This window comes from Corylus avellana, chromosome ca2 (assembly GCF_901000735.1).
Source record: "Corylus avellana chromosome ca2, CavTom2PMs-1.0".
In the NCBI taxonomy this organism is placed as follows: domain Eukaryota; kingdom Viridiplantae; phylum Streptophyta; class Magnoliopsida; order Fagales; family Betulaceae; genus Corylus; species Corylus avellana.
Window position 1 is genome coordinate 17,608,701 of NC_081542.1, and position 69,438 is coordinate 17,678,138.

Below are 69,438 nucleotides of genomic sequence, written 5' to 3' on the forward strand. Positions count from 1 at the left end.
AGTTCATTTTAACATCTTGGCTAACCAAAATAACTTCCAGATGAGAATGCTCTGGATAGCTAGAATCTTGATTACACATCTAAAGGTATGGGGTGCATATAACCAAGGATTTAGCTCTTGTTGGATAGCAAGTGCGCAAAATCCGTTAAAACTGAGACATATTACAATAGGCACAAAATTTGCTTCAATTTTGACCCTTCAATCCGTTATCTACTTGCACCCTAGAAAAATATCAAAAATGCCATTTCACTCATTATCAAATGAGTCCCTAATCCCTATCAAAAAACCCTTTGGAAGGAGTAACAGGAAATTCAGGCATCTAATTACCGGCATTCCCCAATTACTCAATTTTTAGACTTTTTTCTCTTTTGACCAAGTTTTCCTTCTAAAATTAGATGACTATATGCATCATATATCTTCTTAGCCACTGAAACTTCCTCATATTGTTAAGATTAGATTCCAAATTAATAGTGGCCACTATACCGAAAGTTAAGTACCACAAAGCTTGGTCTTTCAATTGCAAAACTGAAATTATACAAAGTTCATATTTTTTATTTAATAGAAAAAGAAAAGTGAAGAAAAGGAAAGGAAACCTCAAAGAGGGGTCTATCTCTTTGGGCAGTGCCATCCTCAATGCGCTCGCCCCTTGTCTTCTTGGATTCATCCAACTGCCAGACCACCAGAAACAAAAAAATTCAACAATCTTATATTACTATAATCATTATTAACATTACTGGTTCACTAAATCAAGCCAATATTGTAAATAAATTTAAGTGCAACCAGAAAGAAAGGAACAAAATTTGAGCTTCTGAAGTGGTTATCTTAAGCGTATTCTAGGGTTTTGAGAAAAAATCAATACCTGTTCCTCCGAGACGAAGCTCATTAGCCTAATCGGACGGACAGATTCTTCGGCCATTCTGTCTCTCTCTCTCTCTCTCTCTCAACGATTCCGAATAGAACGCCAATCACAGCGAACGGAGCTCCAGACTCCAGTGATTAAGCGGGGAAGCTTTAGGAAGACGACGAGTCGTTTCGTAATGTGAAGTACGGGGCTCAACCTTGTGAAAACGACGAGTCAAGAATTTGGTGAGAAGTGAGAACTACACCAAATATATCATTATTATGGTCTTCGGCGTTTAAAAATAAGTAGAATTTGAACAGAGCATTATATTTTGGGAAAAATGCAAAATCCATCCACTTGCCTATACTGATTTATAATAAGTTTTTTTTTGGGTATAAAAATGTTCTAAGAGATCCTTGTAATATGCAAAAATAACAAATAAGTCATTGCACTCAACTTCCATCTTATGTGTGGCATGTGTCATAATTTGATTGATGCTGACATGGTATTTGACGGTTTCAGTCAAAAAAATTAAATAGAAGTTTGATACAAGAACCTTTATTTGTGCATCTCTTAAAATATTTTTATACCATTGAGAGTTTATTGCAAATCGGTGTAACTATATGAATTGATTTTACAATTTTTTCCTTATATTTTAGGATTAAATACCTTCTTGTCTTATGTAGTTTAACAACTTTATTTTTTGCCCCTTAAGATTTATTTTTTATAACAGAAGGTACATCGGGTTTACATAAAGACGAAGATGGTACATCCGTCAAACTTCCGTTCAAAAATTAACGGAAATTCATGTCAGCGCCCCTAAAATCTTGACACGTGTCCATTTACAAAATTAAAAAACAAATTTTTTAAAAAAATTAAAAAACATTAAAAATTTTAATTGAATTTAAATTTTTTTAAAAAAAATTAGAAAGGGATGGCCGGAAGCCACACCAGGCCGCTTTGGGGGTGGCTGAACCACCCCCAAAGGAGCAATCCTTTTTTTTTTTTTTTCATTGGCCTTTTGGGATAGCCGAACCACCTTTTGGTGGTTTGGCAACCCTAGATCGGTGGCTTGGGGTAGTCGAAACCACCCTAGGCCAAACGGGGATGGCCGAGCCACCCCCAACAGCCTTGGGGGTGGTTTCGGCCACCCCATTTTGCAACTTGGGGGTGACCGACTCGGCCACCTTTTTTCCAAAAACAATTTTTGCTTTTTTTTTTTTAATTTAATTTTTTAATGTTTTTAAATTTTCTTTTTTTGGTATATGAACACATGTCAAGATTTTATAGGCGCTGACGTGGGTTTCAGTCAATTTTTTGATAAAAGTTTGACAGAGGTACTATCTCTGTCTTTATGTAAACCCGAGGTACCTTTTGTGATAAAAACTAAACCCTATGGGACAAAAAATAAAATTGTTAAACTACAAAAGGCAAAATGTATTTAACCCTATATTTTAAGGGAAACTCATATTTAGCTCTTACATTTTTATTTGAATTAAATTTAGTATTTGAATTTTGAATTTTAAGAATAAAGTACTTAAATATTTTTTATAATTTAGATTCCTCTTTCACATGTGTCGCACAATATTAATGTCATTTCAGCAAGTTTCAAAAGTGATTACAAGAAACAAAAGAACCAACCCAAAAAAACACAAATAACATTGGTGTCATTTGATCCTTATAACCTCTTCGCTAGCAATTTTGATTAAAATACCGTGGCGATGCTCTTAGATTTTGTTTGGGATTGCGTTTAAGGGGTCTAAAAGTGTTTTTAACACTCAAAAAGTTTATTTGTAAAAAAAAAAAAAAGTATTCGTTTAGTAAAAAAATTAAAAACGCTTTTAAGGGTTCAAAAAGCCTAAAAAATGCCTAAAAGCTCTTTTTGACTTAAAATTTCTATTTTTCAAAAGCAATCCCGAACAGAAACTTAGCCTCGTATCAATTTTATAATGGTGGAAGGACTACTACAACGTGGGTTTGCTCTTTATGCTTTCGGATTGGTTTTTGATTCTCAACTTGGGTTTTTTTTTATTGGTCGGATTACATTATGTGTTAACGTGTCAAATGAGTCACATGTAGCAGATAGCAAATCGTTAACTTTGACCAAAAATGACAAAAGGACTCTAAAACCTAGGCAAAACTTAAAGATCCTTTAAATTATAAAATCAATTACTAAATTCAAATAAGATAATAACTTGTGAGCTTATGATTTTTTTTTCCCCTATATTTTAATAGGCAGAAATCTGTTTCAAGCGTTAATCCAAATAATCAGGTGAACAAAAATAATCACCCTTTTGGAAGTAAAATGGTTTACATTTTTTTAAGATGTAAACATTTTTAACTTTTGGAATTTTTTTTTTTTTTTTGGTTAAGATGAGAGATAATAAACCAGTACAACAATAAGACTGAGGAAAAACAATAACAGAAGAAAAAAAAAATTACACGGCCAATATAAAAAGAGAGGCCACAAAAAACTACACGAAGGAAAAAAAATGCTTGATTGCATTAAAAAGTTTATTTTTAGGCCATTTTAATCCTAGATGGCATGACCTATTTTAATTTTTTATTATTTAAAATCTATTAATTTTAAAATCAAAATTAAAATGATAAAAAATTAAAAATAAAAAGGGGTGGTTGGCCACCACATAGGGGGTGGCCGGCCACCCCAGTTGAGCCTTAGGGGGGTGGTTCGCCACCCCCAAGGGCTGGTTGAGGGTGGCCGAACCCATGATCTACCCCAACTCCAAGGGCCATGGGGTGGCTTCGACCACCCCCACCGGCCGCTTGGGGGTGGCCAAAGCCAACCCCATGGCCTTTTGGGGGTGGTTCAGCCACCCCAAGGGTCAAACCCACCAAACCCTTTTTTTTTTTTTAATTTTTTTTTTTTTTCCTTTTTAGCCAAAGCACCCCAAGCTCAACCAGGGTGGCTGGCCACCCCTTTTTATTTATTAATTTATTTATTAATTTTTATCATTTTAATTTTGATTTTAAAAAATAAAAAATTAAAATGGGTCATGCCACCTAAGGTTAAAATAGCTAAAAGAAAGACTTTTTAATGCAACCAAGCATTTCTCAAAAGGGAATACAAATCAATGGGAAAGTTGCCAGTCGAACTAGTGGTAGCAGTATGAATTATGTCGTGAGCACGTTGTGCTTTGGCTGATTTTACTGCATTGAGGTCAGCTAAGGCCTCTTCTACAGTAGGGTCACATGAAGGGCTCATCAGAGTTTGTGCCAATGGTAGCAAATGCAGCGTGTGTATGTATTTCAAATAGCAGCATCAAAGTTCACTTTGTGGTGAGTCTGGTGACATAGAGGAGGGGGTATCCGGGGAGTGGATTTAAGAATGAGGTTTTTTCCAAGCTCTTAGGTGCTCTAATAGATGAGTTTCTACTCATCTTGAAGTTCCTACGTGGGTCGTAATAGGAAATTCAATTCCATGGCATTCAAATCTTTCTTAGAGAGAAACATCCGAGAATGAGGCACAACCACAGATATCTTCAGAAAGATGTTTGATAAAATATATGAGAAGAATGTGATTTTCTTGAAGTTGGATACTATGTCTATATGGGTTTGCATAGTTGGATGAGGATGAAAATGCTTTGAGACTATTTAAGCAAGCTTTGTGTGAAAATTTGAATGCTATGATTACACATTTTCAGTGTAAACCAAACAACAAATCGTAAGTGTTTTCAAGATGACAATAAAACACTGGAAATGTGAATCTAAATGATTCTCTCCAAGTAGTAGAGAATCCAGGGAGAACTTTTGACACAAATTACTTGAGAAGTAATGCTCCAAAGTGATCAAACGATAATGGAAAACGAAAGGTAGAATAAGCAACAGCAGCCAAACTTAGCTTTGTGAATCATAGCTCAGGGGAGTAATGGAATTGATTGTAGAAGTAGCAGTTTAAATATTGCAGCTAACAAAAAAAAAACAGGCAATTTGGGGACATTGGCCAGAGGGATTGAGGTTTGCAATGACAATAAGAAAAGACATTACCTGAAAATTCTGTAAGAATCTTCATTTACCTCTGCATTTTTTTCTTTCTTGGTAGGCAGAAGTTAAACAAACAAAGGAGAAATGCAGGTTATGGTAAGGAGGGAAAACCAAATTCATTGAATAATGCACGGAGAATCTATGAGGTAGGCCCATATTCTAAATGCCAAGGCAGCAACCACACACACACACACACACATATATATATATAAACAAGGAAGCAGCTAGAGCTTACTGATGATGAAGAAATAAAATTAAATTCAGTTGACTCCGGCTGAATTGCTAAGAGAATGCTGACATTCATATAAAAGAAACCCTTTTTTCAGTTCCAATAAGCATATGTCACAATCTCCACAAGCTTTGGTTTATGTCACAATCTCCACAAGCTTTGGATTGGTGTCTACCACTACCAAAATTCTGTAGTTTAGACACCGTGTCAAGCCAGAGGAATCAGCAGACTTGATAGAAAAAAAAACATGTTATTCCATGGAAGGCTCCTAGTGCACCATATCTGCTAACCAAAAAAAAAAAAAAATTATGAAAGAGAATCAGGAAAAGATACTTCTGAATTTTGGATGAACTAAAAACAGATTTTCTGCAGATAATAAAAGCGTATTAAAGAGAGTTCATATGCATAGCACACTGAAAGCTCAAGGGAATCCACATACATACATTCAAATAAAATAACAGCTCACTAAAGGGATTCGAAGAAATCTTCCGGCTAAAAGTTTTAGAATTCTAATCAAAACAGATTCTTTGTGGTTTATGCAAATTCAACGGAGTACATGAAAAGCAGAGAGCAAAAGGAAATCAAACCTTTTCTAGTTCAATCAAAAGCAGCCCTGCAAACTTGTCTCCTCCAAAATAATCCGATTAATGGCATCCCTAAACTTATAATAATCCTCAATTCTGTTATAAACCTGATGTGAAATCCTTGCATAACCCGTAATCAACCCATGATCATCTCTAGGCTCGCTCTCACCCTTCTCCCCATTCTTGGGGGCACGATAGTATATGGGTACCTCAACGCCGTGCTTGTCCCTCAAATGCGACCTCAGTCTCGTGGCATCATCGTCGCTCAAAACGTGCAGTTTCGACGGCAGCCCCACCATCACCATGCTCGCACACATCTCCGGCGGCGACCCCAGGCTCGTCCCCCACGCCTCGGCGAGCATTTTCCCCATCCTCACCACCTCCTCGTGGTTTCTTCTCATGATCCCCTCGCTTCCGCCCTCGAACTGATTCACGAACTCCATGATTGCCGGGACGACGAGCTGTGGAGTGTAGTCTCGGGTCCCGATCCACGAGCTCTCGACGGGGAGTCCGTTCCCGTACTCGTGAGAGACTACCGGGTGGTGCGTTTCGGAGGAGGACGGGTTCGATTTTCGGCAGTAGAGGAACGCGACCGAGGGCGGCGCGAAGAACCATTTGTAGAGGTTGCTCACGTAGAAATCCGCTCCGATTTGCTGAACGTCGATGGACACGCTGCCGATGGCGTGCGCGGCGTCGACGAATACCTGTTCGACTCCTTCTTCTCGGCAGATATGGACGAGTTCGCGAACTGGAATCACGACCGACGGCATGGACGTGATATGGTCGATTATGGCCAGCCTGACTTTCCGGCCGTCGGATTTTGCACTGGATAGTCCTTTCCGAAACTCGGCGATGATTTCCGCGTTCGAGCTCACCGGAAACGGAAGGTCGACCTCGACGACGGAGGCTCCGGCGCGGGTGACGTAGGCTTGGATGGATTTCTTGACGGCCGGGAAGGCGCAGCGGAACATGATGACGGTGTCGTTTCTGTGGTGGGCGAAGCGGCGGCCAATTTGCTGGAGGACGATGGCGGCGGCGGTGGTGGCATTGTCGACGAGGGAGACCTCGTCGATGTGGTGGGCATTGATTAGGGTTTGGATGAGGGCGCGTGAGCGAAGGAGGTTGGGGCGGAGCGTGGAGACGTAGAAGTGGTCCGGTTGTTGAAGGAAGCGGAGCTGCCAGGATCGCTGGGCTGCCAGAACCGAGCCAGGGCAACACCCGAAGCTCCCGTTGTTGATCCGGGCGACGCCCGCTTCGTGGTGGGAGAATTCTGATCGGAGCTCCGATTCCGTAATGAAGTTGGTGAGCTTGGGCTTCTTTGTGGCGGTGACATGGTCGTCCCCATTCCTAGGGTCTTCTTCTTTTTCCATCGCTGGCCGAGGCTTTAGCTTTCGCTTTAGGGCTCGACGAACCGTCGCACAGAGGCAGTGGTCCTTTGTTGATAGCACGCGAGAGAGAGAGAAAGCGTGTATTGAGAGAATGAGTGCGCGCGCGTGTGAAATGTGACGCTAACGTCTACATTCGGAAGCGGCGTCGTGTGATCCTTTGAGAACTGACAAGTGCTAGGACGCGATCGTTTTGAGGGAGGGGGGGTTTAAACGCTGCACTTTGTACGGTAGGGAAAAATCAAAGCACGCCACACAAATGCATCCCCCAGAAGCTCAAGGCTGAAGCACGACACTGAAATCTAATTTTTGAAAGAGAAAATGCTCTCAACAGTTTTTAAATTTTTAATGTTTGTCGAGTGACTCGAGTCCCATCTTAGAGTCCCATCTTAATATATATATATATATATATATATATATATATATATTCTTATATTCACATGTGTATTCCTGCAACAAATATATATTTTTCTTTTGTTTGTGTGCAAGAGACAAAATTCAAAACAAGCTAGATGACACATGCATGTATATATTATAATTATAATAATAATGATAAAATACACTATAAGAGCAGTGGTGGACGCAGGAAATTTATCTATTGAGGGCATGATTTTTTTTAATGAATACAAAAGATAAAGTTGAACAAAAATATAACAAACCGAATAAGTGAATAATTCAACAAAATTTTTAATTATGTTCTAAAACATATAAATAAAACTTACAATTTGTTTTGTCACGACTAGCGCTAATTCAATTGTCCTCGACGAGTCTTTATTCCTTGGAATCGATGCATGATCTCTTCATTACTGATGGTCTTGAATATGTCTATCTTAATGTACGTAATCAAACAATCATTCATCCATTGATCTCCTATTCGGTTAAGGGCTCGTTTGAGAGTGCATTTCAATAAGCGCGATTTTAAAAATTGCGTTTTTAAAATCGCTACTTTTTAAAATCGCACAGGTATTTGGTAAAACATACTTAAAAGTACTTTTTTTTATCAATTAAGTGTTTGGATAACATTAGCATATAATTGCGGTTTCATAACCAAATTACCAATAAGGATGAACAAGACAGAGAGGATGAAGAAAAAAAAAAAAAAAAAAAAAGAATGGTTTTAATATATTTTAGGTAGGTATTCTTGGTATTTTTTTCATTCCCGTTCTAAAAAAGGTAATTATTGCGCCAAATATCTTTTTAATAAAAATCGTGATTTTGTTTTAAATTCGCACTTTTTCAAATAAGCACCCTCTAATCAGCTTATGGAAATTGCATATTTTTTTGCGATTTTAAAATTTGCGTTTTTAAAATCGCAATCCCAAACACCCTAAAGTTGCGATTTGGTTTAAAATCGCAGATTATTTTTTAAAAAACGCACTCCCAAACGCACCCTAAGTAAACGATTTTTAACAATATTCATTGCTGAAAATGCTCTCTCAATAGTTGTTGTCGCAACTGGCAGAATCAATACCAATGTCACCAATGAATAAACTAAGGGATATACGACATCCTTTTTCGTCTCTACCAATTTCTTAGCAAGTTGTCAAATCTCTTTGAGTGTTGCAAATTCATCACTAGAACGCATGTCAAAGATATATGTTTCAAGTTGGTTGTCTAAAATAATAAGTTGAGCTGCTGAAAAATCATTCGGATATAATTGAGCAAGACGAACCAATTTCTCTTTGTTAAAAGACGCAAACAAGTTATCTGGATTCAAGCACAAAACATAGAGTAATAATTCGGAACTTGCCTCATTAAAGCAACTATTAAGTTCTTGGAGTTGCATGTCTATAACAGTATAATAAAGCTCCACACGGTAATGATGTAAATTTTTCATGCTTTGAGCTTTTCGTCATGATCGAGGTTGGTAAAGTTCATCCATATCGGGGACAATAATATTATTTTTGGCACAAAACTTAGTAACTTCTTCAAATAAGGAATTCCACCCATCTTCTTTCATAGCCCATAAGCGTAGCCTTGAAATTTTAACTAACTTCATTGCATTCAGAATATCTTGATCTTTTCGCTGTAGTGCTTGAGATAACTCATTTGTAATCCCCAAAACATTTTTCATCAAATGTAAATTGAAAGCAAAATAAGACGTCTGGAGTGATTAATTTAGTATATTTGCTTATGCTTTCTGTTGAGAATTTAAACCATCTTCAACAATGTCTTCAACCGTATGGATAACAGAAGAAAACATGGCAATAAGACAAACAATTGCACCATAATGAGAACTCCAACGCGTATCACCATGTCTCTTTAGGTTCATTTCTTGATTCAAGCCACGACCAGTTGACATCTCATTATTTTGTAGTGCTTCTATTACTTTAACAGTTCGTTTTTCACGAAATATGTCACGACGTTTGCATGATGTTCCAACAACATTAAAATAACTATTGGCTAAACTAAAAAAAGTTGCAATTTGAATGTGATTTTTGGCAACAACAACTAAAGTGAGTTGAAGCTGATGTGTAAAACAATGAACATAATAAGTAGACGAATTGTCATTCAAAATAAGAGTTCTAAGTCCATTCAACTCACCTCGCATATTACTAGCTCCATCGTATCCTTGTCCTCGCAATCTGCTAATACTTAAATTATGCATGCTAAGCACTGAATCAATTGTCTTCTTCAATTCTACAGCTGTGGTATTGCGAACATGTGTAATGCCTAAAAAACGTTCAATCACATGGCCCCGCTTATCTACATAACACAACACAATTGGCAATTGTTCTTTAACGGATATATCACGAGATTCATCAACTAGGATAGCAAATGGCGAGTCTCTAAGATCTTTAAGAATAGCATCTAGAGTTTCACTTGCTATCGCATTTGCTATATCTCTTTGAATATGTGGTTCAATCATTTGATGATTTTTAGGAGCATTATCTAAGACTACCTAATCAATTTCTTCATTGTTTTTAGCAAGAAACCCTAACAATTCAAGAAAATTTCCTTGATTACTTGAACCTTTAGATTCATCGTGGCCACGAAATGCTAATCATTGTTGTTGTAAAAAGTGAACACAATCAACTGATGCATTTTCAAACGAGTCCTATATAACATTTTCTGCTGATCCGATAGCTTGTCAAAAACTGTTATGATGCTTTGTTTATGGTTTAACAAAGCTTCACATCTTTGTCGAGCTTGACTATGTGCATTATTGTGAGCCCCCACATGACATTCGAGCCTCTCTTTCTTTTTCTAATTATTAAACCCTTCAGTAACAAACGAATCTCCCCCTCCTTGATTTCCAAAGTCCGGTTTGAATAGATAACAGTATAAGCAATATACACCATCTTTTTCTATACTGTACTCCAACCATTTATATTTTTTGAACCATGCTGGATTAAAACGACGTATTGTATTTTCAATTTGTTTTTTTTTTTGGAAAATCATGGTCAAAGGGTTGACAAGCTCCTATTTGTAGATATGCTCTTCGGATTTGGTCTCTATCACTAGGATGATAATCGCACATTTTTTTCCTGAAATAAGGATTTCGGGGTAGATTTGCTAAATCTACTTCAACACGAGGTCGTTTAGAATTTGATTGGAGGTCAAGAGCATCGTTGTTTTTCTCAATAATCTCAAACAACTACAATTATATATTTATACAATTAAAATATGAAACAAAAACTATATAAATTCATAAATAATTAAATATAAAAATAATTAGCAAGAATGGGTTGAATAGCAATATAAATATTAAGACAATTCATTTAAAAGAACAATCTAAATCTAAATCTAAAAATTTAATTACATATTTACATACCTCAAATTTTCGTTGAAGTTATTCAAGAATAGGTTGAAATGTTGAATCCTGAATAACAACATAAATATTAAAACAATTAATTGAAAAGAACAATTTAAATATAAATCTAAAAAATTAATTACATATTTACATAATTACATACCTAAAGAAAATTGAGGCCGATAGAATCTTCGAAACAACTCAAACAAACACAAGTTTCGCCCAATGCCCACTGCCTAGTCGCCCTTCCAAACTTGTCTCTTTGGAAAAAAAAAATTTGAACCTTTTGGAAATTGGTGTTTGGCAAATTCCAAAAGGAGACCTCAAGCAGCGCTGGACCTTTAAGGAGAGATTGGAGAGTTATACGGGTAGTACTTGACACACACACACACACACAAAAAAAAAAAATCAAAGTTTAATGTAAAATGACGGTTAAGCCCCTCAAGTCAAAAATAATAAAACACCTTTCATTTTATATTAAACTGACTTGAGGGGCTTAATCGTCATTTCACATTAAACTTTGAAGAGGCTTTTTTTTCTTAGTGTCAAGTACTCTTCTGCAGAACTCACCATCATTCTTGAAGGTCCCGCGCTGCTCGAGGTCAACAGTGCACAATGCATTAATTGGTATGTTGGAACTTGGGGTTGGCCCTTGTATCTTTTCAAAGCTTTTATTTTTTATTTTTTATTTTTTTATTTTTTTTATCTCTTTTGTTCTCTGCTGTGAACTGTGACTCCAGGCTGCCCAATCCGCTGTCCCCAATCCCCACGCACTAATACTAATATTCTCACAATTAGAAGAAAAAAAATACTAATATTCTCACAAAAGAAAAATGCACCGTTTAGTTAGTTTAAGTACTATTCATCGTCTTCTTCCTTTCATTCGTCTGAAAGACTAAGTTTCTAATTTTTTTTTTTCAAATTTCAATTTACTAAGGGGCATAATATATAGTTGAAGCATGAGGGAGGGGCATATTCATGGCTTTGGGGGCATAATCATAATATTATTAATATAAGAAAAATTTTTCCATAGTAAGGACTAAGGAGGATTTTTAGGGGATCGATTGGGGGCATATGCCCCTAGTCGACCCCCTAGATCCGCCCCTGTATAAGAGTACACTTCATACTCATTAATCATAATCACGTCACACTAACTAACATGGCGTATTTTAATTAGTTTATACTTGTGGTTGGTATTGTAAATTACTTAACACATGTCGTGTTAGCCGATATCATATGAGTGTGAAAAATATAAATGTGATAGTTATGGTTGATCGTTTAGTTATATTAAAGGAGTAATAGTCAACAGGATGACAATTCATTGTTATATCATCTTTGATCTCTTAAAGAGCGATTAATTTATTGTTACAACTATAAGAATTAAGGATTTAACTAAATCAGTATCCAATTGTTTTAATGGTTAGACCCTTAACAACTTGCGTAGGAACCTCTTTACAAGTCTGAGGCATAATGTTAAGTCATTAAATATTGTGTTAGGAATAGTTCCCTAAAACCCATATATAATATATTATGGTTTATGTATATGTAGTCATAAGTTATATTGAATATGGTTTAGGTGTCATAGACAGACGATCTAAGCCATAATATTTTGTATAATACCAAAGCTTAAACTATAGTTATGAAATCAATAATTTGGACTATAAGGTTAGCAATGACCAAGAATAGGCTTAAACAACGAAATAATAGACCTGAAACGACACCCGAGCCTCGGGTGATCAATCACTAGGGTCCCAAACTTCCTAATGGTCGACCACATCATGTCAGCGATTGATCACAACCCAATTGTTAGAATATTATATTCCTGTAATATTCTCCATATATTACAAAAATATTTGATACCGTATTTATTATTGTAAATATGCTGATTTTATATGATTTTATAATTATTATATTTCCTTTCTTTTAGGGCCCCATTCAACTATAAATAAGTCATTTTATTGTACAATTGAATATACATCAGAAATACAAATTTCTTATCTACAATTATCTTTCTGTTGTCTTTTTCTACATGGTATCAGAGCCACTGTTTTCTTGATACCTCTTTTAAGCCTCCCTTCCCTGTCCGTACAGTTTTCTTTTTCCGTTTGAGCGTTCTTTTTGTTTCAACAATACACCAAACGCTTGTTGCGGTTGTTTTTGTATGTGACGGAAATTTTATAGATCGTATTGCGCAAAATCGGAAAGTCTGTGAAGAAACGAAGCCACCACGCGCCTCCACCACTCTGCACGCGCCTCCACGCGCTGGATACTCTCTCTGAGCGTGAGTTTCACGCGCTGGATACTCTCTTTGAGCGTGAGTTTCACGCGCCACACGCTCCCTACTCTCTCCACTCGCCAAATACACTCTACAACACAGTCTCGCGTCACACTGGATTCGTGCCCGCAGGTCTATAGTCATTGCTGTGTACCTCGTCACACTAGATTGTTGCTCACGGTTGCACCATAGTTGCTGTGCGCGCATCACACCGGATCATTCCTTGAGGCCGCACTTGTACCTCCGCCACACCGGATTACTGCTCTCAGGTTTATTTATTTAATATTTTTCATTTTTTGAAAAAAAAAAAAAAAAAAAACTGCCAATCTTGATAATATTGTCCGTCCCATTGACAATATTTTAGACGGTTCCAATTATATGTTGTGGGCTCAAAATATGGAAGTTTTTTTGAGAGGGGGGAGATTATGGCGATATGTTTGTTGAGAAACTGTTACACCCGCACAAAAAGAAAGTGAATCAGTCGACAAATTTGCCAGTCGATTTGAAGATCGGGATAATGCAAATTATAGGATTATTTATTGGTTTATCAATACTTCAGTTCCTTCCATCTATAGTTTGCTCTCCAAGCTTGGGAATGCAAAGGTTGCCTGAGAGTTTTGGCAAAGCGATACAATTGTACTTATGATGCCTCACTAGAGTTTCAGATTGAAACTAAACTCTATCAGACACGCCAGGAGCCATGTCAGTCAATTGCTGATTTTTATTCTCAAACTAATAGTCTTTGGGAGCAATTATCCACTGCAGATCCTCAACTCAAGTATCCTGAAGATGTGAAATATTTGCAAAGTATCGTCGGAAGTTTATGCATTTCGTGATGGCTCTTCGTACAGATTTTTAACCCACTTGGGTTTCTCTCTTACACCGCAATCCTCTTCCCATATTGGAAGCTATTGTAACACAACTTATTTCTAAAGAGACTCAACGGTCCACTATGCACTTGCAATCTCCAGATATGGTTGTCGCTGCTACACCTCAGAGTGTTCCTAGATTTCCTTCTAGATGATCCACACCACAGTCTTCCTCAATGAAAATAATTTGTAACTATTGCAAGCAGCCTGGTCACTCTATTGCTAATTACTACAAGCTCCAAAACAGACGTCAGTCACGAGCTCCTTTCCAACAAACAGCCGTAGTTGTTTCAACTGGTTCCTCTACACCTGCATCTTACATTGAGAACCCATCTCAATCCTCTGCCCTCACTGCATCTGACGTTGAGGCATTAATCCATCAGGTTCTATCTCGTTCCTCTACTGTCTTGTTCATCACATCAGGTAAAAATTCATGGTTCATCGACTCTGCTTGCTGTAATCATATGACCCCTGACCCCACTTTATTTTCCAAAAAGTTTACCCTTTCTCCCAATCCTGTCATTTATATTGCTGATGGTTCTAGGTTACTTGTAAGTCACAGTGGGTCTATTTCTTCACCTAATTTGTCTATTGATAACACATATCTTGTTCCCCAATTGTCATTAAATCTTCTTTTAGTTGGCCAACTTTGTGAACTAGGTTTGGAGTTGACATTTTCTAATAGGGATGTTGATGTGCAGGATCTACAGACGGGTCAACTAATTGGGATCGGCCATAAGATTAGACGTCTTTTGAGCTTTCATTCCTGCAAACTCTTACTCACTTAGCAGCTGCTGTCACAACACTCACTGCCTCTTCCAACTTATGGCATTCTCGTTTAGGTCATGCCTCTCTACCACGTGTCCAACTTCTTGCATCTCAAGGTCATATAGGATCAGTAAATGTAAAATCTTTTGATTGTGTTTCTTGTCATCTTGAAAAATAAACACATTTATCTTTTAATAAAAGTGAGTCTTCATCTTCTGCACCATTTGATTTGGTTCATTCTGATATTTGGGAGCTTGCCCCTGTTCCCACTGAGGGAGGATCTCACTATTTTGTTATTTTTCTTGATGATTATTCTCGTTATACTTTGATATATTTATTAAAGCATGATGCTGAACTCACTCAAGTTTATCAAAATTTTCATCAAATGGTACAAACCCAATTTTCTCGTACCGTCAAAATTTTTCGTTCAAATAATGCTATGGAGTATAATAAGAAATCTTTTCAAAATTTTTTAAAACAAAATGGGACCCTCTCATTATTCTTGTGCTTACACTTCTCAGCAAAATAGGCGTGCAAAACGCAAACATCGTCACATCTTAGACACTGTAAGAGCTTTTCTCATCTCTGCCTCACTTCCTGAACGATTTTGGGGTGAGGCTGCTCTCACAGCTATTTACACGATTAATCGTGTGCCTTCCTCGACTATTCACAACGAAACTCCTTATGAGCGCTTGTATGGTAGCACACCTAACTATTCTTTGCTTTGTGTCTTTGGTTGTATTTGTTTTGTCACTCTTCCTCCACATGAGCATACCAAACTTGAACCCCGCTCTCGCTTGTGTTGCTTCCTTGGTTATGGCATCACTCAAAAAGGTTATCGCTGCTATGACCCCATTGCCTGACGACTTCGGATCTCTTGTCATGTGGAGTTTTGGGAACATAAAATGTTCACCAGTCAAATGCATTTTCGGCATTCCTCCTTCGCATATTCTCCTGTCTTCACTAATCCCTCTATTGTCTTATTTCCTAGATCATCTGCAGATAACTCAAGCTCATTGGACGAACCTTCTACAGCTGCTTCTAATTTGTCTGAATGGACTACATATCCTCCTGCTGCATCATACACTCCCGAGCCTTCTCATAAACCTCGTCGCTCCGATAGGGTAAGAGCATCACCTGCCCATTTCCATGATTATCATTGTTTTTCTGTTCTTGCTCTTCACGAACCTCACTCTTATCGTGAGGCTAGTGCTGACCCTTTTTGGCAGAAAGCTATGTCCGATGAACTAGATGCCCTTTTTAAAACACATACATGGGACTTAGTGGATTTGCCTCTTAGGAAGTTTGCAGTGGGATGTAAGTGGGTTTATAAAATTAAAACTCGGGCAGATGGATCTCTGGAACGCTATAAGGCTCCTCTTGTTATGAAAGGCTTTGCTCAGGAGTATGGTATTGACTATGAGGAGACTTTTGCTCTTGTTGCTAGACTGACCTCTGTTAGATCCTTACTTGCAGTTGCTACTGTTCGTCATTGGCAGTTATTTCAGATGGATGTTAAAAATGCATTCCTCAATGGTGATCTTACAGAAGAAGTCTATATGCACCCACCACCTGGCTATCACCATCCGCCACACAAAGTTTGTAGACTCCGTCGGGCACTTTATGGTCTCAAGCAGGCTCCTCGTGCTTGGTTTGCCAAGTTTAGTTCTGTGGTTGCTCAACAAGGCTTTGTTTCTAGTTCTTATGACTCATCTCTCTTTTTTCGGACTACTGGTAATGGTATTATCATTATCCTTCTTTATGTAGATGATATGATTATTACTAGTGATGACATTTCAGGCATTTGTGCTATTCAATCTTTCCTTAGCCAAAATTTTGAAATGAAGGACTTGGGGGACACTTTCCCGAGTAATGACAGTTATTATCTCTCTCAAGCCAAATATGCATCTGATCTACTTTCCTGAGCAGGTCTGATAGACAGTAAAACAACGAGCAGCCCCCTTGAGACCAATGTCAAACTTCTAGCCATGGATGGTGAGCCTTTATCAGATGCTACTCTCTACAGGCAGCTAGTAGGTAGTCTCATTTATCTTATTGTTACACGTCCTGATATTGCCTATGCTGTTCATTTGGTGAGTCAATTTATGAGTGCACCTCGATCTACTCATTATGCTATTGTTCTTCGCATTTTGCGCTATGTCAAGGGCACGATATTTCATGGTCTTCACTTCTCTTTTCATTCATCTCTTGAGCTCCGAGCCTACTCTGATGCTGATTGGGCTGGTGATCCTATTGATAGTCGCTCCACCACTGGATATTGTTTCTTACTTGGAACTTCTTTAATTTTATGGCGCAGTAAGAAACAATCTGTTGTTGCTCGATCTAGTACTGAAGCTGAGTATCGTGCTCTTACTGACACTACATCTGAACTTCTCTGGTTACGATGGCTTTTGTCTGACATGGGTGTTTCTCAGTCCACTAATTCTCCTATTTATTGTGACAATCGAAGTGCCATACAGATTGCTCATAATAATGTTTTCCATGAGCGCATAAAACATATCGAGATTGATTATCATTTCATCTACCATCATCTTCAACATGGTATTTTATATCTTCATTCTGTCACTTATGCAGATCAATTGGTTGACATCTTTACCAAATCTCATTCACCGGGACGACTCATTGATCTTATCTCCAAACTCAAGTTGGCTTCGCCCCCTAGAGTTTGAGGGGAGATATTAGAATATTATATTCCCGTAATATTCTCAATATATTATAGAAATATTTGATACCGTATTCATTATTGTAAATATGTTGATTTTATATGATTTTGTAATTATTGTATTTCATTTCTTTTAGGGCTCCATTCAACTATAAATAAGTCATTCTATTGTACAATTAAATATACATCAGAAATACAAATTTTTTCTCTACAATTATTTTTCTGTTGTCTTTTTCTACACCAACAATGCACAATTATAAGTGCTTTCAATGTTCTCATATGAGCTTATAAATTCACATTTTAGCGAAATCTAGCCTCCATGAGTGTTCTAAAGAGATACGAACAAAAAGAATAGCAAGAAACAGAGAAATACAGTAGTTGTGAAGGGTCTCTGGGAGTTTCAAAGCCTCACAAGGTGAAAGTTCATCTTTTTAATCTATATCTCATTTTTCTTATGGTTCTTATTTTGAGATCAAAACTTATGTGGGTGCACGTTATTCATTTTTTATTGTTAGAATTTTGTATTAGAGTTAAGTTTCTATTTCTTTTGTCCTCAAGAGGTAGTTCAATCGGTTGTGACCATACCTAATGAAACGGTATCATTAGTCCGAATCTTCCTCCTCTCTCTTATGCGGACATGTAAAAAAAAACAAAACAAAAAAAGTTTAAGGTAAAGTCCACATACCCCCCTCAAACTACCACTCAATTGACAATGTTCCCCCAAACTTTCAATTGTGACAATATCCCCTTCAAACTACTAAAACATTGTCAATGTCCCCCTTAAGACTAGCAATAAGACAAAAATACCCCTATAGATTTCTCAATAAGACAAAAATACCCCTATAAATTCAAAAAAAATTGATTTTTTTTTAGAAACGAAATATTTTAATTTAAAAATAATATTTTTTAAACAAAATTTTTTTATTTTTTTTAAAACGGAAATTTTTATTAAAAAAAAAAACTATTTTTTTTATTTAGTTCTAAAAAACAAAAAATTTCATTTTATTAAACGAAAATTTTGTTTTTTTTTTAAACGTAAATTTTTATTTAAATAAAATTATAAAACAAAAATAAAAATAAAAAACGAAAAATTTCAATTTTTATAAAAAAAAGTCAATTTTTTTTTTAAAATTTTTTCTTATAAATTGGTTTAAAAAAAAATTGGCCAACGCTTGATTTTTTTTTTTTTTTTTTTATTAGTTTTAGATTTTTCGTGTTTTTTAGTTTAGTTTTTTTTTTTTTTAATTTCCTACTGAGAAGAATTTCAGCAGAAATGTAATATCATAATTTTGAGAGCATTTATAACATTGCTAAATTGATTTATGTTTCTTTTGTTTAAACTCTAGCTTTTGATTAGATTGATGTTTTAATCCGTTTGTAATTAAAGTTTTTGTATTTTGAAATGATGAGACATGTTTGGTAAATTTTTAATATAAAAATTACTTTTCAAAAATGATTTTAAAGTTGCAAATGTAAGAATTAATGTTAGATATTTGTTAGTCTCTGGGAGTTTTGGATTTTTAATTCCGAGAAGTTGGTTTGATTTGGTGGGAAAAATGCCCATGGAATGGAACCAACCACCAATCTTACGGTTACGGGTAGTCGGATACCTTAATCCGCCTTCATTGAACACGTCACAAAATCCCACATCATCAGCATCCCCCAATCAAAAACTAGCAGCTGTGCCAGCTGTTAAAAAAAAAAAAAAAAAAAAAAACATGTACAGCCTTGCCAGCCTATGCGCTCCCTAGAGTCATAAAAACCTACGTCAACCGAGAGAGAGAGAGAGAGAGAGGGAGAGAAGAGAGGGGAAGAAGGCAAGAAAAAGAAAAAAAAATAGGAAAGAAGAAAAGGTATTTTAAGTCAAGAACTCAGAATAGAAAATGAGTCAAATAATGGTCTTTGATTTTTAAAAACCGGTCCTCTGTTTCACAATTCTCTGTCCCTCACAGGTACGTAATTCTCATTTTTGGTGAGGTTAATTCTTTCCCATTAGATGGTTTCCCTTTTCAAATAACCCTAGATTTGTTCAGACGTGGTTTTATTTAGAATTTGATTTTTATTTTTTAATAACAAATAGTTGGATTTTTTTTTTTGGTTCAGCTGGATTTCTACGTGGAAAGGGGTTCTGTGGGGAAGCTTCAATTGTGAAGAGATAAGAGGGCCAGATGACCAGGTTTTAATAAAAACTTGGTAAGAATTGGGCTTGAATCTGGGGAGGTGAAATTTTGGTGCTCTAGATCCTGTTCTTGACTCTGCCCTGTATATCTTGAAGTGGGTGTCAATCAAAATTCGTTCTTGTTGCTTGTCATCCCTGGGGTTTTATCTTGTTTTGGGGTTTTAGTTGATCAAAGACCTTATTTTTGTTAATTCTTTATGCAAAATCGAGGGCTAGAATAAGATCCATTTGAGATTTGTGTATCAGTACTTTGCCAACTTGTTTCTTTGTTATTTCTTAATTGAGATTATACGAATAAATTGAATTTGCCTTCCAACTCAAAAAACTTTCTGTGTCTCCTTTGTAGGACTCGGTTTGGGATTGTATTCTTTGTAGTTACTGTACAATCCCGTTCTTGATTCTGGGTCCTCGAGTATTTTTTGTTTTTGTTTTTGATATAGAGAACTTTGTATTTCAATGGCTAATCCACCGCAGCCTTCCCTCGGGTACGCTGTTTCTATCACTCCCTCAAACCCGGACACATCAAACCCTCACGCTGAGGAAAGTCCAATTCCTCGAATTCCTCCTCCTCCTTCAATTTCTCCCACACCTCCCAGATTTCCTCCACCAAAATTACAACAAGGTCAGAGTCCTTCACCTTCAATAGAAAGCTCAAATGTACCATCTCCAGCCAATGGTGTTAAAAGTGGCAGCCCCATTCCCCATTTAAGCACTCCCCCTGGACCTCCTGTCTTTACTTCACCTGTTCGCCCTGCTGCTGTGCCTTTCCGCTCTTCGCCTGCATCTCCTCAGCCAGTTGCATTTTCTTCGGGTTCATTTTTGCCAACGTCTTCACCTCCCAACCTTTCAAATGGATCGGGTGAGTTGCAGCAACAAATTTCTGATGGTACAGAGAACTCGGTGCCAACTGGGGAATTACCATATGTTCTATTTTCAGCTCATAAGGTATCATCTATCTTGTTCTGTTTGGTTCAAAGACTAAGGCATCAGTCTTCATGATCAATCATATTTTTTTCTTAGCTTGTATATTTTGGTACCTGTACTGTAAACTTAATTTTGTGAACTTAATTTCTTTCAACTGGTAGTTACTATAAAATGTTGTGAAAATATGCCACCGGACCTTGGTGCTTTAGCTTATTTTGACTTTGAAACCCCAATTTCTAATTTAATGATTTTAAGACCAATGCTTTGAATATTTGAAAATCAAAACCTACATTAGCCTTTCCATGAAATGGATAACTGAAGAGAGTGTAGAAATACAATTGTGCCTCTTAAATAAAAAGTTTAAAAAAGTAAAAATAAAATAAAAATCACACCTCTGATGATGGAGGAGGACATGAAGTACCAACCTCTATGACTATGGCCAGAGACCCACTGCCTCCCCTGACAATGGAAACCCATGACGGTAGGTCTTTAGCCTTGGAGACCCACAATCAGATGCACAGCCCTGGGCCTCTAGACCTACATTTGTGGGCTCCTTAGACCCACCCACAGCTGTGGCCGTGGCTTTTTAGCCATGGAGACCCATGGCTGTGGGTTTCCTCAGACTATGGATTACTAGCTTTGGTGACCCACAGCCAAGTCGTGGGTCTCTGGCCAATGGGCCTCTTCCTTCCGTGGCTGGTTCCTCCATGGCCATGGGGTATGTGTGTGTTTTGCACTTTTTCTGTTAGCTAACAGAAATGTTAATGAAGTCTTGATTTACAAGGATTCAAAGCACGTCTTAAAATCATCCAATTAGAAACTGGGATCTTCAAGTCAAAAAGCCCAAAAGCATGGGGGTTCTATGGAACCCACCCACCCAAGAAAAAGATGCTTTCATTTGGGTAGATGTCATTCCACGCATGTACAACAATTTTTGTTTAGCTGGAAGATTTGCATTTTCTGCCACATCTATTTATGGCTTACTTTGAATTCATCTCTTGACAATTTTGTTATGTAGATTTTGAAACAGAAGAAGCAAGCAAATGTACCCAGTTTAGGTTTTGGGGCATTGGTTTCTCCTGGGAGGGAGGTTTCACCAGGTCCTCAAATAATACAACGTGATCCCCATCGCTGTCAAAGTTGTGGAGCCTATGCAAATATCTATAGCAACATATTACCTGGCTCAGGCCAGTGGCAGTGTGTTATTTGTCGTGAACTGAATGGAAGTGAGGGTGAATACGTAGCTCCCAGCATGGAAGATCTTCGTAACTTTCCAGAACTGTCATCACCTGTGGTTGATTATATTCAAACTGCTAACAAGAGACCCGGTTTTATTCCAGTTTCCGATTCGAGAATCTCTGCACCCATTATTCTTGTCATAGATGAGTGCTTAGATGAACCACACCTTCAGCACTTACAGAGCTCCCTACATGCATTTGTTGATTCACTTCACCCATCAACAAAATTAGGAATTATTTTATTTGGTCGCACAGTATCAGTTTATGATTTTTCAGAGGAATCAATTGCATCTGCTGATGTGCTTCCTGGTGACAAATCACCAACTCAGGAGTCATTGAAAGCATTGATTTATGGAAGTGGCATATATTTGTCCCAAATTCATGCTTCACTACCTGTAGCACACGCCATATTCTCATCACTGAGGCCATATAAATTAAACTTTCCAGAAGCTTCCAGAGACCGGTGCTTGGGCACAGCAGTTGAGGTTGCTCTTGCTATCATTCAAGGGCCATCAGCAGAGTTGTCTCGAGGGGTAGTTAAAAGGTCAGGTGGAAATAGCAGAATTATTGTGTGTGCTGGTGGACCTAATACTTATGGCCCTGGATCTGTCCCTCATTCGTTAAGTCACCCAAATTATCCTCATATGGAAAAGACAGCGTTGAAATGGATGGATCAACTAGGTCGGGAGGCTCATCGGCACAATATAGTGGTTGACATTTTATGTGCTGGAACATGCCCTCTAAGAGTTCCTATTTTGCAGCCTCTCGCAAAAGCTTCTGGGGGTGTTTTGGTTCTTCATGATGACTTTGGAGAAGCCTTTGGCGTAAACTTGCAAAGAGCATCTACCAGGGCAGCAGGTTCACATGGTTTGTTGGAAGTACGCTGTTCTGATGATATTCTGATAACTCAAGTTGTGGGTCCTGGTGAAGAGGCACATGTAGATACTCATGAAACCTTTAAGAGTGACTCTTCTTTATATATTCAAATGATTAGTGTTGAAGAAACGCAGAGCTTCTCACTTTCCATGGAAAGTAAAAGAGATATTAAGAGTGATTACATATTTTTTCAGTTTGCAATCCAGTTTTCAAATGTGTATCAAGCTGATATATCCAGAGTTATCACTGTTAGATTGCCAACTGTGGATAGTGTTTCGGCATATCTTGAGAGTGTTCAAGATGAAGTGGCAGCCGTTCTTATTGCCAAGAGGACCCTCTTGCGAGCCAAAAACTATTCTGATGCAGTTGATATGCAAACAACAATAGATGAAAGAGTTAAAGACATTGCTTTGAAGTTTGGGTCCCAAGTACCAAAGTCAAAGCTTTACCGGTTCCCCAAAGAGCTCTCGTTATTACCAGAGCTCCTATTTCATCTTAGAAGGGGCCCACTTTTGGGAAGTATTATTGGCCATGAAGATGAGAGGTCTGTATTACGGAATTTGTTTTTAAATGCATCCTTTGATCTTTCACTCCGAATGATAGCACCTCGTTGTCTAATGCACCGGGAAAAGGGTACTTTTGAGGAACTGCCAGCTCATGACCTGGCTATGCAGTCTGATGCAGCAGTTGTTCTTGACCATGGCACAGATGTCTTCATTTGGTTGGTATGCCAGTCAACTCATCTTCCTGCTATTTTAGTGTGGCATCGTTATTTTGGATTTAAATGATGTACATGATGTATATCACGCTATTGTTGTTCTGTCTCTCTCTCCCCTTCACATGAACCGTGATATGCATGTAAATTTTCTCATTGGCTTTTTTCTTTTCTTCTTTTCTTTTTTTTTTTAAAAAAATTTTATTGGGAGTGGGGTTTGTAGTTCGTTGTTGCCATACGACTGGGGAAGGAGAAGGGAATGGGATCATGCGCAATGTAGGCTATGTATCACATTTAGAGGTGTCCTTGCAATCCCACAATCCATCTATTATTATTATGATGACAATCATGGGAAATGCCGTGTTGTTCAGGCTGTACATATCTGATTGATTGTCATTGACACAGAGAGAGAGATTTGGATTTTTTTTGTCGGTGTTGGTTGTGTCTTGCACTATTTTTTGGTTAACCACTTCCCTGTTGGTTGGTGGATTCAGGGTGCTGAACTTGCAGCTGATGAAGGAAGAAGTGCAGCTGCTTTGGCGGCTTGCAGGACATTGGCTGAAGAGCTAACTGAAGTGCGATTTCCAGCTCCTCGAATCCTTGCTTTTAAGGTTTGTTTTCTTCATGGTTAATGATTCCCAGGATTTTGGTCTCCATCATATTTCTTTTCCGTTCAATTTGGTCTCCAAAAATTAAATGAATCTAATAGTCTGGACTTAAACACAGGAGGGGAGCTCTCAGGCTCGGTATTTCGTTTCTCGGCTGATACCAGCACACAAGGATCCTCCATACGAGCAGGTGAGATAGGAGAACGTTCCTAATTCCATGATTCTAATAAGTTTGCTTGGCAGTTTGATGCAAATTTAGTTGTTAAGAGAGGGTTTTACATCAGCTTAAAAACATGATCTTGATTGAACAACTTGGGAAATGATGCCAACTGTTGTTCCAAAAATGAAGGGATTACAATATTGAGTGATGCCAACTGTTGCAGGAGGCGAGATTCCCCCAGCTCCGGACTCTGACAACGGAACAGCGAATGAAGCTGAAAAGCAATTTTATTCACTTTGATGAGCCTAGCTTCTGCGAGTGGATGCGAAGTCTGAAATTGGTGCCGCCAGAACCAAGCTAAGAAAGAAGTCCTTGAAAGAGAGTTTGGTGGCTGACGTACCTCTGGGAAGGGGGTCTGAAGAATGTGCATCCTTCCATCACTGATACGGGAGACTTTTGTTTCTCTTATGTTTTCATTGGCAACAGGGATATGTACCTCAGGGCGTTCTCGACTGTTAGTGGTGGTGGTGATCATATTGATGCCATCTCATCTCCCTCTCCACACACACCCCCACCCCCACCCCCATTTTTCCTTTTCTTAATTTCAAAGGAACGTTTATTATACATAACTCTGTTAAGAGTTTGTAATATTGTTCTTCACTTTGGTTCTCAGTTGATGAAATGGCTATGACATATCAATAAAGATGTTCCTCTTTTTTATTCAAATTGAGAAAATAAGCTAATTTTATCTGGCTAATGTTTTCTCTTCACCAATATTTGCCAAAGATGGCAGTGATGATCGATTTTGCGAATGAGGTAATGAAAGCTGATTTGGTGGTGATCAATCAAATCAAAGGCCATAACAAAAACCTAAACCTAACGCCATAACAAAAGATACGAATAATAAAAATAAGGTAAAGTTTATTTATCTTCCTCAAACTACCATTTCAAAGATAATTTACCAAACTATTAATTGCGAAAAATAAACCCTCCAAATTACTAAAACGAGGATAATGTACCCCTCAGTATTTGCAAAGTGATGAAATTACCCCTATACACATTTTTATAAGACAAAAATGCCTTTAAGATTTTGAAAAAAAACAAATTTAGTATTTTTGTTTTTATTTTAGTAAGGGTAATTTTGTCATTTTGTTAAAAGTGAGGGTACATTGTCATTGATTGATAACTTGGAGGGTAAATTGCCGCAATTAATAGTTTGGAGGGTAGATTATCATTGGGGTAGTAATTTGAGGGGGTTAAGTAGACTTTACCCATAAAAATAAAAACTGTTCAACTTTTTTTTTTTTTTTTTTTTAAAAAAAGAAAAAATTCTAAAAGAATATATTCGCATAAAACGCACCATGATTAAAATTTAAGGAAGGAATAAAAATAGCTTGCTTTGCCCTTTTTATAACCCGACCCGATTGATTTACTGGGCGAAGTGATTCCAATTTACGCTCCGTGGAAAGATAAGCCACCACTAGTAATATAGCATTAGGACGAAGCCGGCGTCACTGGTCAACTCTCACTCTCTCTTTAGGGTTTTCTCTCTTTTGTTGATTTCTGGAGTGGAGAGAGAAAGGGAACGACTCCTGAAAGCCAAAGCGGATTGGTATGCAACATCCATCCATTTACTTACTTATCTGATTTTAGTTCTATGTGCTTGTTTAGGGTCGTAATTGGATCTTGTGGGCTTGTGGCGTATTGCTGTATGTTGTGTCTCTTCGTTGACCAACCTAACTAAGCCTTTCTTCAGAGATAGTATTCAGTTTTTAGAGTTGTGTTGATTCCATTACAGAAGAATGTCGACCTTTTTTTTGGGCCCTCAAAGATTAGAAGAACTACACATGCCCAGAAATCTTAGAACGCTGTTTTTCCTCTTCATTTTCTCGGGGTGCTTTAGGATTTCATTGATGGGTATTGCCTTACTTTTGAGAATGCAGGCTGATTTGAGACCAATTGCATAGAACCCGTCGTGTTATCCTTAGATCTTGATGTCGGTTATCACTTCTCTACAGTTGCTACAATTTTCCTGCACTTTTTCTTAATTTTTCAGTATTTCTATCCGTTTCCATGAGAAAACCCAAATGGGTATTGAATTAAGAATCTATGTAATGGGTCGATGTCTTTCTATGTAAGTCCGGTGGTCTATCTAAATTGAGAATCTATGTAAGTCCGGTGGTCTATCTAAATTGACTGATTCTGGTGCTTGTGGTTTTCATGGTGATGTTCAAAACTACTGTATGTATCGTATTGGGTTTGGTCTCATATCCTTTGTTCTCAGATAATTTTCGTTTAATTTTTACTGGGTATTTTGCTCAGGACTAGGTCGAGGATATGGCCAGTGGCGAGGGAAAAAAATCAAAAGATAATGCCAGTGGTGAGGGAAAAAAGTCAAAAGCTAATGCCAGCGGTGGTGAGTGTTTGTCCCCATTGTAGTGTGGCTAGTTTGGCCTCATGCTATTTGTGTATCTGCAAATTTATTTATGTGTTCACATTCATGGTTATTTCTGACCAATTTGATTGTCTTTGTCTGACTGTTTGTTCATGTGTCTGCTTCTGATGCTGCGTAACTGAATTTCCAGGGGCCAAAAAGAAAGAGGTGAAGAGGGAGACTGGTTTGGGTCTAACCAATAGCAAGGACGAGAATTTTGGGGAATGGTATTCTGAGGTTTGTTCTTGAATCGCAAGGACACTGGTGTGGGTGTTTCTCTTGTATATTGCCAATATACTTGGGTTATGCTCAGATGCGCTTTGATAAGATTGATTTACTTGAAAAAAAGAAAAAAAGGTTTCAGTTGTGCATTACGAAGCATTAAGTGTGCTTTACATGTTTGATTGCATACCATTCATTGCCTCACTACAATATATATCAGAATACTGTAATGCTAAGTTTCCCTCCCTTTGTATTTATTAGGGATGGATTCTCTTGCAAAACACTTAAGATTTATCCATATTAGCTTGGGAAAATTCTCATCTTGATTTAATAAGTTTCTCTGTGTGAGATATTTTTCAACGATTTAGTGTCTTTATACTTGAGAGAGATGAGATGATACGGATGGTTAGTAATGCTAAGTTTCCCTCCTTTGTATCTATTAGGGATAGGTTCTCTAGCAAAACGCTAAGATTTATCCATATTAGCATGGGATAGTTCTCATCATGATTTAATAAGTTTCTCTGTGCAATTTAGTGTCTTTAGACATGAGAGAGATGAGATGATATAGATGGTTAGCTTCGGACAGGCCCTTTTAGCCTTTTCTTTTGTAAAGAAACAGACATGTATTCTGCATCTTGTTTGTACTTTGGGGTTTATATCCACACAAAAATTACGAAAATTCTTATCGGAATTGTGAGGTCACAATCCATATAGTTTCTATTGTTTTCAGTGAAATATATGATGTTCATTACTTATCAAACAAAAAAATATATATGATGTTCGTGGATATGAAAATTCTCTGGACCTTATTGTTAATTTTCTTTATATTGTTTGGTGTAGGTAGTTGTCAATGCAGAATTGATCGAGTACTATGATATTTCTGGCTGTTATATTCTTAGGCCATGGGCAATGTCAATCTGGGAGATCATGCAAGTGAGTTCAAATCCCTTTTTAAATCCTTTTTAATTGTTCCTAGCTTGACATAGATGATGTTTGTGCTATGCTTTATTGAAATTTCCCCCGCAAGTGGTAGTTTCACTGATATAAATTTGAAGCCACCCCTGGTTATAGCTATAGGTTTGCAGAGCAATGGACCTTTTTTTTTGTGGAAATGAAAGTTATGGGCGTTCCTTTTGAAATCCTCTTTTTGTTTCTCTTATTCTTCATCCTCTTTTTCTGATATAGTCTGCATGATTTAATCTTACATCAATGTCAATGTGCAGGTATTCTTTGATGCTGAAATAAAGAAAATGAACATCCAGAATTGCTACTTCCCACTTTTTGTTTCTCCTGGTGTATTGCAGAAGGAGAAGGATCATGTTGAGGGTTTTGCTCCTGAGGTGAGATTCGAAATCTGTCCTTGGCAATCTTTTGGTGCGGTAGAAAAACTATACTTTGTTTTTTGCTATCTTGGGAAGGATACACTCATTTTATATTGTATGAAATATTACTTTATATTTAAGCTTAATCTTTCTGAACTTATTGTGGGTTACAAGGTATTATTGCTGATCTAAGTACAGAACTACTTCGTTCATTGTTTATTTCTTTTGGTGAAACTTTTTCTTACTATTGCGTTCTTCATCGGTACAAGAGTTCATCTAGCTTTTTCTTTTGTGTTTAAGAAGGGTATGTCTTAAATATATTAGATCGGTTGTTCTTGGTTGACGGAAATCTTTTATTACCTGTTATTTTGTATGTGCTTTTGTTTTCATGAGACAATTCATTTATTAAAAGGTAAGGGTCTAACCACATTTGATGTTGGGCTTGCTTAGGTTGCGTGGGTGACAAAATCTGGGGAGTCTGAGTTGGAAGTGCCTATTGCAATTCGCCCAACAAGTGAGACTGTCATGTATCCTTACTATTCCAAGTGGATAAGGGGACACAGAGACTTGCCTTTGAAACTCAATCAGTGGTGTAATGTTGTTCGATGGGAATTCAGCAATCCCACACCATTTATCAGGTAGTTTCTTCCCTAATTTGCTCATTTATATTTGTTTTTTAAAATCTATTAACCATGTTAATGGCATGCAATGCCTCCTGAAATGGTGATGAGATGATGTGAAATTTTTGTCAGCTAGCTGATCAAATTTTAGACTGTAGAAGCTTAGCCAAGTCTTTGTGTTGGTATATGAACCTTTGTATTCATGCTGGCAACATTTTTTACTGTTCATTTGTTGTAGAAACCATTTACAATTTATTTCTTGGTATGGGAATTTTCATTTGAAGTCATTTATTCCCTTCATCTATGACATGGTGAAGCAGTTCATGGCAGTGGTTGATAGGTTTTGGATGATTTTGTTATGTTGTACCTCCCAAATTGTCAATCGATTTACACATGAGCCTCAAAACTAGGTACTCTTTTTGCTAGGTGTCAAACATGTCTAATGATGTGCAGAATAACCCTCTTTTAAGTGTATGATTGCATTAGGAAGCTTTGTTGATTTATGGAGGACTATGTACTCTTTTTACCAAATGGGTTTTTTACTTATCAAAAAAAAAAAAAAATTTACTGAAGTGTGTGATAACCTTCTTTAAGGTTCGATGACAGTTATAAAAGGCCTTCTTGATTAATCTAGAATTTTGTTTAGTAAAATATTGCATGCATTTTTTTGATTGTAGGAGTCGTGAATTCCTTTGGCAGGAAGGGCATACTGCTTTTGCAACAAAAGCAGAGGCAGATGCAGAGGTATGGAATTTTGTTTTATCCCTGAACTTTTGTCGTAGAGATCTCTACATAGAAATTAATGGAGGTGGAAATGCAAGAGATTGGCGAGTAATTATTTTTTTAAAAAAAATCTTGAATGTTCTTTCATCTCAAAGTATGCTGAAGTTCCTAATCTCTGCATTCATTTAAAAGATTAAATGCCCATGGTCATTTCGTTAATATTAGAAGTGTCAATCCCCTTTCAGTTTAATTAGGGATTTCTTGAGAACCGGGTTTTCTTCATCTAACATCTTCTAATCCCATTGCAATCCGCTCTGCCTCTTGTTCTTGCATGCTTCTAGCCTACATTTGTTTTCTAGGAGTGCCTAGATGCAGTGTCATTCCTCTGCTTGGAGAATATAACGGTGCATGAGGGTATTATCATTTTATTCACAATTATGATACATTGGATTTTTTGTTAACTATTTATGTTAGAGTTGCTTACTTCATATTGAGATTCATTGCTTCCAACTCTTAGCTGTTGATCATGAACCATTTGGTGCAGCTATCTTTGTAATCGTGTTAAGTTGTTAACCATATATGGGAGCCGATATTCTATATATCAGAAATTAAATAGATAAGAAGCTCCAATAAACTAATGGATCTAGAAGTATTTCACAATATGAAGTCTTAATTTATCCTGAATAATGAAAATTGATGAGAAAATACGAAAGAAAAAAAAAATCAAATCATTTAAGATCCTTTTTTTCTTAAATAATATTATTTTTAGTCTTTTACTTGATTTCTGTGGTTTATGTGTCGATGTTAAAACAGAAACTTAAAATTGGTGTATGGCACAAACTTTTCTGAAAATTTTAAAGCATGATAGGTGGTGGACTCATCTGTGACTTTTTGTGTTAGCATCATATTTTAGAACTGCAGATCTACTGTATTAACATAGTGACATACTTCTAACTTATTATCATCAATAAAATTATAAAATAAAAGCCTAGTTTGGGCAGGTATTATATGTTCCTAAAGTGTACTAAGGGGCGCCCTATGCACTTATCAAAAAAAAAAAAATTATATGTTCCCAAACTCCAGTTTCAATATATTTCTTCCTTTTCCTTTAAAAAGATTATTTTGATATTTTGTGTCTATATTGGAACATGGGCACCTTAGTTTACAAGTGTATTCTGTTCTTATGTTCTAATTTCAGGTTCTAGATATTTTGGAACTTTATAGACGTATTTACGAAGAATTCTTGGCTATCCCTGTTGTAAAGGGAAGGAAGAGTGAACATGAGAAATTTGCTGGTGGCTTATACACAACTAGTGTTGAGGTACCTAACAACTAAACATGCACATTTTAATCCATTCCGTGTCATATTTGACAAAGTTTACACTATTTGTGCTGAAACTTGTGTCTATATTTTCTGTGTACTATTTATCAGGCGTTTATTCCCAACAATGGTCGTGGTATACAAGGTGCAACTTCACATTGTTTGGGTCAAAATTTTGCAAAAATGTTTGAGATAAACTTTGAAAATGAGAAGGGAGAGAAGGGTATGGTCTGGCAGAACTCGTGGGCCTATAGCACTCGAACGGTAAGTTGGATGGGTGGGTCGGATATGAGTATTTTCATGTTAGGAAGTTTTTTTTATTTTTTATTTTATAGATATCTGCCGCCACACGTGGCCGCTTTTTTAATTTGATCAATTCTTTTCAGATTGGTGTGATGGTCATGGTCCATGGTGATGATAAAGGCTTGGTTCTGCCACCCAAAGTAGCATCTTACCAGGTTATTGTTATTCCTGTTCCATACAAAGATGCTGATACTAAGGGAATTTTTGATGCCTGTGCTGCTACCGTGGATACCTTGTCTAAGGCAGGTATTCGTGCCAAGGCAGATTTTAGAGACAACTACTCCCCTGGTTGGAAGTACTCGCACTGGGAAATGAAAGGTGTTCCTTTAAGGATTGAAATTGGGCCAAAAGACTTGGCAAATAGTCAGGTCAGTTATTCTGTCTTGAATTTTCTAATATTGTTACTCTCTTCCATCGGGTTATTATGTATCAGATTTTGTTGCATCTAGTGTCTTCTGTTTTCTATTACATAGGTGATCAACTGGAAGAAATTTTACATGCTGATTTTGTTCACAGGTACGTGCTGTTCGCCGTGACAACTCAGCAAAAATAGACATCCCTAGCGCCAAGTTGGTTGAGCAAGTACAAGAAATGCTGGATAATATTCAACAAAACTTGTTTGATATCGCTAAACAAAAACGAGATGCTTCTGTTGAGACTGTAAGAACTTGGGATGAATTTGTGGGAGCGCTCAGCCAAAGGAAATTGATCTTAGCTCCTTGGTGTGATGAGGAGGTATGATCTGTTTTTTCAGCTTGTACATTTGTGTACATAGCTTGATTTAGTGTACAGTTGTACATCTCACACAGTTTTTCATTAAATTTCATTTAGTCATTTTAATATTACACTTTTCTGGTGTTTAAATTGCCTTTTATGTTCAATTTCATTGTTCATTTATTAAAATAACAATATGAAATAGGCATGGTGTGGTGAAATCGTTTTCTACTTTATTGTACTGGTTTTCCCCTCTGATACATCTCTTCCTATAAATGCTCTTTCATTGTTGTGTTTTGGTTAACGTATAAATTAACTTTAATTGGTTCAGTGGAGATTTGCAGTCATGTAATACATGAAATGTATTTCTTTTAACTTTTTGATTTCAAATTGCTTTATGCCAACACTATGCAAATTTGGATAGTAAGTTACGTTTTATTTTGTGAATAGAGGCCTAGAGGGAATGACGTCTCAAGAGGTTGAAAACATTACTTCAACCTCCTTTGTATTTTTTTTTTTTTTTTTATTGTTTTCGTTTTTGTGCATTTTTATGAATTTGCTTGAAGATGGTTTATTTGTCAAATAACTCTTTAGGAGATGAGACCTTTTTTTCAAAACCCTTTACCACTGGATGGTTGCCTACAATGTTTTTATTTTTCTAGTGTTCTTGATTTTCTTGATCTTTTATATTTTTCTTGATTGGCATCTCTCTCGTATACTTCATGTGTGGGTTGTGCCCCTTTGTGATTTTATAAAATGCGATTACTCAAAAAAAAAAAACTCTTTAGGAGGTGGAGAAAGATGTGAAAGCAAGGACAAAAGGTGAGATAGGAGCAGCTAAGAGTCTTTGTTCCCCATTTGACCAGCCAGAGCTCCCAGAAGGTACAACCTTTATGTTTCATGTCAGGGTTATTTCATTTATCGTTTTTCTTTGATTACTTTAAAGCATCAACTTTTGACTGTGTAACCTCTCTCCATTTTGCTCAAATTAAATATTGCTCCAAATTTGCCTGTTCTTGCCCCTGAAGATGATCAGAATTGAAAGGGGCGATAAAGGTGTTAGTTAGAGTTTGAGAGTAGCATGTTTAAAGTTGCGTTAATAGTAAATTACATGAAGAAGGGTACTACTTTCACCCATTTTCTGATTTCTATCATTGTTGGACAAAATTGTGAATTTGTTGTGGTTAAGGTTGTCTCTGGTCAATTGTGCTGAATCAATGTGGGAATGATTGCAGCCACGACTAGAACTTAAATCAGTGTTTCACAAAAATGAGGAATGTTGATTTCAATCTCTCTCAAATATTCCTAGTGTAGTATTTGTGTAATCCCTCTGAGTCATCCATGTGTCATGAGCAATTTATTAGAGTTACGATAGGATTGCATTCGGATCAACACATTTCATTGAATATCGCTGCATGGAGTTTTTATATTCTGTTTGATTCTTCTTCCCAGGTACTATATGCTTTGCTTCAGGAAAGCCTGCAAAAAAGTGGACCTACTGGGGCAGGAGTTACTAGATTATTGGGTTTTAGCACGATTTCTTTTGATGTTTCTCGATCTATTTAACAAGCCATGGAAGCAGCAATCCTGAGGAGCTAGTGAGGGACAATATTTTCCATACAGACATACACATAGACATATCCAATTTTTGTATTTTCTTAGTTAGTAGTCAATTTGATATTGGGTTTTGCTTGAAGAAGTGCGACAAAGCACTTATTTGCTACATGCAAGAGGCTAATATGTTTTTACATAATATGTTGCTTTGGATTGAATTAATATCTTTGAACTGTCTATCTCTTTAACTTCAAAGCCGTTTAGTGACATGAAGCAGTAATCTTTCTAACCCCAAGGGGTTGACCACCCTAAGTGGTGAAGGCCTTGGTCTTGGAGGTTTGCTCCCTTCAAAGTCCAAGGTTCAACACCTCTTAGGTGTAAACAATCCCTTGGGGCCACAATCCTCAATGAAAAGTCAGTGATTTATCAAGTTCTATGTAGTGTAACTCTCGAGGGTGCGGTGCACGGGACCAAGGTTTACTCTGCCGAGGTGAGTTAAAAGGGCCTTGTCTTGTAGAGGTTTCCCGATATCAAAATAAAAGTAAGCAGTAATCTTTCTGTTGAATAGTAATAAGGGGGTAAAAGGGTAGCCAAATAGGTTACATAAAAATAGTAGTAGTCTTATATGACTAAATGTGCGTATTATATAAGTTATGCGATTTTTTTTTTTCTCCAAAAAATTGTTGGAATAATATAAGTTGAGTAAGAATTTCCACTTTTATGAAGTAAATAAAAATTTTGGCCCTTTTCTTTTCAAGACAGATGAAGTAGTACTAATAAAATGACTTGTGGATGAAAAGTGATACAGATCATGTATGGGACAATGTCTTCAGTTCCTTTTAGTCACGTGTATTTAAAAATGAGAATGAAAATTGTTAAGCTTGTTTTGAGGATGTTTTTGTTTTTGGTTTGAAAAGGTTACGAAATGTGGTTCATGTATTTTCAAGAGTTTTGTAGTTTGTTAATATATTTGTTTGAGAATAGAAAACCAAGACATAAATGAATATGACTGATGTTTTTCTTCTTGTCGTCAGAGATTGCAATTCGAATTAGCGTTTCAACACATAAATACAAGATTATAGATCAATTTTAATTTGATTCAATTAATTAAATAGGTTAAACCCCCTAATCTTAATCCACTTATTTCATGTTCAATTCTTGTGAGATTCGCGGGTTGTGACAAAAAATTTCACCCTTAAATGTTGCATGTATGGTTTTAGTCGTGTTGAAATATGAGTATAAAATTATATATAGATCAATTTTAACTCAATATATTTAATTAAATAATCAAACTCTTAACTTTTACTTACTAATTTTTGATTAAATTTGTCTTGAATTTATGGACGGTATGAAAAATAGCCACCGTTATTCCTCGTCGCACAAATAGTATTTTCATTTTGTTGAGTTGAACGGCATGATCCGTATGAGAAATGCTACACATCTCAAATTTGTTTTTCAAAAGTTGGTTCCCAAATGATGTGTTACCATTTCATGAGTTGGTCACACACATCACAAAATAATAAGATAAATGCTTGGTTGCATTAAAAAGTCCATCTTTTGGCCATTTTAATCCTAAGTGGTATGACCCATTTTAATTTTTTATTATTTAAAATCTTTTAATTTTAAAAATTAAAATTAAAATGATAACAAATTAATAAAAAAAAATTAAAAAATAAAAAGGGGTGGCCGAACCACCCCCAAGGGCTGGTTGGGGGTAGCCGAAGTCACCCCCACGGCCCTTGGGGGTGGATCGGCCAACCACAAGGGCCAAAAGGAAATAATAATAATAATAATAAAAATTATGGGTTTGGCCCTTGGGGGTGCCTCGGGGCATCTAGGGTAGCCGACCACCCCTTTCTCTTTTTTTATTTTTTATTTTATTTTTATTTTATTTTTATCATTTTAATTTTGATTTTAAAATTAAATGATTTTAAACAATAAAAAATTAAAATGGGGCCATGTGTCCTTTGCCAACTAAGATTTATATGGCCAAAAAATAAACTTTTTAATAAAACAAGCATTTTTCAAATAATAAATCTCATGAGATGGTGACACATCATTTAGAAACCAACTTTTGAGAAATAAATTTGAAATGTGTAATAATACTCAATCCGTATTCCTCCCATTTATTATAAGGGTTAAATACTAAATACCCCATAGGATTTAGTTGATTTATTTTTTTTTCCCTAGGGTTTGATTTTTATCGCATGAGGTCTCTGTGGTTTTGATAATAGACCAAATTAGTCATTTTGTCAGTTGACCGTTAGTTGACTTAACGGAAGTCCATGTGGACCAATCAAATGTTGACACGTGGTACCTACTTAAATTTTTTTAAAATTAAAAAAAAAAAAAATTAAGTAAGTGCCACATGTCAACATTTGATTGGTTCACGTGGACTATTGTTAAGTCAACTAACTAATTTGATCTATTATCAAAATCACATGAACCTCCTATGATATCAATCAAACCGTAGGAAAAAAAAAATAAAGCAACTAAATTCTATGGGGTATTTAGTATTTAACCCTTATTATAATATAAAATTATATTTAATTACAAATAATCTGCATCTTCGATCTTTGTGTCGTCTTTTCAACTAGCCCTATAAAGGGAGGTGCTCCTTAGTCCATCTGTACCTTATCCGCTCTTCTCTCTTTCGCATAGTTCTCTGGAGACTTGACAAACTGAAACGGAGCTCCTCTGTAGACTGTAATGATCAGAAACAGAGCATGAAAGAGAGTACCAGCAATTTCGAATTTAACAGGACCTTTCGCTACAATTTCTTTACTCGTTGTTTTAATAAATCCTTGTCTTAGGCTAAACCCACTCAGAACCATATCTTAGTTTTTGCTAAAAATGGCGTCACCACTCTGTCAATCACCTTTAGTGAAGCACTACCCCTCTGTTTCACCTTTCTCTTCCAAATTCCTTCATGCCCACAAAGATTACCGCCAAATCTCCTACGTGGGGTCCTCAAAATACCTTCAAATGTTTGATATAGGAGCGAAAACATCGAAAGTGGGAGGTAGTAGGACCAGGCGGATGCGTGCAATGGCTTCGTTGGGGGGGCTTTTAGGTGGGATATTTAAAGGGAATGACACTGGGGAGTCCACTAGGCAGCAGTACGCTTCAGTTGTGGGAGTCATCAATGGATTGGAAGCTGAGATGTCCGCATTGTCGGATTCGGAGCTGAGGGACAAGACTCCATTGTTGAAAGAGCGAGCCAAGCAGGGTGAATCTTTAGATTCCCTTTTACCTGTAAGTTTTTAGTAGTAAACCCCTATTCTTATTTGTTTCTGGGATAATATTGGCTTTTCTTGTGTTTTCAGAAGTTGTTTAGTTATTGAATATCAGAAATCGTAATTCAAGTGTAGTCTGTGTAGTCCCTCACCATCAATTTCTCAAAAGGTTAATTGTGTCTGAATGAAGGAATCACGGACTTTTGCTTGCATCAATTTTTTTTCTTTTCACAATTCTTTGTTTGCCCAATTATGGCTGATATCGTTGTTGCTTTCGATTATAACCAACCAAAAGCACGTACGTTGCAGGAAGCATTTGCTGTTGTCAGAGAGGCTTCAAAGCGGGTTCTAGGCCTTCGTCCTTTCGACGTCCAACTGATAGGTAAACTGTTTATGTATGATAGGTGAACAGCTGTTGTTATGACACTGGTGTGCTTACCTCATTTGAAACCATGGGTCAGTCACAAGCAAGTTGGAGCTTTGTTTACATCACTAGTGTGCCAAAAACTTACGTATATATGTTGATTTGCATGTTTCATAATATTTTCTTATGGTTCTTAGAGCTTTTCAATGCACATAAAACACGTTTTGCATTGTCTATGCAGAATAGCACCAATACATAATATTGATTTGCTTGCCTATCTAGAATTTCTGGGTTTGTTGTGTTCTTCACCTGGAGTCCGTGTTAGGGCTCAACACGTGTGTCTAACATCCCTAGGTTAAGTTTGTGTTTTTGTAGTCATAACTGGCCAATTTATGTTTAATAAGCTTTGTTCATGTAGGTGGCATGGTTCTTCATAAGGGAGAAATAGCTGAAATGAGGACTGGAGAAGGAAAGACCCTTGTTGCTATTTTACCAGCTTATCTAAATGCATTAACTGGAAAAGGAGTGCATGTTGTTACTGTCAATGATTATCTTGCTCGACGAGATTGTGAGTGGGTTGGTCAAGTTCCCCGTTTTCTTGGATTGAAGGTTGGCCTAATCCAACGTATGTCTCATTCTTTTATATTTGTTATACTCCATGTTTTGTATCCTTTAATATTTATTACAATTACTTATCAAAAAAAAAAAAAAATGTATTACAATTGCTTTGTATTTAGATGGATGGATACTTAGATGTAATCTTTCGGAGATTGATCATTTTAAAGCTTCTGTGTTTAATTGTTCAAGTGCTTTGTGCCTGACTCTTCCAGATTCTAAAAGTCTAATTTTGATTGGTTGTGTGTTTTACTAACATGGTAGTTAATAGTTCAAGAATTAGATCACCAAATTCTTTTGAAAACCATACCGGATCCAGTGAAGAACTCTCTCTCTCCACAAACTAATTCATTGCTAGAGTCACTTTCGATTTTTGGGTTTAGCAGCATGCTCCAATAATGGTTCAGACTAGCTAGTCACATATGCTCTTGATTTAGATCATGTATGAGCCACTTTGCCCTTGAAATTTGTTTCACTTGGTGGAAATTTGGGGACGGTTACTTAGTTGGCTGCTATGCAATTTTCATCAATATTAAGTGATGTATAGTTTGTGAAAGGAAAAAAAGGGAAGTTGTACATGTGTTTGCCACAGCATCCAGAGAGGAAGGGCAACTTAATGGTTTGATGGATAGACTTCGGATCGTGATTATGGCCTTGATTGATAATCTTGTGCTGGGCTATCTTTAAAAGTGATTCCTTCAGCTTACCAAAGGGGAGGAGGTGGATAGGTGCTTCAGAAGATACACTTGAAGGAAGTTAATCAATGTTCATCTGGCTGAATTCATAGTTTAGAAGAAACTTGATAACCACGTACTCTTGTTAGTTTTCATTAATCTTTGACTTAATCTATTTTGCCCCCAGTAAAACTTATTATTATTATTATTATTATTTTCTATTTCTATCAAGTCCTCCACAAAGTAGTTAAACTGCAGGTGGATCTTCCAAATGAAATGAGAAATTGGTATTCTACTCTTTGTCATTTTCCCTTTGTTTATTGTTCTTCTGCGCTAATCTTACCTCAATTAAGGGTTTGAACTCTTTCCTAACCCATTCTGCTTTTGTGTCTGTCAGAGCTTGTGTTCCCTTCCATGCCCTTTTGATCTTGTTTGTATTTAATATTGTTAACCAAAAATAGTCAGGAGTTGGGATTAACTTGACAATTGGCAACTAGATATATACCTACTTCTTACTTTATTTTATATCTTTCCTTCCTCTTAAAATTTATCTGGCTAACTTAATTTTATTTTCAAGCACCTCATATGAATGGAAAGTGTGAAATGCAACATGCTAATGAATTTATGAGTCTGGTTTAAAAATCAATTTTCTCTTGATTCTGTTATCTGCCTTTCTTCTTTTTCTCCATTTAATTGACATCAATGATTGATTGTATCTTTTGTATAAATCTATTTGTTTAGTTTTCATTCTTCTACTCTTTTCACTTATCAAAAAAATTTGTTTAGTCAATGACCTTTTACCGCTTAATTATATATTTTCTTTTTGTCTGTTAAAATACTTGTGGCTTTCAAGTTTTCATTCTGATTTACTTGTTGTCTGTTTCTTATTGATTTGGTTGAACTGTATTGATTTGCATTCTGCTGTTATCTTCTTATCTGGGGGGTTTGGTTTGTTTTTTAATAGTCACTGGGTATTGCTTCTACACATTGGCTTGTCAATTTAGCTTTTCAATATAATCTAACAACTGGCTGTATGTGTGGCAGAGAATATGACAAGTGAACAAAGAAGGGAAAATTACTTATGTGACATCACATATGTGACCAATAGTGAGCTTGGTTTTGATTTTTTGAGAGACAACCTTGCCACGGAAAGTAATTTTTGCTTTATGTGCTGTTTTATATGATTATTACTTCATTGCATGAATTGCAATCCATTCAAGAGCTTCCTGATTTCCATTTTTACCTTAGCTGAAGGAATTTTCTGACAATTTACAGAGTGTTGAGGAGCTTGTTTTGAGGAGTTTCAATTACTGTGTAATTGATGAGGTTGATTCCATCCTTATTGATGAAGCTAGAACTCCTCTCATCATATCTGGACCTGCAGAAAAACCTAGCGATCGGTATTATAAAGCTGCAAAGATAGCCGCAGCCTTTGAAAGGGATATACATTACACTGTAAGACTGTGAAGCACATTTTTTGACTGATAAAATTTATATGTTTGACAGGGATTCTTTCTGAACTTAACGAATTCCATTGGATCCATAAATAATACATTCGAATAATTTCTTGAATCCTTCAATATAAATTAATTCTATGCTGTTGCTGAATGGCCGGATTTGTATTACTAATTTTCTCCTTTTATTATTTTGCTTATTACACTGCAAAAGCTAATAGAATGGCCTACTTTTTTTTTTTTTTTTTTTTTTTTTTTTTTCTTTTTTTCCTTTTAGATTGATTTTGGCTGTGCAAAACGTAGTTTTATGGGGCATTATTATTATTTTTTATTGAATTTTATTTACATTGTTCAGTTTCATACAGTAACCAGTTCTTGGGTTGCTCGACTTCTTAAGAGGAACTGTGCCTTTTGACCGTCACAGATAGCTCTGTAATGCCTGTCCATGTTCCAAACATGCTGTTGAGTGTGTACATAATTTGATGTAGAACATGGACCTATGCAAGTATGCAACTGATATTGTTGGAAAATATGATGGATTGTGGGGATAAGACTTGTTTTTATCATAATACAGAAAAGGAATAAAATTGTAGTAAATAAAGTTTTCCTTTTGGGAAGAAATAAAAATGGCTGTTGTTGAAAGAAGTGTGTTTGAATAAGGATTTTAGTTATGCGAGGAAATGTGAAAAGGAAGTATTAGGAGGAGGATATTATTATATTTTGGAAAAGCATGTAGTTCTGATTTATGTATTAATAATATGTACCTATATAATTTGATTTGTCCTTAGAGTACTTTTGTCCTGGATTATAAGAATTTGCTACATCATCATTTCCATTCAGTCAACTCTGTCTAGTGTTCATTTTCATTAATGTAGCTCAATAAATTAATTACATCACCCATTTGTTGTTGATCCTGTGATGGTTCGCTATGAAATACTTTGAAAACAGATTGATTATTGGGCTCAACTGCTCTCAAAAGTAACACACGTAGAATAAATATATTGGTTCAGTTATCAGTGAAAGCAGTATTATTACACTTCTTAGGGTTTGGTCGCTATTGGTTGGGCCCAAACCTGTGGGCTTTGACTATAGCATTGCCCCTAGATCATTAGACATAAAAAATTGTTCCATTTATGAGGAAAACTTGTTCCATTCCTAGTAATCAGAAGTAGATTCATTGTGGATTAGCGTAGGATAATTTTTCAAAGTTCTTTTTCTTACTGAGGTTGTTGTTGCAGGTTGATGAGAAGCAGAAGACGGTTCTACTAATGGAACAGGGTTATGAGGATGCTGAAGCAATTCTGGATGTAAAGGATTTATATGATCCTCGAGAACAGTGGGCATCATTTGTTCTGAATGCAATAAAAGCGAAAGAATTATTTCTTAGAGATGTGAACTATATTATCCGTGGCAAGGAAGTTCTAATTGTGGATGAGTTTACTGGTCGAGTCATGCAGGTGAATCTTCATCTAGGATCTGTATCTCACAAGAAAATTTTAGCATGAGGAAATTTTTTGGCGAGCTGTATGATTTGTATATTGTTGAGTGCATTAGTTCCTTTCATTTACCCATTTACCAGAGAAAAGGAAACAACTTTCAACTGGAAGTTATGTTGCCCTTTCTGAAAAAAACTGAATTTTAACATCAAGTTTGATTCCCTAACTTATTCAGACAAATAAACACACAACTTCTCAGGGAAAGTAGTAATCTCTCTGTAACCCAATGTGGCAGATTATAGGAATATGAATATGAAGCTACAAAGCCCTCAGCAGACACAGCATAGATTGGCTTATTTTTGTCAGAATAATAAGGGCTAAGCAGTTGTTTCCGCAAATTCCTAAAACTTTCTATGTCTACATGTTTAACATCATTTTTTCCCAATCTTAGCAAAAGCTTATTCATGCAATAAAGCTAACCCTTAATCATGAATTGGTCCTTCCTGCAGAGGATCACTTATTCATATCCTTCTATTGTAATTCTGAATTTGTAATAGCTGTTGACCTATGTATAATTGGAAATAACACTATTTTCCCTTTTGTTTTACTGACGAAATTTGCCAGATTTAGGTTAAGAGTTTAACAAATTTCTGTACTCAGAATTCAGTGTATATATAAGGTTCACTTGATTGTGTGTGTGGGTAGCAGTAGTCCTCAAACACAGCATGTGGCAGTCGCTTAATGAATTTCTTCAACTTATAGTATTCTGCTGTCATTATAATTTCCATGACCAGGATTACATGCACAGAATCTCTAGGATATGAAAAACAAGGGTAAAAAGGAAGCTGTTGATCTCTCAAGGCACAACATAATGTCTATTACTTGTCTTTTCTGTTAGGGGAGGCGGTGGAGTGATGGGCTTCACCAGGCAGTTGAAGCAAAAGAAGGTTTACCCATACAAAATGAGACTGTAACTCTGGCATCAATTAGCTACCAGAACTTCTTTCTCCAGGTTGGAGCTTCTTAGTCTCAGTATTAGCTTAAGCCTGTGGCAATTTATTCTCTCTGATTTCCTAATGCCTTTTTCCTTGCATTGTTGGCAGTTCCCTAAACTTTGTGGAATGACTGGCACTGCAGCAACTGAAAGTACTGAATTTGAGAGCATATACAAGCTGAAAGTTACAATTGTACCTACAAACAAGCCTATGATAAGAAAGGTATCTTCCAGCAAGCCATCTCTAAAGTTTTTGATGAAATGTAAAATAGGAGAAAATAGCGGAAGCGGAGAGAAAGAGGTTTACAAAGAAATTTGGGGTGGTTTAGTGTTAGACGCCTACGTCCACCACTATGAATTGCCCCAAGGGCTACACTGTGCTCGTATTCACTTGATTTGTTAACAATACAAATAGTTTCTATTTATAGGGAAAATGGGGTTAGGGGGAGATAATACAAGGTAAGGGATTTGATTACAATCACACATGAACAAGAAATAATCTAATAAGGAAAATATAAATCCAATAAAGAAATCCTATGTTTGAACATCCCTCCTCAACCTCAAGGTGGAAGCTTGAGTTTGGAAATAAAAGGAATTGTTTTTTTTAAGCCAAAAACAATGGCATAAGTTAAGCTACCGATCGAGACAGCAACACCAACAAAGACAACACTACACAACGTTTTTTGACTTGGGAGAACATCGTGACAGTGGTTGGTTTCAATCTAGAGAAAAAAAGAAAAAGAAAAAAGTGCGGCACTTTTGCTCTCCTTATGACCAAACGAAGAGAAGATGAGCTATCGAAGGACTGAAACAAAGAGAGAACGAAAAACAAAAATTGCCCTTTAGTGATCAATTCTAGTCTTTGATACCATGGAAAGTTTGCATTGAAATGTAAAATGAGAGAAAATAGCAGAAGTGAAGAGAAAATGAACATAAAGGAATTTGGGGTGGTCCGGTGTTACACGCCTACGACCACCGCTAGGAATTTTCCTAAGGGCTACATTGTGCTCTTATTCACTTAATATCTTTACAATTCAAATGACTCCTATTTTTAGGGGAAATGGGGTGGGTGGAGAGAATACAAATAAGACTAGGATTTGATTACATAAACACATAATTGAGAAATAATCTAATAAGGAAAAGATAAACCCAATATAGAAATCCTATATCCTAACTAAGGTTGGCAATTTTTGACACAACTTGCAAACCCAATACGAACCCAACACAAAATTAGCGGATTAGGATTGAGGGGTAAGACCCGTTTAATTAAATGGGTCAGGTTATGGTTGACTTATATAGTCTTATATCCACGACTCGACTCGATATACAACACTAGAGCTGGCAACTTTTAATACGACCTAGGAACCCGATACGAACCAAACAGGAAATTAGCAGGTTATAGTTAAGGGGTTTGACCCATTTAGTTAAATAGGTTGGATTAGGGTTGACCTATATAGTCTTGTATTCACTTTTCGACAAGGCCCGAATCCGATATGCGAATACAAATTGCCACCCCTAATTCTAACACCATCCATGTGTAACATATCTGCAGTACTGGTGGTTATTATCATTGCAACGCTGATTGCGTAACCTAATTACCTGAATGTGGAGTGTGTAAAACAAAGAAGAATTTATTATTAGATTTTTTTTTTTAATGTAAATGATTAAATAAATAGATTTCCCTAGGAGGAGGGGGAATTTACTTTTTCTTAGTTTTCATTTTAAATTATTTAAATCTAGAAACCTTTTTTAAGCCTATATATGTGAGTTCCATTGATGGTATGGAACTTATTTAAATATTTGAAGTCTGCCAATTTCCTTAAAATCTCTTTAATTTATTTCAGGATGAGTCTGATGTAGTTTTCAGAGCAACTACAGGAAAATGGCGGGCTGTTGTGGTAGAGATTTCTAGAATGCACAAGACAGGCCGCCCTGTGCTTGTTGGCACAACTAGCGTCGAACAGAGTGATCTATTGTCAGAACAGTTGCAAGAAGCTGGAATTCCTCATGAGGTGAGGTATCTTTCGTCTTTAAGGATAAAAGCTATATAAATTGGGAGAATGTGACATGCAAATGAACTATACAATGAACAACCAAGTGTGATATTAAGTGTTTTACTTGTGACCATTTTCCGTGCTGATGTGTACTTTTGGCTGCTAATAAATCAACCACTACTCCTTTCAAAAGATGGAGAATAAACCTAAAATTGTTTCAGGTGTTGTCTATGTGGAAATGTTTAATTGATTTATGTATTTTGAAGGTTCTTAATGCAAAACCAGAGAATGTAGAAAGGGAAGCAGAAATTGTAGCACAGAGCGGTCGTCTAGGGGCTGTGACAATTGCTACCAATATGGCAGGTCGTGGGACAGATATAATCCTTGGTGGTAATGCAGAATTTATGGCAAGGTTGAAGCTACGTGAGATGCTTATGCCAAGGTATCATCTGACCTTCTTCATAATTGCCTTTGTTCCTGAAGTTTTTTTACCTAATATGAGCCTTCTGATCAGCCTCCTGGTGGTTAAATTGCTTAGCTCCACTTTTTCTCTGAAATTTTTGATAGAAGTATTCAGCTGCATAACTGCCTAAACATGAATTTGATGTGTAAAATATTTTTCCAAGCATCTGGAGTCAACTGGTGTTATACTGTTCTCATTTATATAATTTATATTCATATACGTACAAAAAAAAAATTATATAATTTATATGACTTTGTTTTCACACTGTTAGTTTTCTTTGTGAATATTAACAAACACCTCATTAAGAGGGATTAAGCCCTTAACACTGCATGTGCCTTATGCATAGTTTGCACAATGCTTCCCACTATCAAGGGGCATTTGTCACATCTATAACATTATATGGGAAAGAGCACCTATGGGTTCTCCTAAGCCTGTGCTAGTTTTCTTTGCATGTGTGAAATGTAGCTTGTTATATTATAGAACTGAAAGAGGTGTCAGTTTAAAGCAATCAGCTGTGTTTAAGTTTCTTAAGAAATGCATTACATTCTCTTTAGTACAATATTATTGCAGAGTTGTTAAGCCAATTGAAGGAGTTTTTGCATCTGTGAAGAAACCTCCTCCAAAGAAGACATGGAAGGTGTGATTTTTGGTTTTGTTCTAATGGTACACGTATTTGTCATTCACATTAGCATGGAAATTTGGTTTTCAGAAAGGTTGCTGTTTTCAATAACATTGCCATTATCCTGGAACTCAGTGTTATATAATTTTCTAGGTGAATGACAATTTATTCCCATGCAAATTATCGAGTGAAAATGCCAAGTTAGCTGAGGAGGCTGTACAATTAGCTGTTAAGACATGGGGTCAGAGATCTTTAAGCGAGCTCGAAGCTGAGGACCGTTTATCTTATTCTTGCGAAAAGGTGAACTTCTTTGAAGCTTCTAATTTTTCTTTTGCAGTTTAACATTAACAGAAAATTTTGCAGTATGAGATATTTCTTCCCGTGTTTCGGGAAATTTGTTACCATGTTATTAGCTAGTAATTATCCTGTTGTTATAATGCCCGAAAGTAAATTTTGTATCTTCACATTTATAGGCGCCTGCTCAGGATGAAGTCATTGCCAAGCTGCGGTATGCCTTTCTAGAAATAGTTAAGGAATATAAGGTCTATACAGAGGAAGAAAGGAAGAAGGTTAGTCTTGATCTCCAAAAGTAAAACCAAGTTGCTTCTGTTCGCTAGTGTTGATTGCAATTTTTATATCTCCACATCCGTAGGTTGTATCAGCTGGTGGACTTCATGTGGTGGGAACAGAACGCCATGAATCTCGCCGAATTGACAATCAGGTTAAAGTTTTGTCAAATTGTTTTAGTATCTTCCATCTACTCAGGGCTCTTCCCCCACTTTTTTATTTGAATTTTTTTCATCTTTCTCCCTACATAATCTTGACCTCAGAATACTTCTCTAGAACATGACAGAAATTGAACTTGCAATGTCTATACATACAGCTCCGTGGTCGAACTGGTCGGCAAGGCGATCCTGGAAGTTCGCGCTTCTTCTTAAGTCTTGAAGATAACATCTTTCGGATTTTTGGTGGAGACCGAATTCAGGTTTGATATGGTTGTTTCTTGGTAAGCAGTTGCATTAGGATAGTTGCTAATGAAATTTTTGGATATAGTTGGTAAAAAGATTCTGGATTTCTCAATTTTTAGGGTTTAATGAGAGCTTTTAGAGTTGAAGACCTACCTATCGAGTCCAAGATGCTGACCAAAGCTCTAGATGAAGCTCAGCGGAAAGTGGAGAATTACTTTTTTGATATTCGGAAGCAGTTATTTGAGTATGATGAAGTTCTAAACAGTCAAAGAGATCGTGTATATACGGAGAGAAGGCGAGCCCTCGAATCTAACGATCTCCAATCTCTTGTTATTGAATTTGCTGAGTTGACAATGGATGATATCTTACAGGTATGTGTCTAAGCTGTTCAAATTTTGGGTTTTCTCCCATCCCCGCCGCCCCCCCCCCCAAAAAAAAAAAGGTCCAGTACAATCAACATGTATGTGGAGTAATATATTATTGTAATTTTGTAATGAATAGGCAAATATTGGCATGGATGCCCCAAAGGAAAGCTGGGATTTGGAAAAGCTCATTGCAAAACTTCAACAGTAAGAGGCACCATTGATTGTGTTTGTTGGTTCAAAATTGACTTGAATTCTATAGGATGGCTGAAGAAGCATTCTGCATTTCTTGTCCAATTCTTGGTAGTGTTGTGTTTTGCAGCTTTTGGTTTCTGATAGAAGTGTCTTGGAGATTTTGGTTTCGAAAATCTGCAATATGGATGATCTTTGAAATTGAGCACTACTTTCTTCCTTAATGATGGTTACTTGAATGATCTTCATTTTACCCGATAAAGTCTGCCGGATCTCCTTGTTTTACTTTGGCCCTGCAAAATTATTTTGTTGACAAGCATGTTGCTGTTTGTTTAGGTATTGCTATCTTTTGGATGATCTGACCACAGATTTGCTGAGGAGCAAGTGTTCTAGCTATGAGGAATTGCAGGATTACCTTCGTCTTCGAGGCCGGGAAGCATATTTTCAGAAGAGGGTCAGTATCCGACTCTAGTTTATTACACAAGAGTATCAGTATTTCTATCACATACAAGCCAGGAATGAATTATGTTACATTGAAATACATGCTTGTTTTTTTTTTTTCTTTCTTATAAATGTCAAGTATGTGGTTTAATTATCCTTCTTTGTTTTCTTTCTTTCCCTACCTAATCTGTTTTTTCCCCTGAATACTGTTTTAGGATATTGTGGAGAAACAAGCACCAGGCTTAATGAAAGAAGCTGAGAGGTTCTTAATTTTGAGTAACATTGATCGTCTGTGGAAAGAACACCTGCAAGCAATTAAGTTTGTTCAGCAAGCTGTGGGTTTACGTGGGTATGCACAGCGAGATCCACTTATTGAGTATAAACTAGAAGGCTATAATCTCTTCTTGGAGATGATGGCACAAATAAGAAGAAATGTTATATACTCAATATATCAGGTTTGTGCTAAATCCAACATGGATTTTAATCGCAGCATGATGCTTAAATATACCTACTTGTTCTGTTTTTAACTTAGGTTTTATATTTGTCAGTTTCAACCAGTGCTAGTAAAGAAGGACCAGCAAGAAACACAAAATGAAAAAGGCAAACTTGGTAGGAGTAAAAATAATCCTGATCCGGTTATTGCGGGCAAGTCTTCCTCATCAGTATCCGGGCCCCAAGCTAGCGTTTAAGGTCAGAACGGGATCTTCAGCAATTTAGACAGTAATTGTGAAGGCGCCTACATCACTAGCTCTCCTGAGGAACGAGTGTAAAAAAGCTAAAAAAGCTTTATTTCATTCTCTTAAATACTACGTAAGCGCTTGTAATTAATTGTTCTTAGCAATTTTTTTGAATAAATGAGTAAAATGTATATCTATAACAATAGAGATATTGTATAACACAATGAATATTGTAAATCTACCTGGTTTTAGAATAGCACTTGGATTTTTCATGTAGAGTTTTAGATTTCTCGTAGTGGGATCAGGGTATAGTTATTAGTATCTTACCATATATGATCTATTCATATTTCTTATAATACAAATTTACTCTTTTTTAAAACTATTCTGATATGTATCTTTTATGTGTATATTAAGTGTAAATGTTTCATACGACATTTGGGTATAGAAGATGCACATACACTTGATGAATAATTTTCATTTTTTATTTTTTGAGAAGTTCTCATAGTTTCTTTTAAAGCATTTTACTATATAAGCATTGTAATTAGTTCATAGGATTATTTATTTAATTATAATATTGAAAGTGACTAAAAAGCAGAAATAAGAGACCTAATGTAAGATCATGCAAGTAATAAAGAATAAAAAATGAAAGTTGGGTGAAGCTTAATATGCAATAAGTATTAGAATGTTATCATCTGAATGAAACAACATGCTAAACACTAGTCTTGTGAATGCTTATTTCTTGCATAAAAGATTGTAAAAATTCTCATGTATATGACATTTTAACCATCTTGCTACCAGTGACATATATAACAACCTTCTATACAAAAGCATATCAATTTGGAGATTCATCACACACACAAACTCCTGCCCAAATTGCATGCCTGGACATCTGGACCCACACTATTGACTCATTGATAGATCCATATCCAAGACTACAGAACAGTGATAACAAATATCTAAAAAGATTTAAAACATTTCATGAACGGTGGTGAAATGCAAGACCTTAAGTACATCCTTAGGACTCATAAAATAAACTTTGCCCCAAAGGAGTCTTGAAATACTCCTTGAGGCATGTAGACAAGCTCATTATTGTAGAAATTAGCCATTCACGATCTTCCAGTGTCTTGAAAGAAACTATAAACTCACATGACCAACAAAATTTGTGAGTTTCTGACTGACGGTTCTTCTCCCTTCCTGCCATGGCTTCATATTACTTGCATCATGTCTATCAATCTTACATCTCACTGACATGGTGCATCAGGCATTGCAATTGTGTTCATGCAATTGGCTCCACGATTTATCTCATCACCATCAAGAATTTTCTCCAAAAGTTGATTAATGGCATTTCCTTTAGCCTGTATTTAGTGCGAGATATGTAAAATATATAATTTTAACAAGGTATCTAGTAATATAATAATGAGATATTTATCGTGTAGCAAGTGAAATCCTTACCTTTACTCCTATAGCAATTGCTGTCTTGAGCCTAACAAGTTCACCTAACCTTAAAGAACCTCCCTTCTTGTCTTTGACAAAAATCAGTGGAACCCTCCTTGATGAGGCCAAGCTTGGAAGATGCTTTGTCAGCCACCGAGGGTTGCAATCAGAAGCTAACAGTACAGCCTACAAATTCAAAATGAGATGCATTATATTTGTTGGGCAAAAAAATGCACAAGTTTGGTGAACTACAAAGATAACTAAATGAAGATAATCAATACATTCTTAGAATATATGCGTCAAGATTTAGCCACCAATATCAGCTGAAAATGAAGTATATTGTTCATCACATTTCCATTACTTAACCTTTTTCTCCTGCAATAAAGTTCTTTTTTCACACTATGGAACAAAAATATGCATTGGCAAGTGAATGTACGACATTTTTGAGAAAAGCATGAAGACTGATTGCTACTACAGCAGAGTTCCCAGACAAATTGAAGAGATTCACCCATGAAATTATAAAGAAAATATATTAAAAAAAAAAAAAAAAAAAAGAAGCTGGGAAGACAACACCTTCTAGTCTTGAAATGGAACTTTGATATAATATATTGAGATACTATTTTAACCCAAAAACTGAAGCATACGAGTTTGAATTCAATTACATTAACCAATCATATTGTTATCACTCGATATGGGATTCCATGACATCATTGACATGTGAAGCTCCAACAAGAGGTGACTAATTTGAAGCCGAACTGCTCAGGAGAAGAAGAACACAACTAACCTGAAGCTGAACTGAAGGCGCTTTGAGATTGGCGCTGATTGAAGAGGGCTGAGGAGAGCTTCCCACTTGAGCACACGGTGCCATGCGTTCAAGGACGCGAGTGACATCGTTGACTCCAATTGAGAACCGTTGCTAAAAAGAGAAACACACATGGATCAGGTATAGACTTTCTTCGATGGGAAAAACTATGAATGTAAAAGAATGACCGTAACACGAAAGAGAAAATCGAAACATAAGAAAGAAAACCTTAAACCATAGCTTTTCAGGTAAGGAGTTTCCATCCAAGAGTCTTGCTGACTCTATCTCCCTGTTCAGACAAAGACATTAATAACAATACCCAGTGAATGAGAATCTAAGTTCAGAGTAAACGAGAATAGCAAGTTCATCAAGATAAATTTGATACAGCCTGACTGAAGAAGAACAACATTAGGAGGCCGACCCAATAGACAACTTTTCGAATAAAAAATAACCATGAATCAAAAATATAAAATTATAAAAAGTTTGAATAAAAAGAAAAGGGCACATAAATTTTCAGTAGTTGGGTGACCGAAAGTAGTTATTCATGAGAAAGAGTATAATCAAACACGACACCCAGAACAAATCAAATTCCCAAAAAGAAAAAAAGGATTGAATTTTTACCTCTGAATCAATTTGAGCAGACGAGCAAGACGTTCCCCTTCGTAGCAACTACATAAATCAACCCCCACAAGTGTGAAAATCCAATCCAAAGACACAAACAGGGAAAGAACTGAGCAATAGAAAGAAAACCCATTAGGCAAAAGGGACGCACCCTTGCTCTTGAGGGGGAGCAGAGCTTGCTTTTGAGATATCTAAGTGGTTTTTCGAAGCTTTCTTTCTGCTTCGCATGGTTGCTCCTTCGATCTTTGCTTTGCGCGCTAAGCGGTTGACGAAAAGCTCCAATGAATTATTTACCGTATAGGGGTCCGAGTGTCCAAGGTCGGTCTATTTGAAGCCCATTGGGTTTCATTGCACAAATAGTTTAGACATTGGGCCCACCCACCATGAGACTTGTGATCATCCAATTTCTAACTGACTTTGATTAGGTTTCTTAAGGCCTTTTTTTTTTTTTTTTTTTTTTTAGTTTGGCTGTGACAGTAGATTATGAGTAATATTAGGGATTATTTTTTTATTTTTTTAAAGTTGATGTGGTTTTTAAAATCACCATTAAATTTTAGATGAATCATACTTAAATTTTGATTAAATAATAATTTTAAAAGTTATATCAACTTTAAGAGAATAAAAAGGACGATCTCTAGCATTACTCCTAAATTATTGCTTATTGCGTTTATTCTTTGTTTGTAAATTGTGATTGAATTTCGTGGTCTCTCGGACCTTCATTTTGACGCAAGTGGATTAATCTAGAAAAAGTGAAGCGGCACACAAGTCAAGGGCATGGGAGTCTGGGTCCCCGCAGTTTTTGGCAGGGAGGTTTAGTGGAAGTAAACATCCAAACAAGGAGATTAACATGACGATTGCACTTCATTGAAAACTTTAAAAACTACGGAAAATTAGGGACGTTCATATTATATATATCAACAAAACAAGTGGTCCCAATTCATCACCACTTTCTCCAATACTATATATATATATATATATATATATAAGGAATGCTATGTGTATTTTAAGTCTTCACTTGATTCTAAATAAATAATTATTTTATTAAAAGATCAAAAAGAAATTGACCATTATTTCTCTCCCTCAATTTTTAAAAATAATATCAATTTACAGCATCTTCAGTAGTATAGCTAAAAGGGAGATATTAGTTACATTTAATTATTTTTGTCCCTTTTTTTACTCAAACATAATAGCTTCATATTAACTATTATACCTTAACTACTACAGTGAATAACTTCATATTGCTATTCATTGTAGTACACTATATTGTTTTTTTTTTTTGAAGGAAAATCATTCTTATCTCATTAATAGATGAATCAAGAGCATTAAAACTCTTACAATCACAGAACATAATGTTCTGAAAGATCCTAACCGAAACTAAAAGATCAAAGTCCTAACTAAAAGATTACACATCAAAGACACCAAACATCCGCTAACCTATAACTAATCTTCAGTTGGAATAACAGATATGTGCTAGGCAAACACAAACTAATGCATAGGTAGCACTTATTCCTCAACCCTGGGATCAAAAGGACCCCATGCCGACACACATCCTCCTGAACCCGAAAGCCAGGATATCGTTCACATCCACAACCCCAGGGGTCTGGACCAAAATAACAAGCAAGGAGATCAAGAAAGAGGACATGACCTTATTACAAGCAGCAAGAAAAACAAAAAAAATACAGGGAAAATCAAAGCAATACAACTAAAAATTTAAAAATAGGAGCACACTAGGCGGATGACAGCAGCCAGAAGAAAAGCTGATCGTGTGCTTGCCGGAAACCGGTGCGTAGATGGCGTTGGAAGCACATCGCGGTGGAGACGCGTGAAAAGACCCAACAGAAGACAGTAAACGGCAAAGCTAACGCGGAGGAGATTGGCTAGGCACTTAAAGAAATTGGGGGGAAGTTTGAGTGAATCCCCCATGAGAGGCACCCACAAAGTGTGCCCAAACAAACACCTAGCAAGAAAAAATAAACAAGCAAACAAAGAACAGCAACAGGGAAAAGAAAGCGAAATCCAAAAACAAACACAAAAAAGAAAAGAAACACAGATCGGGGAAGAGAGGGGGGAACAGATCAAGAAAAGAGAGGGGGAAAGAGAGGAGGGGGAGAAACCCCTCCCCTTCAGCTGTGCGGCACTTCCTTAAGCTTTGCTAGGGTTTTCTATATTGTTGAATATAATATTATTTTCACATTATTTTCTCTCTCTTCTCTCTCTCCCTCAACGTTTCTCTCTCTTCTCTCTCCTCTCTTCTCTCCCTCTCTCAACATTTCTCTCTCTTCTCTCTTCTCTCTACTCTCCCTCTCTCAACGTTCTCTCTTCTCTGTTCATGAATTTATGATACAAATTCAAGTCTTTTGAATCACTAAAAACTCAAAAAAAAAAAAAAAAAAAATTGAATAGCATGCATATAATTGACAAACTAAAAATAAAAAAAAAAAAATAAAAAATAACACGCAGGTATGTTGCGTGAATTAATTCTATTGTGATTTACAAGATAATGCAAAAGCGGTCGCAAATCGGGAAAAAAAAAAAAGGATTAAAAAAATAATATTTAATAAAATAAAGAATTTGTTGGAGTTGGTATTAAAAAATGAGTAGCTAAAATAAAAAATTGTGGTTTTTGATTAGGTAGAATACCTCTTAGTGCCGGAGATGCTCTTAAAGCACACCATGAGAATATCTAACACATTGAACCTTGAAATAAGTTTTGATTAAGGAGTAGTGGCAGCCGTCGGATGATCCAGTTGTTTTGTTTTTTTTTTTTTTTTAATAGTGGAGACTGTGGAGTGCTTAATTTGCTTCGTAGCTAGATGTGTTTTTTCAAATGAAATTATCATTAACAAGCAGTTGTTTATTTCAATAAGGAGTATTCCTATTTCATTTTCGGTTAGGTTTTACTACTCCATTGTTGGGTGCATAGGATGATGAGTCGGGGTTAATCTCTGATACCTGTTATGTTTCAATACAAATAAAACTCAAAAAATTGAACAATATTTCATTCAACATTTAATGCAATCTAGTAAATTAAAATCATTTCATGTTTAGTTATATTTTTCATTGTTTTTTTTTTTTAAAAAAGTAATCTCTTTTATGTATTTATAAGAGGTAGTTCAATAGGCTGGGACCATGCCTAATGAAGTGAAGGTTACTAGTTAGAATCTCCATCCCCGTCTTGCGTGGACATACAAAAAACAAAAAAAAAAAGTTATCTCTTTCATGTTTTGGAAGCCTTTTTGTTCATTTGCTTCACAACAATTAAATAAAATTTTGTATTCTTTTGCTTAAAAAATAAAAAATAAAAAAATGCCTGAAAATTCAAGTAAATCACACAAATAATATATATATATATATATATATATATATATATATATATTTTAACATGTTTACACATATATTTTAACATGTTTACACAAAGAAAAGAGGAAAAGAGATTCAAACTAGTGACCTCCACTTTATAAGACATAGTTTACTGGCGATTGAGCTACCCCTTGAAGACTATTGAGATGAATTAAAACGTAAGACTCTTAATTTTGGTTTAATCCATATAAATTAAAATATGTTAAAATTCCATAGGTGTACCTTGTTAAGAAACAAAAAAAAAAAAGCAATAAAAAAACCTAAATTAAGCATTAATTAACAACTATATTTATGTTTATATACAATTGACATATGGAGGAGAAATAGATTGCCCCTACATAAAGTCAGGAGGCCACCACCTCAATAAAAAAAATATAGCATCAATCAATGAAGGAAATTAATATTAAAGGTGGTCGAGCCCAGCTTTAATGAATTTGTTCAATAATTAGCGTACGAACAAATTTGGAAGAGACAAATAAAAAGGCCACTCCAATTACCAGTACTCTAGTCTGTAGTCTGCCCCTTCTCCAGTAAATGACAACACAAAAACCAAATCCATGGGAGAGATGGAAAAAGATGGTTGGGGGGGATCATTTCATGAATATGTTTTTATTTCCTAAATATTTTTTAAATTATTTGAATTTCTATTATTAGTTTGCTAAAGAGAAGCAAACTAAGTTGGTGGGGGTGATACTTCCATTCTATTATCGAGTATTATTAATATGCTAAGGACAAGTAATAATGTTGGTATGTTTGATGTGTGCAGTATGGTCCATGTTGGTCTCATGCTTCTTTATCAGACATGTCTGGTTCCTCATTACTAAAGCAACAATTCAATCTTTGATAATTGATACATCCTACCCAAAAAAAAAAAAAAATTATTTCATAATTATTTCACGACAGTTTCAACCAATCTTTAATGAAATGTAAAACGGGATTCTACCTACAGAAGGTCTCCGCTCGGTCACATAGTTGGTGTATGTATCGCTTTTTTATATAGTTGGTGTATGTATCGCTTTTTTATGTAGTGGGAGAAGGGTATCCAAGGTTGCAAGTAAAATACTAATGATTTGACACAAACCAGAGGGGGGAAAAGTTGAGAGCACATTACGGTTTAATTAATTTTGTGAAAGTATATTTGTAAAACATAGCCATTTTAAGTTTGATCATTGTAGCAAGTCTGCCCCCCACGCTACCACTAGTGCGTTTTCCTCTTTTTTGTTTTATCTTCATTCAGGCAGGTCCTGACAAAAATACAATGAATGTTACTTCCAAAATGCCCTTATCAACATCCTCATTCAGCATCAAACAAAATAAATGTTAAGAGACACTTCCGTTATATTCTGGTAGGTTGTTTCTTATACTAATACGTGTTCAGCCTCTTTTATCGGTAGCTGATCACCCGACCACTTTCATATAAGCAGCCCATAACAAAAAATTGCTAAGTCTCTTTCCCGGCCGAACCATCAAAGGTGGTCATAATCACCCAGTAATTGCAACAACCATATTGCATGGTTCCAACCACCCCACCTAGTCGTTGAGGGTGGCGGCCAGGATATAGACAGCTTATTTTTTATTTATTTATTTATTTATTTTTTTGTGGCTCTTATTCTCTTCCCTGCATGAATGAGACAAAATGCAATTATGCAAGTCTAAATCTAGCGAGATTTGGTAAATCACTAATAATTTGGGCCTTATTAGACAAAGCACAGGTGTGTTTTGTCCTGGATAGCATGGTCGTCAAATATGATGTTGGAAGTCATATTCTTCTTTATAGTATACACACCATGTTCTGGTTAACGGTGCATTGGATACCCGACTTTGGAAACCCTACCTTTTCTTTAACAAGGCTACAGATTACGATGTCACTTCCTTTGTATCTCCCCTTGTCCCCATCTTTTTAGACATTTTTTCTTAATTGCTTCAATTGGCTGTTAGTATGAATTTATGCACAATAAAACCATATACAAGAAATTTCGTGTAATAGGTATGTTCGCATCTTACCTATTTGAACAGTCTAAACAAAGTAAGATTAGATTATTCAAACTCAAGTAAACTTTCATATGATTCGGGTGCGTTTGAAATTGCGATTTTACAAAAATAATTTATGTTTTTAAAAGATATTGCAAAACATAAGGTGTTTGGCATTGCGATTTAAAAAACATTTAATTTAAAATATGAAAAAAAATCTATGGTTTCAATAAGTAGGCTAAGAGGTGCTTATTTGAAAAAGTGTGAATTGAAACTAATATCATGAATTCGCATAATAAATATTTAATAAAAAAAAACACTTTTTAATATGTTTTACCAAACACATTTGCGATCTTAAAAAGTAGCAATTTCAAAAATACTATTTTTAAAATCGCACTTATTGAAACCGCAATCCCAAACAGATCCGAAATCTCTTATTAAGAACAACGTTATTGCACTTTAATTACATGTGAGTATGACTGCTTTTCTTACTAGTGCATTCAGATTCTTTAAGTTAGATGTTAAGTGCAATTTTGGTTTAAAGCACTCTTGTTTAGTACTAGGATGGAGGTTGGCCTTGTCTTTCCTTTTCCTTTTCCTTTATCCTTTCTTTTTTGACCTTTTCAACATAATAATATGCCATCTTTTCTTTCCCAAATGGCATACTAAGAATCATAGTGCTTAAAAACATTTTACATATCATATAGAGACAAAAAGATGAGATGTGTAGTTTGGGGAGGAAAACCAAATTTGGCTATGAGTATGAACACATTGAATTAAAATAATTGCTATTCATTTATTAAAAAAAAAAAAAGTTTGTTAAATAGGAGAAAGTCTAAGGGTTCATAAACTTTTTTTATTTTTTATTTTTTTACCTGTTTGGGTCAAATCAGCAATAGTAACTAGGGTTGTGCACTAGTCTTAGTTCATTGCACACAAAAGTTGACATGGAGAAAGGTAAGTTTTATATTAAGAAGGTGGGTTATGTAAGTATTGCATGAATATTAAATTATGCTTTGGATTTGTTTTAAGCGGGATTGAACCATATAAGTGATTTTAAAAATTTTCATTAGTAATATTAATCAATTGTATTGAGGTATATCGTAAATGTAATTGATGTTTTTCTTGGTTCGTGACATGAACGCTAATGTAGTTTATACTCAAGCTCTTTTAGATTTAATTGTCTAAGGATAAATATTAGGGGTATCAAATATTTTACCAAAAGATGAATATCAAGATGATGCGTAGTTTATTCATTAGCACTAGTAACATTTTTCTTTATTAATTATTTAAATTGTTTTCAATAAATAAGCTGCACGTCATCTTAGTACCAATTTCTTAGTAGGTACTAACATTTCTCTTGTGTAAAACAACAAAATAGAAATTCGGATTCGCAAGGTAACATTTGTCAAGGAAGACAAAGACATTGTTATCAACCTTGTATAATACATTGTCCTAGAAACATCACTTCCTCAAAACTATCGTTTTTCTTAAATAAAAATAATCAAATTGATACAAAAGGTTTACAATTAAAAAAAAAAAAAAACTTTAAAATATTTTTTATATGATAGAGATTGATTTATTACAAACATAAACCTTAACAATTATTTTTGCAACTTTCCCTTTTTTTTTTTTTTAAAGAAGCCTATAAAAATTTGGAGCAATTGGTTTTAGTATTGCAGAAGTGATGTTTATGGGATGAAAAATGTTTAAGTGTATTATTTGACATGACAGTGAAAATTATTATTAAATTTTAAATACATTATTATTAAATTTTAGATTCAAATAGTAATTTACATGTAAAGAGGTGTATACTTAAAAGTCCATACAGTATTTTTTTTTTGTGTCCATCTACTCTTTTTGTAATGAAATCCTTATAAATTAAAATTTTAAAAAGAAAAAGAGGGGCCACCCCTTTGTGAAGGAAGGCCCTCCCTTACAGATTAGGGCCCCTCTTTTTTTCTTTTTTCTTTTTTTAATTGAAACTTTTTATTTTACTTTGTTCTTTATTTATGAGTAAAATTATAAGAATTTTGTAAAGAATAAACAAAATTTGAATTGAATCATATAAGGGATTAACTTGTTAAAAAAAAAAAAAAATTATCACAAAGAGTTTTAAGATAATTTTTATATTTAAGAATGAATTTGATATATATATATATATAAGTTTTAGTTTTCAGCTATGCAACTCTGTTTGGATTACAAACAAAAGTACCAACAACAAAAAAACAGAACCAGAAACAGGGAAAGGGAAAGACTTTTCGAGACAACTTTTTCAAGAGAGAGAACGGAGCAAAGGATGAGTGAAGAGGTGAAATTGTTAAATTATCACTATATTTGACTCTGACGGAATTTGCGAACTTAAAAACTGGGAGGATAGATTGGATTAGCCAATGGGAGGATAGAGTGATGTCCCTTCAAAACCTTAAACCTCAATCTACTTAAAGAGTTATCTCGCCTTAAAACTCTCTCTCACACTCTCGCACATGGGGTCTCAATCTACTTAAAGAGTTATCTCGCCTTAAAACTCTCTCTCACTCTCTCGCACATGGAGTCTATGTAGTGGAAAAAGTCACATACACAGAAACCACTCTTTGCTGAGAGTTGATGGCCAAGCCCATCTTCGATTTCATCGAGTTTTGCTTTCTCCAGCCTCATTAGCTTTCTGGGTTATTCATACCTCTGTCACAGAGAGAGAGAGAAAGAGAGGGGTATTGAAGGAGGTTGAAGGAACAAGGGGGACCTACTGCTTAATTTTTGGCGGGCAGCAACGGTCACTGTCAATGATTTTGATGCGGGTGGTGGTTGTGGCTCTCTCTCTATGACCCATCTAATCACACTTGCATCTTGATCAACAAAAGCCAACACCACCTTCTCCTCCTCCTCCTCCTCCTTCTCGGGCTTAATTTCTTTTGTTTGCTTTTTGGTCAGCAAGGAGAATTCGGTTATCTTTTGCTGCTTGGGGCTGAAGGGGAAACAGCAGATCTCAGTCATATGAAGAGAGATTTTATTGTGAGTAGTCGGATCATTGCTTACTCTGTTAGTTTCTTGGTTTCCTTGTTCTAACTCTGTTTCTCTACTTTCTCTGCTTGAGGGTACTGTCTAGTTCCTGCTTTATCTCTAGTAAAACACCCATTGTTATGATCTAAAGAAAGATTTTTTCGGGAGAAATCTTGAAAGGGCCACTTGAATCCATCTTGTTTCAGCCACTAATTAAGTATAAACTTTAATTCAAAAATTGTTAGGATCTGATGGACTCTTAGTCTCCTTCCCCTTTTAACTGTTTATTTCCATTTCACATTGTAGTTCATTTTCTTTCCTTTCTTTTGTCCTTTATCTGATCTTTGGGATATTTAAAGTCAGAGAACAAAGGAAGCTACTTAAACAGTCACAAACAGATCTCACAAGTAATCTTCTGTTTAATAATAATCAATGTTCAACTTTTCCTTTCAGCTGGTGGGTGTGCTTCTGGTAGTTGCCGTGTTCAGTGATGCTCCATGGGGTGCCAGAGGCAGCGCACATTGCAAACTGACAAACTCTGGGGAACTTCGACCTCACAGTGTCTCGATTACCGAATTTGGCGCGGTTGGAGATGGGGTCACTCTCAACACAAAAGCGTTTCAGAATGCCATCTTCTATCTCAATTCATTTGCTGACAAGGGTGGGGCCAAACTTTTTGTCCCAGCAGGCCGGTGGTTGACAGGAAGCTTCGATCTCATAAGTCATCTTACTCTGTGGTTAGATAAGGATGCAGTAATTCTTGGATCAACAGTAAGCCTTCATCTTCACCCCTTGGCAGAAAAGCATGTAAATATGAATGTTAAATTGGAAAAAAAAAAAAAAAAAATGCAAGCGAGTGGCTTTTGCTTTAATTTAAATGACCTGTTTGCTATTAATCTGAGGTATGAAATTCACTATGTGGGATAGTATGGAGTTACTCACGATGGTTATATTACTAATATTCACTCCAGAGAAGTTTGTTTTAACCGACTCACAAGCAAAATCGACATTTTGTGGAATAGATTTGCTATTTTAGTAATGCAATTGCTAATCTGGGATCATCAATGCTCTGCCGCTAGTCCATGTAGAAAATATTTATTGACCTCCATCCAATAGGCCAGTGTTGGCTATCTGTTTTCACCTTGTAAAACAACATCTATGACATCAAAGCACACAATACTAAATAGGTTATGCTGCATTGTTACAGAACTCTGATGATTGGCCGGTCAATGAACCTCTACCATCATATGGCCGAGGAAGGGAGTTGCCAGGTGGAAGGCATCGAAGCCTCATTTATGGACGCAATTTGACTGATGTTATCATAACAGGTTGGTGATATAAGTTGAGAATCGTTTTTCATATGTGTTTTTTTGTTTTTGTTTTGTTTTGTTTTTGTTTTCTTTATGCCTTTAATCTCTTCATGTAGGTGATAATGGAACCATTGATGGCCAAGGTGACATCTGGTGGAAGTGGTTTAGGACTGGAAACCTGAACAATACACGGCCCCATTTGGTTGAGTTGATGAACTCAACTGGGGTTGTCATCTCAAACCTAACCTTCTTGAATTCACCATTTTGGACCATTCATCCTGTATATTGCAGGTTTGTCCTCTTCAGAAGGAGTCAATTGCATGTTGCTCCCTTGTTTATTGGATTCAACTGTTTAAATTGCCATTTTAAAACTGTGCAAAAGTGAAGCTTTTATGAAATAGGGGGAGAGTTGAGACTTGTTTTCTGGATGAACAGCCATGTTACTGTCCAGAATGTCACAATCCTTGCTCCTCATGATTCACCAAACACAGATGGGATAGATCCAGGTGAGTTCTACCCCTCTTGAACAAAATTTCTTCCTTTCTATTTGAATGGTAAATGACAGATATTCTCTCTGGAATTGCATATTCCGAACATGTAGTCTTGTCTAATAAACCTGCCTTTTCTTTAAACCCTGAAAAAGGTGATGTTCCAGTTCTTGACATAGAATTTTAATGAAGCAAAGAATGGGACACTTTCTTTCTTCATGAGCTTACAGGAGTCCTCAGTTTAACGTTTGCATTATGTACCAAAATTTAGTTAGAAGATGTCAGTTTGCCTAGGGCTATGCAAAGGTGATAATCCTCTAGTAATTAGATGCCGTAGTTTCCTGCATGTCATTTATGTGAATTTTCATTTCAGAATTGCCAAGTGTCATATTTATATTAACTTGAATATATTACTTCAATTGCTGAAACCTAGCATCAACTTCCAAAAGTCTCTATTCAAGTTCAGTAACTTCTTGTGAACAATGGATAGTGTTCTCACCCATACTTCAATTGTGTTCAGACTCCTCTCATACTGTTTGCATTGAAGACTGTTATATTAGCACTGGAGATGACCTGATTGCCATCAAAAGTGGGTGGGATGAGTATGGCATTGCATATGCTCGTCCAAGTACAAACATTATCATTCGCAGGATAATTGGAGAGACTCAAAGTGCAGGGATTGCAATTGGCAGTGAGATGTCTGGAGGTGTATCAGAGGTTCATGCAGAAAACCTTCGATTCGTCAATTCAAGCGTGGGTATCGTAATAAAGACATCTTCTGGAAGGGGTGGTTATGTAAGAGATATCTACATATCAAATGTGACTCTGGCCAATGTAGATATAGCTATAAGATTCATCGGTCACTATGGGGAGCACCCAGATGAGTTTTATGACCCAAAGGCTCTCCCTACAATAGAAAGGATAACTGTCGAAAATATTGTAGGGGAGAATATTAAATATGCAGGCTTCCTTGAGGGTATAGAAGGGGACACGTTTCTCAATATTTGCCTATCCAACATTACCCTTAATGTAACTTCAGAATCTCCATGGAACTGTTCTTATATTCAAGGGTATTCTGACTTAGTAAACCCAGAAACTTGTGAGTCACTCGGAGAGAAACTCTCTCCTCAGAATTACTCAGATTGTTACCATCTATCAAATCACTTGCGGAGTTCAATTAATCAGAAGAAAGGTGCTTGGTTTCTGTCTTGGTAAATAAGGGAAGTATAGCATTTCCTTGGTTGTAGAACCGCCTTATGTGAATGTCCAATATATGTTGAAAATTTGATTCTTGCCATTTCATAAACACAACTACTGCCTTGCTCTGATGAAATGATCGCCTGAAATAGGAAGATGAGTGGAGTTGCTGATCTGCGGCTGTTTGCTTTTGAGAGGAGTACAGAGAGATGATTGTTTCTTGTAACTTTGTGTGCAGCAAAAAATAAGTGAGTGATTTATCAGATAATTGGAAATAGAATGAATTTGTTTTCAGTATATATTTTTTCTTTCAGATTTTCTAGTCATATATGGTCTTCAGATAATCTCTCAAACTTTTGTGAGAACAAAAAAAAATGCATAAGACTATCTTTATGTAGATACTTTTCTCCCACTATTATCATTGTCAATATGTTGTTTTATGGACTGAATTAATGAGGAAATTGCAGCACATAAGAGGTCTCCATAGGTAATTTTCTTAAGTAACATCCCTTGATTGAGAAAGGAAGGATTTTTCATTGCTGAATGCAAAGAGGATGCAAAACCAAGGGCTGTTTTCATTTAAGAGAGCCATTTACACAATCCCTTAAAAAAACAAGGCCAAGAAACAAAAAGATAAAAAAGGCCATTGGGACAATGGAGCATATTAGACCTACCTAAGGAATGAGTATGGAAGCTTGAAAACTAATCTGAGTGGGCATAGTTTAAATAGTTCATGAATTTCTCAGCCTCAAAGAATTCATATATAGTTTGTAACAGTAACTGTTAAAATACAAATGTGAGGTAATGAATTAATTTGAATTTCACTGTTATGATGTCCATCGAGAACACACACAACCAACAAATAATTCTTTCTCAAAGGCTGAGAATCCAAAGTCTTTAAACATGATGCCTATCTAGGAGATGCTTCACTTCCATCCTTCTTGATAACAGAACACAAAACCTGCCTTGAAATGTAGTTTTCAAGTTCCCTGGACACCTCTGTTAACTTCAAGTCGAAATTGCCTCTGTACTTTTGCTTTGGTGATGCCACAATGCCAGAGAACATGGTTGGAGATCCAGAAAATCGCCTTCTTGGGCTTGAAAAACTCCCGGGTGAGGCTGGATGCCTTCCTTTTAAAATTAGAGGTGTGGAGCCAGTTCCTGCATTGGACAAATTTCTGTCTGTGTTCATCAGTGGTCCGGATTTAGTCTCCAGAGGTAGTGGCTTTAATGAATCATGTTCCGCCGTTGGCTTCTGTTTCATGAGCCTTTCTCTGGCCTTCTCAGCTGCTATTAGAGCTTTTTCTCTGCTCAACTTTACCAGTTTCCATGGGTCAATGCTTACGCGGAAGCCTTGTTTCTTGGAAGATGTAGATGGCTCGGGATCTCTATCAATCCTTATGGACAACCTTGGCGGGTTCTGGAAATCAACAGGAAGAAGTATCCATGATGGACTTATGGCTTCAGAAGATACAAAAATAAAGGTAGAGTGTCTTAACGCTAAGCCTTACCTGATTTCCCCTGCGTCCTTTGCATACAAACCGTGACACAAATGATGGTTTTTCAGGTGAATCAAAATCAGTGCTTTCATCAGATGATATATCAGAATCATCAAAAGGATCTAGTTCCATAGATTGGTTCTCCTCTTTCATTGCCAAGATGTAGTCGTAAGTTCTCATTCCCTGCAGAAATATATACTAGTAAGACTGTAGAAGGAAGTCAAAAAAAAAAAAGCAAAAGTTTTTAGCGAGAAAGAGCATTAGTGCTGAATAATATCAGCAAATACATTTAAAGCACAGGGAAGGCAAAGATTAAACCATGCAATTGATTGTGTGTCTGCGTTCAAACAGTGTTGAATGATGATCAGAAGCTTGCAATTTACTTCTCTTCAAGGGAGTGTTTTATTTTCAGCTCCTGTTTGGACTCGAGGATTATTAACAGAAGTTTTCTGTTAATTAGGAAAGGGAGTGACACTTTGGCACTACTAAACCAAGTCTTATGTAACAATTATGGTGTATGTTTCTTTCATGTACCAAAAGTTTGAAATCCATATATATATATATATATATATATATATATATAAATGAGTAATGTTATACACCACATTTTTATCTCATTTTTATTTTGCTTTGTTGATGTGACACTGTCAATCTGCCTTTTAATTTTAATATATATATATAGATATTTTAACACAAGCTGATTGGTGATGTCACATCAATAAAGTAAGATAAAAGTGTAGCGTAAATTATTTTTCATAAGTACGAGTGTGCACATCCCAACCCTAGGACTAGGTTAACCCTTAGGCAAGCCCATGTCAACTTAATTAAATGGATCAAATCCCACTAATTTAGCACTACTATGTTTAACGATAATTTATTTATTTATAAATAAACCCTAGAGATAAAACTCTAGCCGCCCCATATCTAGTGTTTATATATGGTTATGTTTCATTAATTAATTTAAATCAAAGACTATTATGGTAAGATAATTAACAAATATGTATCTTTTTTTTTAAAAGAACATATCTTGAACACTGACAATTAGAGAAGGAATTTCATGGAATGTATAAAACAAATTAGAGAAGGAATTTCATGGAATGTATAAAACAAATAGTTCTTAGCCACGATTTCCACCTTTCTGTACTAGACCTCACCAAAAACAAATGATTTTATAGACAATTACCTTCCGAATGAGAACCACATGAAAGAAGAAAAGTTGTCCTAGTGCTGCTGAACCATATGCTGTCGTTAGAAACAGAAGTACCTGTGGCATTTCAAATTTCAGTAAATGTAAAATAATGAGAAGGGAATTTGCATCCGAATTATCGCAATGAAACATGAATGTAGAAGTCAACTTTATATTACCGATATTGTGGCAAGAACCTCTCTAGGGAAATGAATATAGAGCTTCCTCAACAACTCCTTCTCAATTCCCTTTTTATCTGCAAAGCACCTGATGAATATAGCAAGGGCAGTTCCTCCTTCTATGATTAGCTGTAGCAGACAACAACATGGTTGGCATGGGAAACAACTAAATGGTACACCTATTTAATGTTCTTTTTAGGAAGTCTCAACTCTTGAAGAACAGAAAGATACAAAATAACTGACCATCAACAAGACGAAGATCATTAGAAGAATGAAGGTTGTGTAATTCCTTTTCCCAACACAGTTGTTTAGCCACTGAAAAAAAAAAAGGAAAGGAGAAAAAAAAATCAACAACCGATTGTATTGCATCAATTACGTAGATGGCCTGGTAAATCATACCCAAAAGGCAACAACACTCAAAGAAGGGAAAAAAGTTCAACTAGGATAAACATTCCAAACAGTTTTACCCTGCAATGGTGATCAAACCCTTCAACACACCGGTTGCAGGTCCTGCAATGCTTGCTGTGCTTTTTTACCTGCAAAATGAGGGTCCAATAACGGAATGCTTTGGATGACTCTAAAAGTATTCACATATCACTCTTAGAATCTGACACTCATAACTTATTCATCAAAAAAATAAAATAAAATCTGACACACAACTAAATCAATCGAGTCTTATTTAGCAATGAATGTAAATCGAATATTATGTCCAATAGCTCTGCCTGTGATAGGAAATTTAACAACTCTGAGCTTACCTCAAAATCGCATAGTGAGCAGAATGAGATGTCATCCTCTTTCAGATGGGGTGCTATAGCATCATCCTTGATGACAAAGGGAAATGGAAGCAAGGGGTCCATTTGAGCACTGGTCTTCCATGGATCCAAATACTGCCTCCTTATAAAAGTCCTAAGGATCTTCCTTTCTACCCTCCTTAAAAACCTCACAACTATCTGACCCATTATAAACCCATATTTCAGCTTCACCAATCCACTCTTAGATTTGGCTCTTTTCTTCTTCCTAAAGCTGGTTTTGTCAGTTGGGTCGATGGCCGTACACCTTATAAACAGAAACATGACAGAGAGGGCCTGAAGAAAAAGTTTGAGACTAAACAAATAAGAGCTCAATTTCAATGTGAAAAAGGCAATCAAAAATTCTATGGCAGACTTCAAGTCTTACCGCAAAGGAAAATAGCGTGGTGACCGTGATCTCGGCTGTTCTGTTTCCTAGGAAAAGACCCAGGAAAGCGTAGAAGGCTACAACCAGAAAACAGTAAACTGCCATTCCCACTATCTGCAGTAATTAGCTCAGAGGGAAAAACATAAATCTCAATTTGAGAGCTAGGAAATCATCATTCACAAATATACTCACCCAGAAGTTGAAAGTGATAGAAAGAAACTTGACCTGTAGAGAATGGAGAGGGCGTTGCCAGCCATGGCGTCTCGTCATCATCATCATACGGTGGTGTCTTCGTTTGTGGGCACTTTGTGTGCTTTTGCTTCGCTCCTTCGTCTTCTTCTTCTTCTTCTTCTTTTCTTGTCGTTTTCTACCCAACGGTCGACTAATACTATGTTGGGGGTGGCTTTTGAAATTCGAACGGCGCTTTTGATGTATAGAAGCAGATCTAGTTGATCCAACGGCTGTGATGACTGTGGGACCCGTGATGAATATGCTGAGCCGCCACGCCACTTTATTTAAACACGAGAGATATGGGCCTTTGCTCGTAAAATGATGGCCCATTTATAATAGTTGGTTCGTACACATATCTCTTAAACCTTGTTGGACTTGAACCATGACAAGAAAAGCCCCTAGAGGGCCTAGATCCTGTACCCGAGAGAGCTGATTTTCCAACCCTTTTTTGGAATTTATTTAGGGCTCGCTTGGTTTACGGAATAAATCCCTGAAATGGAATGGCTATTCTTATGGAATAATCATTCTTTTGTTTGGTAGGGGTCTATTCCTAATAATTTTCATGGGAATAACTTATCCCATATTCCCAGTGGCGGAGCCAGCTATTTTATATTGGGGGTGCCGTTAAAATCTTTTTTTGCGTCCTAAAAATTTTCTTCACCCTAAAAATTTGGTAATTCACACAATATATGCATCACAAAAAATATCTATAAAAGTTCATAAATATGTGCTGAAATTGTTATATTAAAAATGTAATATGTCGACACTATATCAAAAAGATAGAAATACAAAAAAAAAAAAAGTGTTTAGAACTGCATTTTACGGTCTCTAGCCATAATCACTCCAAGAAAAATAAGGAAAATTTGACCAACTACACATCATTGAGATATTACATCAAAACATGTGATGTGTGTTAAGTTTGAAGGTGCCGTGAGTTAACAAAAAAAAAATAATAAAAAATAAATTTAAATCCTTGGGGGTGACGTGGCACCCCCAAGGTACCACGTGGCTCCGCCACTGCATATTCCTCTTAAAAATGAAAGGAATAGCTATTCATGATGTAATTAAATAAATTTTCCAAAATTACCCATATCATTTTTTTTTAATTTTAGACTATTAAAAAAAAAAAAAATAAAGTGGGTGGCCGACCACCAATTGTGGTGGTCGGCCACCCACAGAAGAGGCTGGGCTGGCCGTACCACCACCGGACGCCTCGGGGGACCACCCTCGATGTGTTCGGGGCTGGTGCGGCCACCCCTGAGGGCGTCGGGGGTGGTCGCCGCCACCCTCGAGGGTCCTATGGGGTGGTCCCAGCCACCCCCGTGGGTCCTATAGGGTGGCCTCAGTCACCTCGTGGCTTGGCCATCCCTGATTTGCCTCTCGGGCGGCCACACAGCCACCCTGGAGCTTATCTGGGGTGGTCGGCCACCAAATTTATTTTATTTTATTTTTATTTTTAATATGAGTTGGAAAAAAAAGGCATAGGGCTTTTAGTAATTTTGATTCAATTCCAATTAAAGCAGCGTGTTGTTACCAAACTAAGGAATATGAATAGTTATTCAATTTCATACTCTTTTATTCACAGTAATAACTATTTCTTTTCCTAATAGAATACGCATTCTACAAACCAAACGAGCAATTTTACATCATTTAGGCTGCACGGTAGCAAAAAAACTAATAATAATGATCAGTAATTGTTAAAATCATATATATATATATATATATATATATATATATATATGGTTAAATACTAAATACCCCCCTAGGGTTTCACTTTTTAATTTTTTCCCCAATAGGGTTTATTTTGTATCACATGAGGTCCTTGTGATTTTGATAAAAGACCAAATTCATTTTTCCGTCCATTGACTGTTAGTTGACCTAACGAAATTCCATGTGGACTAATTAAAAGCTGACACCTAGCATAAGTTCCATGTCGTCAATGATGATTGTATAGTAATATGCCACCTAATTTTTTTTTTTAAAAAATAAACAGATACAAATTTTAAATGCTGGGGTTTATTTATTAAAAGAGTTTAACAAACAATTAGATTGATTAAGGGTTTAACATAAAACAACTAAATCAACACGATTGAAAAGAGAAATTTCCAAACAAAAAGCAGCAAGTTTTCACCTAAAACCCTAGCCTCCGCCCAACCCAACACCACCCAGTGTCCTCTCGTTCTCCAACGAACCCCAAATCCCTGACGAACGCCAACTCCCTAGTCTGACCGATGAACTCATCTTCTTCAACAGACCTGCCGTTCTTCAACGGTCCAACCACCGCACCAACCTTCTCCGACGAACCCCACTCTCTGGCGACAGATTAACGAGCCCATCTGCATATCCTAACTCGTGGTATGTTATTTTGGGTTGCTTTTACTGGTTTTCAGTTAAATAGTGAATTACTACACATGTATTTAAATTGTTGGTAGGGCCTCTACTGCACGTGTTATTGGATTGTTGTTTTGGGGATGCTTAACAATGAATACTTTTTTGGATTGTTGTTTGGTTGGTGGACACATTGATTGATATTCAACTTTTATGCCTACTTTATTCAATGTGTGTTCTATTAAGAAATACTTTATTCAATGGTCATACTGCATGTGTTACGAACTTTTGTTGTTTTCTGCATGTAAAGTTTTTTATTCTTGTTTGTATTATTTTGAATTTTGGAATTCTGCCTAACAACTTTTATGAGTAATTTATTCAATGGGCCTACTGCATGCATGTGTTAGGACCTTTTGTGGCAGACTGAATAGTATAAAGTTTTTTATTCTTGTTTGTATTATATTGAATGTTTAATTTACTATTTTAGGGTTTCTAGGGTTTAACTTGTATGTAAGAGTCCAGTTACTGAAATGGCTAAAATACCCGTTTGTTGCCAATGTATAGAAATGGTTGCATCTATTGTTGATCTTTTCATTCACCATCATGGATATTTTAGTGAACCGGATTTGGAATATGTGGGAGGTGATGTGATAACTATAGAAGGTTTGGATGCGGACAGGCTATGTTATTAGGATATTATGAACATATTGGAGGATTACTTGGAGTACAACTATGAGGACATACCAAGGTTGATGTTGTACTACAAGTTTGACGATGAAACCAATGACTACATATGTGGATTTACTAACGACAAAGACATCATGAATATACTCAAAGAATTGGCTAGTGGGAAGACAAATAGAT

At 36.2% G+C, this 69,438-nt stretch overlaps 8 protein-coding genes across 9 annotated transcripts in view; 4 read left to right on the forward strand and 4 right to left on the reverse strand.

The window, feature by feature from the left end:
* LOC132170450 (uncharacterized) overlaps window positions 1-1,080 on the reverse strand; it is a 2,097-nt gene extending 1,017 nt beyond the window's left edge. The window contains exons 1-2 of the mRNA XM_059581441.1: window positions 860-1,080; window positions 594-668 (exon numbers count right to left, since the gene is read on the reverse strand). Coding sequence (XP_059437424.1) covers window positions 594-668; window positions 860-916 — 132 coding nt within the window. The 5' untranslated portion in view covers window positions 917-1,080. The remainder of the gene's footprint in view (window positions 1-593; window positions 669-859) is intronic.
* Window positions 1,081-5,078: 3,998 nt separating this feature from the next.
* Window positions 5,079-7,291, reverse strand: LOC132170814 (L-cysteine desulfhydrase). The gene is made up of 2 exons (XM_059581930.1): window positions 5,660-7,291; window positions 5,079-5,354 (listed from the first exon to the last, which is right to left on the reverse strand). Exon 1 carries the CDS (start codon window positions 7,024-7,026, stop codon window positions 5,674-5,676), a length of 1,353 nt encoding a protein of 450 aa, XP_059437913.1. The 5' UTR covers window positions 7,027-7,291; the 3' UTR covers window positions 5,079-5,354; window positions 5,660-5,673.
* Window positions 7,292-19,248: 11,957 nt separating this feature from the next.
* On the forward strand, window positions 19,249-24,668 carry LOC132168491 (protein transport protein SEC23 A). The gene is made up of 6 exons (XM_059579478.1): window positions 19,249-19,342; window positions 19,494-20,514; window positions 21,512-23,332; window positions 23,817-23,933; window positions 24,049-24,120; window positions 24,314-24,668. The coding sequence occupies exons 2-6, from the start codon at window positions 20,026-20,028 to the stop codon at window positions 24,449-24,451; spliced, it is 2,637 nt and encodes an 878-aa protein (XP_059435461.1). The 5' UTR covers window positions 19,249-19,342; window positions 19,494-20,025; the 3' UTR covers window positions 24,452-24,668.
* Window positions 24,669-25,545: 877 nt separating this feature from the next.
* Window positions 25,546-33,540, forward strand: LOC132168492 (proline--tRNA ligase, cytoplasmic-like). Its single transcript, XM_059579479.1, has 13 exons — window positions 25,546-25,702; window positions 26,413-26,506; window positions 26,676-26,761; window positions 27,587-27,679; window positions 27,970-28,086; window positions 28,519-28,706; window positions 29,366-29,432; window positions 30,610-30,732; window positions 30,844-30,996; window positions 31,119-31,403; window positions 31,552-31,770; window positions 32,538-32,631; window positions 33,202-33,540. The coding sequence occupies exons 2-13, from the start codon at window positions 26,428-26,430 to the stop codon at window positions 33,264-33,266; spliced, it is 1,569 nt and encodes a 522-aa protein (XP_059435462.1). The 5' UTR covers window positions 25,546-25,702; window positions 26,413-26,427; the 3' UTR covers window positions 33,267-33,540.
* A 2,410-nt stretch (window positions 33,541-35,950) lies between these two features.
* Window positions 35,951-48,064, forward strand: LOC132170923 (protein translocase subunit SecA, chloroplastic). Its single transcript, XM_059582082.1, has 20 exons — window positions 35,951-36,558; window positions 36,849-36,921; window positions 37,322-37,528; window positions 39,237-39,339; window positions 39,467-39,647; window positions 40,885-41,103; window positions 41,981-42,094; window positions 42,186-42,299; window positions 43,921-44,088; window positions 44,337-44,512; window positions 45,104-45,170; window positions 45,306-45,452; window positions 45,626-45,721; window positions 45,805-45,873; window positions 46,036-46,137; window positions 46,240-46,491; window positions 46,622-46,689; window positions 47,011-47,128; window positions 47,331-47,570; window positions 47,664-48,064. Exons 1-20 carry the CDS (start codon window positions 36,157-36,159, stop codon window positions 47,802-47,804), a joined length of 3,057 nt encoding a protein of 1,018 aa, XP_059438065.1. The 5' UTR covers window positions 35,951-36,156; the 3' UTR covers window positions 47,805-48,064.
* Window positions 48,065-48,564: 500 nt separating this feature from the next.
* Window positions 48,565-50,942, reverse strand: LOC132171472 (uncharacterized). The gene is made up of 6 exons (XM_059582791.1): window positions 50,801-50,942; window positions 50,650-50,697; window positions 50,257-50,317; window positions 50,011-50,142; window positions 49,245-49,412; window positions 48,565-49,147 (listed from the first exon to the last, which is right to left on the reverse strand). Exons 1-6 carry the CDS (start codon window positions 50,875-50,877, stop codon window positions 49,034-49,036), a joined length of 600 nt encoding a protein of 199 aa, XP_059438774.1. The 5' UTR covers window positions 50,878-50,942; the 3' UTR covers window positions 48,565-49,033.
* A 7,315-nt stretch (window positions 50,943-58,257) lies between these two features.
* LOC132168860 (probable polygalacturonase) lies at window positions 58,258-62,075 on the forward strand. Of its 2 annotated transcripts, none has more exons than XM_059579925.1 (6): window positions 58,258-58,992; window positions 59,434-59,751; window positions 60,188-60,308; window positions 60,407-60,581; window positions 60,678-60,796; window positions 61,299-62,075. In XM_059579925.1, the coding sequence occupies exons 1-6, from the start codon at window positions 58,975-58,977 to the stop codon at window positions 61,991-61,993; spliced, it is 1,446 nt and encodes a 481-aa protein (XP_059435908.1). In that variant the 5' UTR covers window positions 58,258-58,974; the 3' UTR covers window positions 61,994-62,075. The 2 variants fall into 2 exon arrangements, with proteins under 2 accessions (XP_059435908.1, XP_059435909.1); XM_059579926.1 differs by having other exon boundaries at window positions 58,259-58,992; window positions 60,726-60,796.
* A 395-nt stretch (window positions 62,076-62,470) lies between these two features.
* Window positions 62,471-66,484, reverse strand: LOC132168858 (protein S-acyltransferase 18). The gene is made up of 9 exons (XM_059579924.1): window positions 66,241-66,484; window positions 66,016-66,129; window positions 65,595-65,924; window positions 65,307-65,375; window positions 65,083-65,154; window positions 64,840-64,968; window positions 64,658-64,738; window positions 63,487-63,657; window positions 62,471-63,395 (listed from the first exon to the last, which is right to left on the reverse strand). Exons 1-9 carry the CDS (start codon window positions 66,292-66,294, stop codon window positions 62,886-62,888), a joined length of 1,530 nt encoding a protein of 509 aa, XP_059435907.1. The 5' UTR covers window positions 66,295-66,484; the 3' UTR covers window positions 62,471-62,885.
* Between the last annotated feature and the right edge of the window lie 2,954 nt (window positions 66,485-69,438).

Excerpts from the sequence above, each read along its gene's own strand:
- LOC132170814 (XM_059581930.1), bottom strand. The coding sequence starts at position 7,026 with ATGGAAAAAGAAGAAGACCCTAGGAATGGGGACGACCATGTCACCGCC.
- LOC132168491 (XM_059579478.1), top strand. The coding sequence starts at position 20,026 with ATGGCTAATCCACCGCAGCCTTCCCTCGGGTACGCTGTTTCTATCACT. Across the intron at positions 20,515-21,511 it reads TTCTATTTTCAGCTCATAAG|ATTTTGAAACAGAAGAAGCA; the intron begins GTATCATCTATC and ends TTTGTTATGTAG. Across the intron at positions 23,333-23,816 it reads CAGATGTCTTCATTTGGTTG|GGTGCTGAACTTGCAGCTGA; the intron begins GTATGCCAGTCA and ends TGGTGGATTCAG.
- LOC132168492 (XM_059579479.1), top strand. The coding sequence starts at position 26,428 with ATGGCCAGTGGCGAGGGAAAAAAATCAAAAGATAATGCCAGTGGTGAG. Across the intron at positions 29,433-30,609 it reads AAGCAGAGGCAGATGCAGAG|GTTCTAGATATTTTGGAACT; the intron begins GTATGGAATTTT and ends TTCTAATTTCAG. Across the intron at positions 32,632-33,201 it reads CCAGCCAGAGCTCCCAGAAG|GTACTATATGCTTTGCTTCA; the intron begins GTACAACCTTTA and ends TCTTCTTCCCAG.
- LOC132170923 (XM_059582082.1), top strand. The coding sequence starts at position 36,157 with ATGGCGTCACCACTCTGTCAATCACCTTTAGTGAAGCACTACCCCTCT. Across the intron at positions 42,095-42,185 it reads ACCAGAACTTCTTTCTCCAG|TTCCCTAAACTTTGTGGAAT; the intron begins GTTGGAGCTTCT and ends CATTGTTGGCAG. Across the intron at positions 44,089-44,336 it reads AAGCTGGAATTCCTCATGAG|GTTCTTAATGCAAAACCAGA; the intron begins GTGAGGTATCTT and ends TGTATTTTGAAG.
- LOC132171472 (XM_059582791.1), bottom strand. The coding sequence starts at position 50,877 with ATGCGAAGCAGAAAGAAAGCTTCGAAAAACCACTTAGATATCTCAAAA. Across the intron at positions 50,318-50,649 it reads CTGCTCAAATTGATTCAGAG|GGAGATAGAGTCAGCAAGAC; the intron begins GTAAAAATTCAA and ends TTGTCTGAACAG. Across the intron at positions 49,413-50,010 it reads CGCCTTCAGTTCAGCTTCAG|GCTGTACTGTTAGCTTCTGA; the intron begins GTTAGTTGTGTT and ends TTGAATTTGTAG.
- LOC132168860 (XM_059579925.1), top strand. Across the intron at positions 59,752-60,187 it reads CAGTAATTCTTGGATCAACA|AACTCTGATGATTGGCCGGT; the intron begins GTAAGCCTTCAT and ends GCATTGTTACAG. Across the intron at positions 60,309-60,406 it reads GACTGATGTTATCATAACAG|GTGATAATGGAACCATTGAT; the intron begins GTTGGTGATATA and ends CTCTTCATGTAG.
- LOC132168858 (XM_059579924.1), bottom strand. The coding sequence starts at position 66,294 with ATGATGATGATGACGAGACGCCATGGCTGGCAACGCCCTCTCCATTCT. Across the intron at positions 64,969-65,082 it reads TGATCTTCGTCTTGTTGATG|CTAATCATAGAAGGAGGAAC; the intron begins GTCAGTTATTTT and ends TGTCTGCTACAG. Across the intron at positions 63,396-63,486 it reads AAGGACGCAGGGGAAATCAG|AACCCGCCAAGGTTGTCCAT; the intron begins GTAAGGCTTAGC and ends GTTGATTTCCAG.